Source organism: Leucoraja erinacea, chromosome 33 (genome assembly GCF_028641065.1).
Source record: "Leucoraja erinacea ecotype New England chromosome 33, Leri_hhj_1, whole genome shotgun sequence".
In the NCBI taxonomy this organism is placed as follows: Eukaryota; Metazoa; Chordata; class Chondrichthyes; order Rajiformes; family Rajidae; genus Leucoraja; species Leucoraja erinaceus.
In genome coordinates, this window is record NC_073409.1 from 3,168,272 (window position 1) to 3,240,360 (window position 72,089).

The 72,089-nt window shown below is 43.5% G+C and overlaps 1 long non-coding RNA gene across 1 annotated transcript; it reads right to left on the reverse strand.

The window, feature by feature from the left end:
• Positions 1–9,289: 9,289 nt before the first annotated feature.
• On the reverse strand, positions 9,290–46,627 carry LOC129712554 (uncharacterized). The gene is made up of 3 exons (XR_008726086.1): positions 45,533–46,627; positions 43,672–43,919; positions 9,290–10,095 (listed from the first exon to the last, which is right to left on the reverse strand). It is a non-coding gene; the product is annotated as an uncharacterized LOC129712554 (long non-coding RNA).
• Positions 46,628–72,089: the final 25,462 nt, after the last annotated feature.

The following is a 72,089-nucleotide window of genomic DNA, read 5'->3' on the forward strand; positions in this document are numbered from 1 at the left end:
AAGCTAGATGCAGGAAGATTGTTCCCGATTCTGGGGAACTCCCAAACAAGGGGTCACAGTTTAAGGATAAGGGGGAAATCTTTTAGGACCGAGATGAGAAAAACATTTTTCACACAGAGAGTGGTGAATCCCTGGAATTCTCTGCCACAGAAGGTAGTTGAGGCCAGTTCATTGGCTATCTTTAAGAGGGAGTTAGATGTGGCCCTTGTGGCTAAAGGGATCAGGGGGTATGGATAGAAGGCAGGTACAGGATACTGAGTTGGATGATCAGCCATGATCATATTGAATGGCTCGAAGGGCCGAATGGCCTACTCCTGCACCTATTTTCTATGTTTCTATGTTTCTGTGTAAGTATGCAAAAATAATTTCACTGAGCGGTTGTCAATGTGGCACACACAGCACCATTGAATCATTGGTTTAATCAAGTCAAGGTTGTACTCCAGACAGTGTTAATTAGGCTTCAGGTAAATAAAGAAAATTCCTATATATTGAAGGAAAAATGACATTGTTCTGAATGCAAGGTAGACAAAAATGCTGGAGAAATTCAGCAGGTGAGGCAGCATCTATGGAGCGAAGGAATAGATGACGTTTCGGGTCAAGACCATTCTTCAGACTGCGATCACAATCATCAGGTCACGAGCTACAAGGGAAATCTTATTAACAATGAATACTAAGTTTAATTTTCACCACACAATCACATCAACAGTTTGTAAATAAAATGACTGGTGAGCTAAATGTTCCTAGTATGTGTTTTAGTAAGGAGCTGAGACCTTATTCTGTTTGCTGGGTCTGTGCCCCTTAGAGTGAATGCTTTGAATTTGAACAAGGGTTGAACATTTTTTTTTTTTGGAAGTCTGCGACTCAAATCCTTTAAATAAACTGACACAGGTTTACTGTGAAAACATACTTTTTCCGCTAATCCTGAAAATAATATAACATTACAGCATTTCTGGATGTTACACTGATCCCCCCTGATTGAACGAATTACCGATATAATAGCAGATGAAGATCCTGAAACAACTCAGCGGAGAGCGGGAGACTCATTTTATATGTTCGAGGCTGAGTACAAAAAGGTGACTGAGTGATATTTGTATGTGTGACTACAGGGAATATTAATCCAGGCACCAAAATCAAACATGCAAACACATGCACACAAACAAGCTTGGTTTTGGGAACTTTATTGCCAGAGTAAGATGTTGACGTGTGATTCCAACAATACGATGAATAGTTCTGGCTGTATTAAAAAGCTCCAACCTTCTAATTTTGTTTGCAGCATGGAAACAGGCCATCGGCCCACCGAGTCCATGCCGACCATCGATCACCTATTTCACACTAGATTTATGTTGTCCAAATTTTCGCATCCACTCCCTACACCCTAGGGACAATTACCCCGCACACCCGCACGTCTATGGGATGTGGGTGGAAACTGGGGAAACTCGTGGTTACAGAGAACGTGCGGAAAACTCCACACAGACAGCACCCAAGATCAGGATCGAACCCGGGGTCTCTGATGTCGTCCAGCAACAGTGAACAGCGGCACTATGGTGGAGCGGTAGAGCTGCTGCCTTACAGCACCAGTGCGCTGGCTTCGATCCCGGGTGCTGTCTGTATGGAGTTTGCACGTTCTCCCTGTGACCGCATGGGTTTTCTCCGGGTCCTCCCACACTCCAAAGACGTACAGGTTGGTAGGTTGTTTGGCTTTGGTAAAATTATCCCTAGTGTGTGTAGGATAGTGTTAAGTGTGGGAGGGGTGGGGGGGAGATCACTGGTTGGCAAGGACTTGATGGGCTGAAGGGCCTGTTTCCATTGTATCTCTAAACTAAACTAAACTAAACTATACGTCTGAAGAAGGGTTTCGGCCCGAAACGTTGCCTATTTCCTTCGCTCCATAGATGCTGTTGCACCCGCTGAGTTTCTCCAGCAATTTTGTGTACCTTCGATCTTCCAGCATCTGCAGTTCCTTCTTGAATACTATACGTTTATTCCATTTAGTTTAAATCTTTGGATGAAAATGGAGCTGAAAGTTATTGTCAATCAAGGAAGTGATTAGCTCAACAACTGGATAACTATTGTTTTCAGATAATAACTATATTCAGGCCTCCTTTGTACATTACAATTGGTTAATGCAGCTGACATTACTTACTCAGTCATTGATTGATTCAGAAATTTGAAGCTGCCCAAAATATTTTCCAATATTTGTGCACAATGACTTAATTCATATCATTAATATCACTAGATCACGGTTTTTCTGCTGTGTAGTCAATAAAAATAGTAGATTTACAAAAAATTGAATCTTGTTTCTGCTGACTAATTGGACAATAGACAAACAAACTTCTGCAGATGCTATTGTACATTATATCCTGACTAGTTGTCATAAGGTCATGAGTTATAGGAGCAGAATTAGGTCATTCGGCCCATCAAGTCTACTCCGCCATTCAACCATGGCTGATCTATCTCTCCTTCCTAACCACATTCTCCTGTCTTTTCCCCATAATGCCTGACACCCGTACTGATCAAGAATCTATCTATCTCTGTTTTAAAAATATCGATTGACACAGCCTTCTGTGGCAAAGAATTCCACAGATTCACCACCCTTTGATCGAAGAAATTCCTCCTCATCTCCTTCCTAAAGGAACGTCCTTTAATTCTGAAGCTGTGCCCATGGAGTAGACACGTCCACTCATGGAAACATCCTCTCCATATCCACTCCTTTCACTATTTGTTATATTTCAATAAGGCTCCCCCCTCATCCATCTAAGCTCCAGTGAGTTCAGGCCCCAGTGCCAACAATTGCTCATTTGTATTCGCACAATTATATTCTGGCAATTCCAATGCAAGAGATGCAAGGGGCTGCAAAGACTGGTGGTCATAGCCCAGTCCATTATGGACACCACCCTCCCCACTATGGATCAAAAGCATCTACAGACGGCAGCATCTATCTTCAACCCTAACACTAACATACACAAATGATCAGCCATGATCATATTGAATGGCGGTGCAGGCTCGAAGGGCCGAATGGCCTACTCCTGCACCTAATTTCTATGTTTCTATGTTTCAAGGATGGGACTACGGAGGGGGGGGGGGAAGAAGGTGGGGGGCCATTGGGACTACATTGCATACTTTTGTAACTTTGTTATACGTGTTAACTCTTTGCCTACAAGTATTGTTCGCTAATCTAAGAATGTCATTGTACAGGAGTACATGTGACAATAAAGGATCGACCCACCAATCAGTTGTAAAATAAAGAAGTCCAAAGTCCCACACCACCAGGTTCAGGAACAGCTACTTTACGACAGCCATCGGGTTTTTGACCTGATCAGTACAATCCTAACCCTACCAAAGCAATGTAACAACAAATCCTTACCGCTTGCAGGACAATGGACTTGTTTTTGTATTGTGTTTTGCACTAGTTTAGCTTAGTTTAGTTTAGTTTAGTTTAGAAATGCAGCGTGGAAACAGGTCCCTCGGCCCACCGAGACCGCATCGACCAGCGATTCCCGCACGCTAACACTAACATACACACACAATTTACACGTGCCACCACGCCAATTAACCTACAAACCTGTAAGTCTTTGGAGTTTGGGAGGAAACCAAACATTTCAGAGAAAACCCACTCAGTCACAGGGAGAACGTACAAACTCTGTACAGACAGCACCCGTAGTCAGGATCGAACCTGGGTCTCCGAAGCTGCAAGCGCAGTAAGGCAGAAAGTCTACCGAGAATTTAATATGTTAACATAATTTTTGTACCAATGTATTGTACTTACTTCTAATAAATAAATTAAAAAAAAGCCCAAAAAACTCTACCGCTGTGCTACAGTGCCCGCCCTAAAACTAATGGAGGTTTTTTTCAGTGTTTTTCTCTTCACTATCCTGCAGAATTTCAACGCTAGTTATATTTTGTGTGTTGTCTGAGTCCATGCACCCGTGATGCAGCTGTAAGCAAAGTTTTCATTGTGTTGTGGTTGTGCAAATAACATTGAACTTGACCTTGACCTTGGTAGGGAGTGGACAGAATTATTGCAGATTAAATTCTCGTCGAACACATCTGACAATTTGAATGAACCATTAGCCTGCCATGTAAATGGAAGAAACTTTACAAGTTCAAAATCAATTTAGTACTATCTAGGAATACAAATATACATCTGTGACAACATGAAAGGTTAAATGTCGAGATGAGACGACACATGATGTGTGACAGACTTATAATAATCAATCACATTTTACCATGGATGGAATCACCAATTGCCATGGGTGTCTCCAGATTCTCTTTGCAATTAGCAACTATTTCTATTTAGAGTAACTGTTTCCACCAACTATCCATTCTTTCGTCTTCGCATAACCTGGTAATGACTATTAGGCAAATTTCCTCATCTATTAATTTAGTTTAGTTTAGTTTAGAGATACAGTGTGAAAACAAGTCCTTCGGCCCACTGGCTCTGTGCCGACCAGAGATCCCCGCACATTGACATCATACACCCACCAGGAACAATTCTTTACATTTACACCAAGCCAATTAACCCACAAACCTGCATGTCTTTGGACTGTGGGAGAGAATCGAAGATCTTAGATAAAACTCATGCGGTCATGGGGAGAACGTACAAACTCGGTACAGACAGCACCAGGTCTCTGGCGCTGTAAGGCAGCAACTCTTCCGCTGTGCCACCATGCCGTGAAATAAAAGGGGACCCAGAGTGGTGGGGGGGGGGGGATGGATAGATAGATAACGTTAGATAGATAGATAGATAACAATATCTATCTATCTATCTATATCTATCTATCTATCTATCTATCTATCTATCTATCTATCTATCTATCTATCTATCTATCTATCTATCTATCTATCTATCTATCTATCTATCTATCTATCTGTCTGTCTGTGTCTGTCTGTCTGTCTGTCTGTCTGTCTGTCTGTCTGTCTATCTATCTATCTATCTATCTATCTATCTATCTATCTATCTATCTATCTATCGTTGACTTGAGTTATAGAAAATTGACATATGATACTCGAAAGAGTGCAGAGAAGATTTACAAGGATGTTGCCAGAAATGGCGGGCCTGGGTGATAGGGAGAGGTTAGGCAGGCTAGGACTATCGAGGGATGTGGGGCAAATATGGGCAAATAGGACTAGTGCAGAATTAGGCCATTCGGCCCATTGAGTCTACTCTGCCACTCAATCATGGCTGTTCTATCTCTCCCCCTTAACCCCATTCTCCTGCCTTCTCCCCATAACCCCTGACACCCGTACTAATCTTGAATCTATCTATCTCTGCCTTAAAATTATCCATTGACTTGGCCTCCACCGCCTTCTGTGTAAATGAATTCCACAGATTCACCACCCTCCTCCGAAAGAAATTCCTCTCATCTCCTTCCTAAAGGGACATCTTTTTATTCCAAGAGTATGAATGACCTTCGGTCCTAGACTCCCACTAGTAGAAACATCCTCTCCCCATCTACTCTATCCAGGCCTTTCACTATTCAGTAAATTTCAATGAGGTACCCCCTCATCCTTCTAAACTCCAGCGAGTACAGGCCCAGTGCCGTCACACATTCATCATATGTTAACCCAACCATTCCTGGGATTATTCTTGCAGAACAAGTATGATTACATTGAATGGCGGTGATAGGCTTGAGGGGTGGAATGTTCTACTCCTACTCATTTTCTCCTGTGCAATTATCAACCAAATTAAGGCATAAAAGGTGCTTCAGCAATTCGGGCACACCCAGGGGAAAGGTGAGATATTCAAAACATTGAAAAGCCTGCAGGTCAGTTTTGCAATTCAGCAGAAGATTCTGGCAAAGCACATTATCTACCACACTTCAAAGTTCCTAATGTAACTTAACACAAAGCCATCAACACACGTTCACCCGAGGCTCCGATTCCATCCACATGTCTCGGGAACAATTCGCATTCACGTAGGTCACGAATAAAACGATCATAAAATGGCAGGAAAAAAGAAGGTTGATAAAATGTCAAACAATAACTGGAGCAAAATGGGAAGATCTAATTGGAAGTTAGTGGCCAGCTAAGGCATCAATAATAAAAGGGAGATTTAGTTAAATTGCTCAAGAATTTTCTGAACATGCTTTTGGCTATCATGTTGGATAGTTAATAAGCAGTAGGAATTTAGTATTGGAAATAAGATTTGTAATGTAATATAGTCATTAGACATTTGAAAATTCACAAGAGGACCATAAAGTATGCCTACATTCCAGACGTTCATCTGTTTAAAATGTATCAACCTTCTTCATTCAACAGCTGAAGAATATTGGATTGGAGCACATTGCAACCAGTTGCTTCAAGTTCCCATCCTTTAGAAACATAGAAACATAGAAAATAGGTGCCGGAGGAGGCCATTCAGCCCTTCAAGCCAGCACCACCATTCACTGTGATCATGGCTGATCGTCCCCTATCAATAACCCGTGCCTGCCTTCTCCCCATATCCGTTGACTCCACTAGCCCCTAGAGCTCTATATAACTCTCTCTGAAATCTATCCAGTGACTTGGCCTCCACTGCCCTCTGTGGCAGGCAATTCCATAAATTCACAACTCTCTGGGTGAAAACGTTTTTTCTCACCTCAGGCTTAAATGGCCTCCCCTTTATTCTTAGACTGTGGCACCTGGTTCTGGACACGCCCAACATTGGGAACATTTTTCCTGCATCTAGCTTGTCCAGTCCTTTTATAATTTTATATGTTTCTATAAGATGCCCCCTCATCCTTCTAAACTCCAGTGAATACAAGAAGGGTTTCGGCCCGAAACGTCGCCCATTTTCTTCGCTCCATAGATGCTGCTGCACCCGCTGAGTTTCTCCAGCAATTTTGTGTACCCTAGTATTTTCAATCTTTCCTCATATGACAGTCCCGCCATCCCAGGGATCGATCTGGTGAACCTCCGTTGCACTGCCTCAATCACAAGGATGTCCTTCCTCAAATGTTCTTCTTTATTTCTCCACGGGTTTAAGTTTTAGTTTATTACTGCCGTGTGTACCGAGAGTGACATGCTTTGTTTTGCATGCCAAACAATCAAATCAGAGCCTACTATACGTAAATACGATCAAGCCAAACTCAAGTACAATGGATAGGGCAATGGGGAAGATGCTGAGTGGAGATATAGTTCTCATCATCGTAGTGTAACAGTCCCATAGACAGAGTCCAATGTCTGCAAAGGGTAGACACAAAATGCTGGAGTAACTCAGGACAGGCAGCATCTCTGGAGAGAAGGAATGGAGATGGATAGAACCTAGCAGACAGCTAATTATGGCCTGTTTATCATCATTACTTTTTTGCATATCTTTCATTCATTGTTCTATATCTCCGCCTATATCTCTCGTATCCCTTTCCCCTGACTCTAGTCTGAAGAAGGGTCTCAACCCATTCCTTCTCTCCAGAGATGTTGACTGTCCCGCTGAGCTACTCCAGCTTTTTGTGTCCATCTTCGGTTTAAACCAGCATCCCTAGTTCCTTCCGGCAAATAGAAGGAATGGGCGACGTTTTGGGTCGAGACCTTTCTTCAGCCAAAGGGTAGAGGTGAATCGGACAGAATCCTAGCCTATGGAAGCCTGATTACAGAAAATGTATTGTGGAAATAAACCTGAGCGAATATAAAGGGTAAGAGCTTCCTTTTTTTATTGACTACAATATGGCATCTACATTCTCGGCTTTCCTGATGACTTACTCACTCACTAACCACTTCAGAATGCCCCTCCTTTGACACCTACACAAGCACCTGAGGAAGCACGCTGCCTGCCCATTGACAACTTGGAGTCAACATATTTGAAGCATGAATTATGTCTAAATTAACAGACAAAATGCTGCAGGCACTCTTGGTTGTTTATGCAATGGAGCAGCTGAAGGTTCATCTGTCATTCAATATAAGCTCATTGCCCCTTCATTGTGACTTCATTGTAAGCTGATGGGTCAAATGATCACCGGTGGAAACTGCCTGTACAAGTTGCTTCCAAATCCATGCCTCTACACCAGATCCTAGTGACATAAAACACCAAAAATGCTCTGGAGATACTGATTTTCTGCTGTTTTAAAAAAACATACAACCCTCTCAGAACATGTCTTTTGCTTTTCAAGCTTTCGTTTAGTTTAGTTTAGAGATACAGTGTGGAAACAGGCCCTTCAGCCTACTGACCAACAATCCCCGCATACTCACACTATGCCACACACTGAGGACAAATTACAATTTTACCAAAGCCAATTAAACTACGAACCTGTACATCATTGGTGTGTGGGACGAAACCGGAGCATTCGGGGAAAACCCATGCAGGTCACAGGGAAAACGAGCAAACTCCATACAGACAGCACCTGTAGACAGGATTGAACCCATGACTCTGGCACTGTAAGGCAGCAATGCAGCCACTGTGCCACCGTGCCACCCTGTAAGCCATGCATATTGTCTCAAGATAGCAGGTACTATTGCAATGTTGAAGAAACATTTTGAAAGGTACATGGATAGGCCAAGGTTTGAAGGAGTAAGGGCAAATGCAGGCAGTTGTAGACTAGACAGAACATGTTAGTGGGTGTGGGCAAGTTGGGTCGAAGGGATTGCTTCTACACTGTAAGATTCTATGAGTCGATAATTGGAATTCATTGAATGCTGCCAACTGAACCAAGTTACAGGAATTTCTGGTGAAATAATATTTAGAGGCCTAATTGAACCACTTAATCTAGAACATTTTATGACCAAGTTTCTATCAAGGAAAACAAAGTAGACCTGGATGGTTATGTGTTAATCCAATTTATGCTCACTACTGTAACTGGGTCTCTACATAAAATCACTTAATAAATCTCAAGGTTAGGCATGAACATTTCAACGTTTCTGATGTTAATCTCGTTGAGAATGTGTTAGGTTGTTGCACTCAGGGTTTGTCAAATCATTGGTAGAATTCATATTGAAGACAGACACAAAAACCAGGAGTAACTCAGCGGGACAACCAGCATCTGCGGAGAGAAGGAATGAGTGACGTTTCGGGTCGAGGCCCTTCCTTCAGATTTCAGATTCAGAATTCATATTGCTGCTGATCATTCTATAATTGATTATGCCAGCTGCCTTTTTTGTTAATATGAAGAATTTAAAATGGTCATTCTCATCAAAACATTTACTCAGCCACGGATTAGGCAACTATTTGTGTCTCAGTCTTTGCATCCGGGACAACCAGTATCTCCAGAGAGAAGGAATGACTGATGTTTTGGGTCGAGATCCTTCTTCAGATTGAAGATATATTATATATGAGGTGCTTGTTGGACAATCTTTTGCGATTCAAAAGTATATCCCTGTCTACATAATATAATTCGAGTCTTGGATAATAAGTATTGAATGAATTAGTGACAAGTCTATGAAGTAAGCACCTTAAAACAATATCCAACAAAGCTCTCATAACTCTCATCTGGAAACACCTGAGCTTGGAGGTAACGAGGTTGACTGATGCCTTCGGTAAAGGAGGACCATGTCCTACAAGTAAGAAAAGTAACCTTTCAGTATTGTTACAAATTCAGGTCTGCCATCGAAACTGCTGTGGGTCAATGGTGTCAGTCACTGTGATAAGGCAATCTCACGGACTTTACAAGCTGGTGTTGACTCATGCTATCTGATACCAATGTACACAATAACATGACCCAAAGAATGTACAAATGTGCTCTTCCTAAAATACAAATTGGATATCATCTTTTTATTTCAAGGTTTCAAGGTTTCAATGTCAGTTTATTGTCACATGTGCCAATTAGGGTACAGTGAAATTTGAATTACCATACAGCCATACAAAAAAAAGCACCAAGACACACAACTACATGAAAGTTAACATAAACATCCACCACAGCAGGTTCCCCACGTTCCTCACTGAGACGGAAGGCACTAAAGTCCAAATGTCTTCCGTTTTTTTATTCTCCCGCAGTCGGGGCAGTTGAGCCATCCGCAGTAGGGGCGATTGAAGCCCCCGCGTTGGGGTGGTTGAAGCCCCCGCGTTGGGGTGGTCGAAGCCCCCCCCGTCGACACGGTCAAAGCTCCTATGGCTTGGAGTTCCCGAAGTCGGTCTCTAACCAGAGGCCGCGACGTTAAAGTCCCTGGCTCCCGTGGTTTCTAGAATCCCTTTGAAGGAGGGTACAAAAACACTCTTCATGAGGTCAAACAGATGTTATGAAGTTGGGTTTCGCTGAAGAAGGGTTTCGGCCCAAAACGTTGCCTATTTCCTTCGCTCCATAGATGCTGCTGCACCCGCTGAGTTTCTCCAGCTTTTTTGTGCACCTTCGATTCTCCAGCATCTGCAGTTCCTTCTTAAACACAGATGTTATGAAGTTTACTGACAGCAAATTATCATGTTCATAGGTTATAGGGGCAAAATTAAGCCATGATTGAATGGAGGAGTAGACTTGATGGGCCGAATGGCTTAATTCTGCTCCTATTCCTTATGACCCGAAACGTGACCCATCTATTTTCTCCTGAGATGTTGCCCGAGCCACAGAGTTACTCTACAACTCTGTGTCTATCTTCCGTACTGCTCCATGTTCTATATGGTGTGAGTACAATTGTTCTGGTGTTTTGAATCCAGCCATGAAATGTACATTCTAAATAAGCATCAAGTCGGGTGAAACCAATGAAAACAAGATTGTGTAGTAAATCTTCATTTCTGAAGCAGGAATTTTATTTTTTTTCAGTGTTATTAATTTTGACGCAAATCGCAGCGAGGAGTTTTACCTGTTTTAATCTGGGTTTATTTAGCTCATTAAACTAATACTGTTCTTGCTGTGAACACAAGAACAAAGTCACATTATAAAAAGGCACCATGCAGGTGAAATGTGATCAGCCCACAGTACATTGCTGCCGTGTATAGATTAGGAAAAAGGGGAAAAGTGTTTTGTTCTGACATTGCAACATTGCCATAGTTATTAATCGGTTATTTAAGTGCCTTTCAAATATATACTAGCATAGAACAGGGCCCTGTGGCTTTAAATTATAATTTCACTGGTGTCTAACGAAATGCCTGGCAAACATACCCATCTTCACAGCTGGCTCAAGCAATGCCTGATCGTTTATATTTGTTAACAGTGTCAGCTTTGAACATGAAAATCGCAATTTGCCATTAATACTGACTGTTCGAAACAATTGCGAGTTCAAATTTAGCTCTAAATTAAATCACCCAGAATTGAATCCCCCCCTTAAAGGGTTTCCAGCAAACATTTTCTGGACGAACACTCGACAAATAGTTCTTGAGTATTTTTTTCTTGCAAATTCAAGGATGTCGTAATGAACTGATCAAGGACCTCTCTTGAGCTGAACCATTTCTTCCATATTTTGATTCATTCCTACGATTCAGATGTTGCATTCACCCAGAATGTTGTGAACCTGTGGAATTCTCTGCCACAGAAGGCAGTGGAGGCCAATTCACTGGATGTATTCAAGAGAGAGTTAGATACGGCTCTTTGGGCTAACGGAATCAAGGGATATCGGGAGAAAGCAGGAATGGGGTGCTGTTTTCGGATGATCAGCCACGATCATATTTTCGTTTTTAGTTTAGTTTAGAGATACAGCCTGGAAACAGGCCCTTCGGCCCACCGAGTCCACGCCGTCTTGCAATCCCCGCACACTAATACTATCCTACACACACTAGGGGCCATTTTTTAAAATTATTTACATTTACCAAGCCAATTAACCTACATACCTGTACATCTTTGGAGTGTGGGAGGAAACCGAAGATCTCAGAGAAAACCCACACAGGTCATGGGGAGAACGTACAAACTCCGTACAGACAACTCCTGTGGTCAGCATCGATCCCGGGTCTCTGGCGCTGCAAGCGTTGTAAGGCAACAATTCTTCCGCTGCGCCACCATGCTGCCCGATGGCGGTGCTGCCTCAAAGGGCCGAATGACCTACTCCTGCACCTATTTTCTATGTTTCGATGTTTCTATGCATTGGCACATTATGTCAGTTGGAGGCGTAACTCATTAGTGCTGCAGTGCAGGAGGCTTTTGATGGTTGTACTGATCACCACGGGATCAGCTTAGGTACAGTCAAGACCCTAACACATGCAACTTGGATTGTACCAGCAGTACACTTGTACAGAGATACAAGAAAATTACTTTTGGGTACATAATGGCAATCACGTTCCCACCAGAATTAGTCCATCATATATTAATGAAACAAAGTAAACCAAATTGGCAACCATATCAACAATACTGCCCTCTCCCTCATCATCCAGGAAAGCTGAGGTTATATTTTAAGCTGAGGTAATATTTCTAAACAGGGTTTTCTTCCCCCACTCGCTACTCTGAACTCGTCTGTCTGATGTTAGTGGTTCGGTAGAAAAAAGTCAAAAACTTGTGTAAGTCAAAACTTTGTTAATGTACTCACTGTCTGGTCTACTGCGACCTTCATGAACTGAAATCTAAACATGAGTGATATTCACAGTTTGCAGAAATGCAAGTCTTGTCTGGAAGGAGCAGTGGTCGATAGATCGCAACATAACAGAGGGAGTTAAGAGGAAAATGTAGTATTTCTAACCAGGTATCCAATGTTGCTTGGCCCATTCCCAATGGCGCTGTACCCAGGCCACTCTCTGTGTGCGGGTCACAGAAGTGGATCTGCAACCACGTATTGTGATCGCTCCACTCGTTTAAATATCTGTACACAGTGGATGGCTCACTTCATAAGTTACAGGGACAGTGTTAGGCCATTCGGCCTGTCAAGTTCACTCCACCAATCAATCAATGCTGATCTATCTTCCCCTCTTAACCCCCATTCTCCTGCCTTCTCCCCATAACCTCTGACACCCGACTAATCAGGAATCTATCTATCTCTGCCTTAAAAATATCCATTGACGTGGTCTCCACGGCCTTCTGTGGCAAATAATTCCACAGATTCACCACCCTCTGACTAAAGAAATTCCTTCTCATCTCCTACCCAAAGGAACATCCTTCAATTCTGAGGCTGTGACCTCTAGTCCCAGACTCTCCCACTAGTGGAAACATCCTCTCCACATCCACTCTATCCGGGCTTTTCACCATTCAGTCGTGAACATGTATTGTCTTCAGGCTGACTGGTTCGAAAGCTTTTCACAGTACCTCGGCACACATGACAATAAACTAAACTCACACTCAAATGAAGCCAACATCTTCGGAAGATGGTTTAATATTTTGGGGTATAGGCCAAGGACTGGAAAAGTGGCTGGACATCCATTCTTTGGTATCTATAAATACAATCCATGAGTTTTATAAATGCATCCTGCTTTGTAACAATGGATTACGTATCTCTACAAAGGCATGATTTTGAAGCATTCATTAATATTTGTTACTGAACTCTGGCTTCAATGTGGATAACCTACTTTATAGTTCCTGCATTGTAAATCAATGCGTATGTCAGTAGGCACAGCAGCCATTCAGAAGCCAAACACCTTTCTGGGTGGCACAGTGGCACGGTGGCACAGCGGTAGAGTTGCTGCCTCACAGCGCTTACAGCGCCAGAGACCCGGGTTCGATCCTGGCTACGGGTGATTGTCTGTACGGAGTTTGTACGCTCTCCCCGTGACCTGTGTGGGTTCTCTCCGAGATCTTCAGTGTTTAGATTAGTAGAACCCAGTCAGCATTTAAGGGAAGGTAGACAAAAGTGCTGGAGAAACTAGTCTGAAGAAGGGTTTTGGCCCGAAACGTTGCCTATTTCCTTCCCTCCATAGATGCTGCTGCACCCACTGAGTTTCTCCAGCACTTTTGTCTACCTTCAATTTTCCAGCATCTGCAGTTCCTTCTTAAACAGCATTTAAGGGATGCTTTAATCAACCAATGTTCAGCCGATTGGATCCTTACTGCCATAATATGTGAATCCTTCCGATGGGTAAAACGACTCTCAGTCCGAAGAAGGTTTCCAACCCACCTTTTCCTTTCCACGAGTATTGCTGCCTGATCGCCTGATCAGTCTGAAGAAGGGTCTCGACCCGAAATGTCACCCATTCCTTCTCTCCAGAGATGCCGCATGTCCCGCTGAGTTCCTCCAGCATTTTGTGTCTATCTTTGATGCTGCCTGACCTATTGAGTTGCTCCAGCATTCATACATCTATCTTTACTGAAAGGACCATTTTCAGTTGTAGATTCATTGAATGGATTATTTCAGTCTGTGACTCAGTCAAATAATCTCTATGATAGATCCCCCCATTACTGCGTAGGCAGAGAGAGATGTATCCAAATGACCCAGCAGCATTCTGACTTATTGACCCTATGATGCATTTACTATTTGCTTTCAACAAAGGCACTTTGTTCCCAAATCTGAGCTGGATCTTACTCATCAGTTGCAGGAGTTATCTGTACAGGAACGCCACCAAAACTGATGGTTTCGGTAAAAATTCAAGTGCTATTTTGTTACGCAGATATTGTTTACAGTAAGAAATGTCAACCGTTGAGTCAGGGATCATGTAATCTCTATATTTTGTTCACATTGGGCTTTAAACTTGAACTGGAAGTTACACATCCCTTCCTCAATTCTGCTGAATAGTCATAAGCAATAGGAGCAGAATTAGGCCATTCGACCCTTCAAGTCTAATCTGTCATTTGATGGTTGATCTATCTTTCACTCCTAACCCCATTCTCCTGCCTTTTCCCCATAACCTTTGACACCCGTACTAATCAAGAATCTATCTATCTCTGCCTTAGAAATATCCACCGACTTGGCCTCCACAGCCTTCTCTGGCAAAGAATTCCACATATTCACCACCCTCTGAATAAAGAATTGTCTCCTCAACTCTTTCCTAAAAGAACGTCCTTTAATTCTGAGGCTGTGACCTCTTGCCCTAGACTTTCCCACTGGTGGAAACATCCTCTCCTCATCCACTCTATCCAGGCCTTTCACTATTCTGTATAAGGTCCCCGCTCCAGTGAGTACAGGCCCAATGTCAACAAACGCTCAGATTGTTCTAATGGCCTAATTCTACTCCTATCTCTTATGATCTTATGATCTTACGAAATGTCACCTATGCATAGTCCCTAGAGATGCTACCTGACCCGCTGAGTTACTCCAGCACTCTGTGAAACATCACCTATCCATGTTCTCCATGTTCTACACAGATGCTGCCTGACCCGCTGAGTTACTCCAGCACTCTGTGAAATGTCACCTATCCATGTTCTCCACAGATGCTGCCTGACCCGCTGAGTTACTCCAGCACTCTGTGAAACGTCACCTATCCATGTTCTCCACAGATGCTGCCCAATGACCCGCTGAGTTACTCCAGCACTGTGTGAAACGTCACCTATCCATGTTCTCCACAGATGCTGCCTGACCCACTGAGTTACTCCAACACTCTGTGAAACGTCACCTATCCATGTTCTCCACAGATGCTGCCTGACCCGCTGAGTTACTCCAGCACTCTGTGAAACGTCACCTATCCATGTTCTCCACAGATGCTGCCTGACCCACTGAGTTACTCCAGCACTCTGTGTCCTTTTGTTTAATTTAAGTCCAATTCAGTTACGAGTTGGGACACGGAGGGATTCATGTGGATACTTTATTGTTTTAATTCAGACTGCAGGAATAGTCCCACCAACACTTGGCACTGCTGTGCAGCTTGTTGTATGGTGCACAGTCATCGCCCAATGTGCTGGTTGGCTCGTGCTTGCTAGAGACAGATTAAATTCTGTTTATGTCAATAACATGCCGGGGACAGGCTGCAAGCAGGCGCAGTGTAAGCCTCTGAAAAGGCCAAGGTTACAAGGGTGAAGATCATTCAGCAGACATGTGGGTGTGAATAATATTAATCGTCTTATGTGAAACCTATTACTTTGGGCGGGGGGGGGGGGGGGAGGGGGAAATCAATACTACCTTCATTTAATTAAACCAAAGTCACAAATGTTAATGTTGGTTGTGCCAGCTTGTAGTTAGTGAGGTTTATTAGCAGATATTATTTGCTGCACTCTTTAGGCGAAAGGTTAATCTTTAATTTCTGCAGCATGTGACTATGATCCATTATAGTAGCACCAATATTTCTTGCTATATTTTAGTTTAGTTTAGTTCAGCGATACAGCGTGGAAACAGGCCGGTCGGCCCACCGAGTCCACACCGACCAGCAGTCCCCGCGCATTTAACACGATCCTACACACGCCGGGCGGGGAGAGTTTACATTTATACCAAATCCAATTAACCTACAAACCTGTTCGGCTTTGGAGTGTGGGAGGAAACTGGAGCACCCTAAGAAAACCAACGCAGGTCACGGGGAGAACGTACAAACACCGTACAGACAGCGCCCGTAGTCAGGATCCAACCTGGATCTCTGGCGCCGCAAGGCAGCAACTCTGCCGCTGCGCCACCGTGCCACCTTAAATCGTGTTCATAAAAATCAACAATGACACTGAAGAATACTTGAAATATTTGTTGACCTATTTTAAGTTTTTTTTACCATTGTCTTGATGTTTTGGGAAGAGATGGTTGGGTGCAGGGTAGAACTAATTCCACTCTGCTTCTACTGGCAAGGACATCCAACTATCTCTGTTGTCTGGATGGACTGCCCGCCCGAGGACAAATCTCTCCTTTGGTGGTGTCTCAGCCTCGGATAGACATGCCGTAACGGAATATCACCAGGAGGCACCAGGGCAGCAGAGGAGCATCGAGGTCCCTGTGGTAGAAACACAACTCACAACATCATCAAGAGGCGGCTTGACAGGTACCATTTGTGCGGTCAACTGGGGAATTGGAAGCCAAGGTGGAATAGACCATCTGCAATAGTTCTGGATCAAGATGGATGCATGTGGCTCACTTCATCCAACATTGCCTGAACTCTCTAGATAGCTGTTGGTGCTGGCTAACCTGCAAGACCTTAAGAAGATGCAAGGAACAAAGGGGTGATTAGACTATACGTCAACATGCCAATGACACAGGCTCGAATGGGAACATACTCACTGCTCTTTAGGTTAGTTCAGGACAAGGGCAGAGGTAGGAGTAAGGACCATCTGATTCTGAAGGGGAAGATTTTTCTGTGACTGAAGAGGCAATAGGTGGCAGAGGATTCGGTCATTTTGTTACGTTGTCCGCTGTAGACAACGTGGTTGCAGGGGGACGGTGATGGTGTCAGACTTGTCGTGGTGAAAATTCTCCGCCACCTTCTGTGAACACAGAAAAGGATTGTGCCCTCCCCTTCCCTTGTGCACAGAAAACCCTTTGTCCACTGCTTCAAACTGTGTTCATTGAACTAAGGTTCTCCAGGGCACTGCCCTGGTCAATGGAGAGTGAGAAGAGTTGAACAATGGAACAGTTGTACATTGTTTTACTTCAATTACATCACATGTCATCTTTGGCATTTACGTGACATCACGACGCCTTTCAATGTGACTTATATTTACATTATAATATTTGGTAAGCCCCTGAACAGGAAAACTCTGGAGACTTTGCACCCCAACCAAGGTTTCCGTGCGGTTCCCGGAGGTTGCAGGTGGTTGCCGGAGGTTGCAGGTAGTGGAAGCAGGTAGGTGGACTGACAAAAACCTCCGGGAACCGCACGGAAACCTTGGGTGGGGTACAAAGTCTCCAGAGGTTTCCGTTCAGGTTTCCTAAGTGGGACAGGGGCATTAGGGAGCTCAACAGTGGGAGATTTGATACGTCTCCTGGCAAAATGTCAGCCGTGGCCTAAAATATGTATTCCCGTCACCTTTCCAAGAATTCCACTGATTTTCCAACGAGACGGTGGGAGATGCCCACAGTAATTCAGAGCCTATTGGCCCGATCTTGTTCACAGCATGGTCTATGAACCAGAATAACTGACCAGGCAAGCACTGTGCATTTAGACGACACGGTTGCAAACAGCGAAGAAAAGCCTCACTTTCTGATTGTAGATCTTGAATGTGCATGTTGTCACCACATTGTTTTGTACTGCAGACATTAACAAGACCAAAAATGCTCTCTCCCTGCATTTCCATGAACCTCTTACATGCCACTATCGTATATGTGCCTCCCTTATGCAGCCACCAGTCTCTGTGTGAAATAACCTGCTAGATACGCCCTCTAGTGTTGGACATTTCCGCACTAGAAAAAAAGGTTCTGACTGTCTACCCTATATATGTCGATCATAATTTTATATAAGTCTACCAGCTCTCCTCACGACCCCTAGCGTTACTGAGGAAACAATACAAGTCTCTCCAACTTTTTCCTGGAGCTAATGCTCCCTAATCTGGCAACGATTTGCTGGCTCGAAGGGCCGAATTGCCTACTCCTGCATCTATTGTAAAAACCTCTTCTGTATTCTCTGGCAAGCCTCCACACCCTTCCTGTAATGATCGTGCAATACACCAAATGTGACTGAACCAAAGTCCCTCAAAGTTGCACATGAGTTTCACAAGTTCACAAGTTATAGTGATTTTCTGAATGACTATCAAGTGATTTTCAGACTATTGTACTCACTGCCCCTAACTATGATGCCAAGCATACAATATGCCTTCTTTACTACAGTAACACAAATGTGTTTGCACAAGGTTTATAAATTTAAGTTGCCTGCTTGATTAAATATCGTTGATTGGTTCAAACTTTATTTTAATGTGAATTGTCTTTAAAATTGTTTTGCTGAATTTATCTTGTTTTTAAGTTTAGATTAGTTTAGTTTTGAGATACAGCGCAGAAACAGGTCATTCGGCCCACCGTGTCTGCGCCGACCAGCGCCGCCCGCACACAAACGCTATCCTACACACACTAGGGACAGTTCACAGTTTTACTGAAGCCAATTAACTACAAACCTGCAGGTCTTTGGAAACCAGAGTGAGGGAGAAAGCCCACACAGGTTATGCAGAGAACGTACAAACTCCGTACAGACAGCACCCGTAGTCAGGATTGAACCTCTGTCTCTGGAGCTGCAAGGCAGCAACTCTACCGCTGCGCCACCGTGCCGTCCAAATTCTTTGAATTTCAAAGGTATTAAAAATATCCAAAAAACATTAACATTTGATAACTGAGATATTATTTAGTCAGCTGCTGCGTTTATTTTAAGCAGGTTCACAGTGGAATGCAAGTCATTGTGCTACATGTTATTGTGCAGCAGTAAAAGGTTTCATCATTATGGCATGGGAATGTAAGTCGACACTTGGCGATCTGGAAAGTTAAGCTTAAACTTACTACCTACGACAGTGGTGAGCACAGATAATTTGCCATTAGCAACAAATAAAGACCGAAGGCATCCGGATAGAGTTGGTCGTGTCAGTTGACACCAGCTCCATTCATCAATAATTGTGGAAACAATGAAGGAAAATGTTCTCATCGCTGAGGCAAATTGCCATGAACACATAACCCTGAAAGTGTTCGCACAAAGTGGAAACTCAGAGGGTATGGGGCGTAATAGGTTTGCCTTGCTCAAAGCAATGTGGAAATCACTGAGGTAAATATTCAGTTTTAGTCAAGTCAAGTCAAGTCACTCTATTTCTATACCTGTAGCACATTTAAAAAACAACTCTCGTTGGCCAAAGTGCTTTACATTGGTGGAGGTACTAACGTTATACAACACTGGTTCATAGATTAAGTACATACATAAATACATACATATAACCCTCACTCAAAGGACGTCAAGAAAGGCTTGAGAGTAAAGATGAGTTTTAAGTCTCGACTTAAAGGAGTCGATGGAGGGGGCAGTTCTGGTGGGAAGAGGGATGCTGTTCCACAGTCAATCAAAGCCTATGTCGATACAAGATCAAGATTTCTGATGTTAGTGACATAAGCTTCTAGCGTGCTTCAGTAATATTTCAGTTCCATCGCCATTTTGCATGAAATGTTGATATGTGACTTATTGTTGTATGTGTATTGTACATGGGAGCTTCACTGGTAATGGGATATAATTTAGTTTAGGCATGCAGCACGCAAACAGGCCCTTCGGCCCACCGAGTCGGCGCCGACCAGCAATCCCCGCACACTAACTCCATCCGACACACTCTAGGGGAAATTTACAATTATACCAAACAAATTATCCTACAAACCTGTACGTCTTTGGAGTGTGGAAAGAAATCGTAGATCCCGGAGAAAACTCACGCAGGTCACGGGGAAAACGTACAAACTCCGTACAGACAGCACCCGTAGTCAGGATCGAAGCCGGGTGTCTGGCGTTGTAAGGCAATAACTCTACCACTACCGCCTGGCAGGTTCTCCTCATATGATCAGATTGCCAGGCATTTTATTGATGGCAATGGAACTGATTATCAGATGGAGATGTAACAACTAATACAGTATGATCCAACACATTTGAGATAGTTGCCCATCCCAAGGTCTTCACCCTTCAGAGTGAAACCATTTGTACACGTCTACTGTAAAAAGCAATGTAAGACAGATAGATTGACGGGATCAGAGGGTGGTGAATCTGTGGAATTAATTGTCACAGAAGGCTCTGGAGGCCAATTCAATGGATATTTTTGAGGCGGGGATTGGCGGATTCTTGATTAGTACGGTTGTCAGGGGTTACGGGGAGAAGGCACGAGAATGGGGTTGAGAGGGAAAGATAGATTAGTTATGATTGAATGGCAGAGTAGACTTGATGGGCCGAATGGCCTCATTCTGCTCCTATAACTTATGAATTTATGAGCTTATGAATCCTACAATATCAACGAGCAAAAAAAGACACAAAGTGTCAGAGCAACTCAATGGGTCAGACAACATCTCTGTAGGATGTGGATGGGTGATATTTCGAGTCAGGACCCTTTTTCAGACTCCGGAGGTTTCTCCAGATGTGCCGCCTGGCCGGCTGAGTTACTCCAGCACCTTGTGCCTTGTTTGTAAAACAGCATCTGCAGTTCCTTGTATCCACAATATCAACAGCAAGGCTGATTTAATTTTTGTAGATTGCCCATCAAACTACGGTAACTGTGAGGCATTAAAAAGGGGATTGGCAGGGGATTGATCCGAATGTCTGATGTTGTGAAAATCAAATCATATTTTCATCTTCTTGCCTACCATGAGAGGATATATGCAATGGATGTTATGTGAGGTTCAAAATTCAAAGTTCCAAGGCGCACCAAATCTAACACACTGATATCCCCCCCCCCCCCCCGTCAATCTTTGCACATCCCCAATCCTGGACATCACTTTCATTTCATGTTTCATGTATGTTGCTGTGTTTTACGACTGTTGACATATTCCCAGTCATATTATCCCTCCTGGGATAAATCAAGTTCTATTGTATAGTATTGTGTCGTATATAAGTTAATGATTAATAATTGTTAGTGAACAGTATATTGTATGAATGGTCCCTTTTTTTCAGACTGTATCAAAATTGCAGGGCAGTCCAAATGAAGTCTCTGCTAGGTTGTCAGTCAATTATTGCAGTTAATGAGCTAATTGCTTGCTGAGGAGTTTATCAATGTTATTGAAAATCTACTTTGTACGTGCATGTTGTGGGAAGTCCTAACCAAAATGGCAACAGACAGACAGACTGATTGACTGCAATGCTAAGGTGAATGTTTAATTCAAAGATGTTTCATTCAAGAGGTATTGCGAATGGGAATTTTCCTTCACTTGCTCTCTTGGTGTTGGTGTAAAATGAACACGAAAACCTGACCTGTATTGGGAAAGTGAATGAGGTGTACAGTACTCTCAAGAGCAAAAGTGAGATCTGCATATCTGATAAATGTTTCTTTATTAATGAATCAGGTGAAGATTAAATCATTTGTTGTTGCACATAAATAGTCTGTCGAGCTCCAATTCTAATAATATGAGTTTTCAAAACAATGACCATTTCTCATGAAACTAAGCGACCAGTGAAAGCTCCGGAGAGAGTAGATGTGGAGAGGATGTTTCCACATGTGGAACAGTCTAGGACTAGAGAGCATAAAATAAAAGGACGTACCTTTAGAAAGGAGATGAGAAGGAATTTCTTTAGTTAGAGGGTGGTGAATCTGTGGAATTCATTTGGGGCCAAGTCAATGGATGTTTTTAAGATGGAGATTGACATATACTTGGTTAGTAAGGATGGCAGGAGTTATGGGGAGAAGGCTGGAAAATGGGGTTGAGAGGGAAAGATAGATCAGCCATGATTGAATGGTGGAGTAGACTTGATGGGCCGAATGGACTCATTCTGCTCCTAAAATTCATAAAACAGGAAAAAGAGTCATCATTAATCCATGTTTGTTCTTGGCCTGGTATCAACGTACATTGCTCCAAAACATTTGACAGGGGGTTAGGTACAAAATGCTGGAGTAACTCAGCGGGACAGGCAGCATCCCTGGAGAGGTGGAATGGGTGATGTTTCTGGTTGAGACCCTTCTTCAAACTCGACCTGAATTGGGTTAAGAACAAAAATTTGCGTGTAAAAAAAAGAGATCTGTCTGTACGGATTGGTGCGCTCTTCTATCGCGACCTGCGTGGGTTTTAGCCGAGATCATCGGTTTCCTCCCCCACTCCAAAGGTGTACAGGTTTGTAGGTTAATTGGCTTGATGTAAGTGTAAATTATCCCTAGTGTGTGTGGGATAATGTTAGTGTGCGGGGATCGCTGGTCGTTGCTGACTTGGGCTGTATCTAAAACTAAAACTAAAAACTAAAATAGTAAAATAAATGTATTTTAACTTGCTTTCACAGTTAGTTTATTATTCCACTGGCAAGACATAAGAAGTTGACTTTCATGTCTGTATACAGCACACCACTTTGCCTGCTGAAATGGTGAATGTTTGAAGCAGGTTGTGCCAGTGCATGTAAAGCTACAACCCTCTCCCTAATACCATTACTTAAAGTAGATCAACAGTGAGCTTCAATGAAAGAAAGATGAGCTGCTGTATGATACTGTATATTAATGTCATTTCATGTTCCATTTACAAAGAGAATCAGATTTTGAAAAAGACCGAACACCTGCCTGATTTCGGTAACCTGGGCATAACCCCACCTGCCTTTATCGCAGCTACTCTGCCTTCACTCAGGTGTGAAGTAAGACATAGTTAAGTCTGGTCGGGGATAGGGTTGGTGGATCTATATTCTCTGGGATCTGTTTGCTAATATCGATACTTTCTGTCTACTAAGGGTGGTTGGTGTATGGAACGAGGCCCACCAGGTCCGTACCGTCTCGCAGATTAGCACTGTCCTACACTAGGGGCAATTTACAGTTACCAAGCCAATTAACCTACAAACCTGTATGGCTTTGGAGTGTGGGAGGAAACCAAAGTTCGCGTAGAAAACCTGCACAGGTCTCGGGGAGAACGTACAAACTCTGTACAGACAGCACCCGTAGCCATAATCGAACCCGGGTCTCTGGCGCTTTAAGCGCTGTAAGGCACAACTCTACCGCTGCGCCACACGTAACTGTTCTATGTCCTATCTACACACGTACATCGTTTGATGAGTTCAGGCAGCGTCCAGCATGCATGGATTTGCCCAACATTTGTAAAAAAAAAAATTCACACTGTGAAGATCAGATTCAGATTCAGATTCAGATTCAATTTTAATTGTCAGTGTCAGTGTACAGTACAGAGACAACGAAATGCATTTAGCACTGAGCGAAGATAATAAATAATAATAAGTGTCAGCAGATGACAGCCGCCGGAAAGAAGCTGTTCCTCTCGCTGAGATGATCTGCTATGAATCCTTCAGATCAGTGTGTTGCAATGAGTCTAAATTAAGGCACCAAGGCACAATGTAAACAACTCAATGGAGGGGAGCTTAGCATTGTACCACCTTGATCTTCTGAGACTCACATACTGTGACGGGCTCTCGAAGCGGTGACGTTTGCTGATTCAGTTAGAACACAGAGCCTTCTTGAAACCAATGCAGTGTCACAATTACTCCCAGACAAGCAAACACGGAGAATCAAAACACTCCTTGGTCTTCTTGGATTCCAGGTTATTATGCTGGACCTCAAATCGTTGTATGAGGCCAATATTGTATGATCTGCATATTTGTTACCAGGTATAACTGAACAGCCCTGAGGAACGCCGGTCAAATTGAGAGTACGCATCAAAGTTGAAAATATAGGAGTTATTTTTGAGTATACCAATGAAAGAGATGAATTAAGATCAGTGTATGAGTCTAAATCACCAAGGCACAATGTAAACAAAGCTTAGCCACATGGACGGGCAAAGTGACGTTTGCTGATTGTTAGAACACAGAGCTGAAACCAATGCAGTGTCACAATTAAGACAACAGGAGAATCAAAAACACATTCCTTATTATATCAAATAAATATGATGATATATTTACCAGTATAACTGAAAGTTCAAATTAGGTACGCATCAAAGTTGAAAATATAGGATTATTTAGTTAACAATTAATTAAACCCTTTGGCTTCTCTAATCTGTAGTTACCCTTTTAACTTCTTCTAAAGCCAATGCCTTATCATTAATAAATAAGGAACATGTTTCCCATATTTTGTCTGAGATCCAGATATTAGGTAGAATACAAACGGAATAAAACTGAAATTGGAAAGTGCTGAAAATATTGAGCAAGACAAGCAGCATCTGCAGGGAGAGAAACTGAGTTAATATTTATTAGTTGATTAGTTTAGTTTAGTTTAGAGATACAGTGTGGAAACAGGCCCTTTGGCCCATCCAGTCCACACCAGCGATCACCCCGTACACTAGTACTATCCTACTCAATAGGGCAATTTACAGAAGACAATTGACCTACAAACCCGCACGCCTTTGGAATGTGGGGAGAAGCCGGAGAACCCGGAGAAAATCCATGCAGGACACAGGGAGAACGTACAAACTCCACACAGGCAGCATCCATAGTCAAACCCGGGTCTTTGTGATGAGCAACACAAAATGCTGGAGTAACTCAACGGGACAGGCAGCATCTGTGGAGAGACGGAATGGGTGACGTTTTGGGCGAGACCCTTCTTCAGACTCTGTGATGAGCATTTGATGGCTTTGGGTTTGTACGAGGAGGAATTTCTTTAATCAGAGGGCGGTGGACCTGTGGAATTCAATGCCACGGAAGCCTGTGGAGGCCAAGTCAATGGATATTTTTTAAGGCAGGGATTGACAGGTTCTTGATTAACAAGGGTGTCAGGGATTATGGGGAGAGGTTGGGTGAATGGGGTTGAGAGGGAAAGATAGATCAGCCATGAGTGAACAGCGGAGTAGGCTTGATGGGTCGAATGGCCTAATTATGCTCCTATAACGCATGAACTTATGAAAAGAGATATGGAGAAGGGATGAGTCAGAGAGGAACGCAGTAAAGATGAAAGATTGTGACTTTCCTTCAAATGGTGCTTTGGTATATTTTTGAGAGGACAAAGAGGTCAACAGTTTCGGAACCTCGTCCAAGAGGAAACAACTCTGACAGTCTGGGACACCTCCCGCTTACAAATATCCCGTCTAGATGATGTGCTCATGTCAGGTGCCTGAACTCAAAGCCTTCTGATTCAGTGATAAGAGACACCAAAAAGATTCACGTGTGGGAAGGAACTGCAGATGATGGTTTAAACCAAAGATAGACACAAAAAGCTGGATTAACTCAGCGGGTCAGGCAGCATCTCTGGGGAAAAGGAATAGGTGACGTTCCAAGTCGAGATTTTTCTTCAGACTTCGTCAGACGAAAGACTTCACGTTTGCTATTAGGTGCATACGACACGAAATACACAAAAACTAACAACACAAAATTATCACAAAATAAAATATATTCAACTCAGCACAGCTCTGCTACAAAAATGTTGTGAATCGTTCAAGAGGAAGGAGCAACTGATTTAACAAACCAGTCAGAAGGAAACTATGTTTTTACAAGGCTCATTTTTATCATACCTTCTGGATTTGGACTGAAAACTCTTTAGCAAATTCCAAACTAGCCGATGATAGGTGAGAGTTAGTTACCTCTGATGTATGCACTGTTTATTGGTCGAGTGTTTTTGAAATCCCAACACACGATTTCGAAAACACAATTTCTGAAAATTGCAACAGTCAGCGAGGATCAAAATAATCCCCGTACTAAATGCACTCACTGCTAAGGAGAGTAAAAAAAAAACGTTCTCATTATCCGGGGGGTCAACTCGAGCTCAGCAACCCGCCTTTCACGGTGTCAAAGGTTTTCTGAAACTCTCTGCCCTGTTCTTTATACAGAGGCTGATAATCGTGAACTTCCTGTATGAGTTGTTTGTAAAATATTTGACAGTAATTCACATCAAATAGGACTGGCGACTGGAGCGCGCAGATAGGAACAAGGATAAAATGATAACACATCTCTACAACAGATGCCTCTTTTTATGGCTTCGAGCGGATGCTTCAAGTTGCAGGTGCTTTAGCCTACATCACGGCCTGTAGATGGCTGTAATGGCCTCCTCTGAGGTCTAATTTTATGCTGTATTTAATCATCTAAGATTATATGAAACAGCATCTAGGTAAGAACAGCATGATCAGAGTCATAACCTGAATAGTGGGAAGAAAAAGGTTTTCTCTTGGTGACCTTTTTATTCCCGTTCTAAACTGTAGCCAGCAGATGCACACACCCTTTTTAACAGCTGAGATAACTGCCTTCAGTTATTAGTTACAACTGGTAATAAAGCTGCACCAGAGAGCTGCTTTCCTGCAGAATTAAAGGGGCAGCTTTCCTTTTGATCTGACTAGGACCAGGTTTGAAAACAAATCAAAATTGAAAGATGTTTAGCAGATTTCTAGAAGATTAATAAGCATGGTTCCATGAAAAGATGTCACAGTCCAAATTCCTCCATAGCCAAGGTTAGATTTTAAAGTTAACACACAAAGTGAAGGATTGTAATTTTGTAGAAGAAATTAATTAAAAAAAAAAAAAAAAAAAAAAATCACAGGAAGGTTATTTTCCAAAGTCGTAAAAATGATTTGCATTAAAAAATCATCTCGCTTTATGGTGTCAGAAGTCTGGAACATCACCAATCAATGTCCTCCACAGATGCTGCCTGACCCATTGAGTTAGTCCAGCACTGTGTGTTTTGTATCTGTCCCATAGACTTCATTATAAATAACTGTGAATTGAGACGACCAATTCAACTAACTAACTTTCTAGTTAGTTGATTTACTTATTTATTTTTAGTTTTAGGGATTTTAGTTTAGAGATACAACATGGAAACAGACCCTTCAGCCCAGCAAGCCCACACTCCCATTGTTCTATGTTCTCCCACTGTCTCAGCCACTCCCTACACACAAGAGACATTTACAGAGGTCAATTAACCTATAAACATGCAAGTCTTTGGGATGTGGGAGGAAACCGGAGCATCTGAAAGAAACACACACACAGAGTCACAGTGAGAAGTGCAAACTAGGATCTGAGGTCAGGATCGAATCGGGTCTCTGGCGCTGCGAGGCAGCAGAACTACCAGCTGCACTACTGTGACTTTCCTATTTTTGGTGGACAATGCAGAATATAATCTATGATGCACATGGAATATAAAAATAGCAGGAATTAAGCCGACCAGCGATCCCCGCACATTAACACTACCCTACACACACTATGGATAATTTACAATTATACCAAGCCAATTAACCTACAAGCCTGTATGTCTTTGGAGTGTGTGAGGAAAGCAAAGATGTTGGAGAAAACCTACACAGGTCACGGGGAGAATGCACAAACTCGAAAGTGATTCTCTGGCACTGCAAGGTGGTAACTCTACCACTACGCTGCCCCTTGATTCCCCCACTCTGGGTAAAATACTTTCTGTCATAGGGGTATATGAATTTGCAGTACTTATTGAACAAGGATAAGACCAACAGCTGTTCAGCTAAAACTGGAATCAATCTTAAAGTCATGCTTAGGTCAGCTGAATTGGGCTAAGAATGCAAAAGATATCTGCGCCAATATTACATAAACCAAAAGGTATGTGGGAAATAATATTATTATCTGAAGGTATGAATATGGATTCATCTCATCTTCTAAAGGCCATGAAATATTCATATCGTTGCATTAAATGTGTTGCAACCTGTGACTCTTCAGTAAGCTTCTGCATTCTGAGCGGTGGCAAGACCAATTTCAGCGGAGGTGTGCAGTGCAAGCCTCTTAAAATAAATTTGTGGATAGCGGCTGCTTTCAATGTACATCATTTCAGTGTGATGATAGATCCGGATGATAGCAATAACCATTATTGTGATAACACAATAACCAAAGACTCACAATAAATCAATAATAAACCACAGCTTAAAAAAATGCAATGAGCTTTCTCTCCTGTGTTATCGGTTATCCTTCCAAGATAAAAGGTTACTTGAGTTTAATTGAGAGGTTTTGTAATACCATAGTTTAGTTTAGTTTTGCTCAGAGACAAAATGTGGAAACAGGCCCACCGATCACCCATATGCTAGATCTATCCAACACACGAGGGACAATTTACAGAAGCCAATTAACCGACAAACTTGTAGTCTTTGGGATGCGAGAGGAACCCTGAGTACTTGGATGAAACCCGCTTGGTCACAGGGAGAACGTGCCAATTCCATACAGACAGCACCCGTAGTCAGGATCGAACCCTGGTCTCTGGTGTTGTGGGGCAGCAGCACTACCAGCTGCACCAATATGCCACCGTTCTTTATTTTTATGTCCCGTTATAAAATGTTAATTGGTTATGCTGTTTTGGAGAAGGTTTAGTTTAGAGACACAGCACGAAAACAGCCCCTTCATCCCAGCTAATCCACGGCAGCCAGCGGTCTCCGTACAGACAGCGCCCGTAGTCAGGATCGAACCCGGGCCTCTGGCGCTACAAGTCAGCAACTCTACCGCTGCGCCACCGTGCCGCACAGGAATAGATGCAATAAACAACATGAAAGTAATGATAATAACAATATACCACATTGGAGGTTATTGGAATGATGACGTTGATGTTACAATAGGGTCAACTTTACTGCAGTCTGCTTTGTCCACTCCTTCAATTGTTGGGCAGAGTTTCCAATGGACTAATGGTCGCAAAAGGCAGTGACAGATTCTAATTCTACATGGATACAGAGACATCAAAACCACAACTGAAAAATGCTTAGCTGATATTCTGTATTTTCACAAGGATGATAATTTACGTAGAAACATAGAAACATAGAAATCAACTGCAGTCTAGGCCATTGTCCACTCCTTCAATATGATCATGGCTGGGCAACTCAGTTTCCCGTATGCCTTCTTTCCAACCCCCTGATCGCCTTAGGCACAAGTGCCACTAATCCCTCAAAAATATAGCCAATACTGGCCTACAGAGAGATCAGATTCACCACAACTGAAAAAAGTGCTCATCTCTGATTTAAAGGATTTCCCCCTTATCCTTAGGCTGTGTTAGATTTCAGGCTCAATAACAGCTTTCACAAGAATGTCAGAGGTTATGGGTAGAAGGCAGGAGAGCAGGGGTTAGGAGGGAGAGATAGATCAGCCAAGATTGAATGGCGGAGTAAGACTTGATGTGCCGAATGGCTTAATTCTACTCCTATCACTTATGATGTTATAATGTTGATAAATAGTTCCAGCATTAAAATAATGCAGGGGACGAGAATAACAAGAGATTCAAGATTCAAGATTCAATTTAATTGTCACATGTACCAATTAAGGTAGAGTGAAATTTGAGTTGGGAATTGGGGGAATTGAGAAAGAGAGATGGAATTGGGGGGCAACAGTCTTACAGTGTGGAAACAGGCTCGTCAGCCCAACTTGCCCACACCGGCCAACATGTCCCATCCACACTAGTCCCACCTGCCTGCGTTTGGCCCATAACCATCCAAACCTGTCCTATTCACGTACCTGTCCAAATGTTTCTTAAACATCACGATTGTACCAGCCTCAACTACCTCCTCCAGCAGCTCGTTACACACACCTGCCACCCTTTGTGCAAAATGTTTTTTTTTAAGTGAGGGCTGATTTCTATTTGATGAGCTAGATGGTCCACCTTAGTCCAGTGAGGTATCCTGGCATAATATTCGACTGTATCTTGTTCAAGAAGGAACTGCAGTGCTGGAGAATCGAAGGTAGACAAAATAGCTGGAGAAACTCAGCGGGTGAGGCAGCATCTATGGAGCGAAGGAAATAGGCAACGTTTCGGGCCGAAACCCTTCTTCAGACTGATGTGACTGGATCTTCCCACTTCCACGATGTAAAAGCTGGGGGCAAATTGGGGAGCGGTCACCATAATTGTGAACTAGAGATGAGTACAATTTGCGGCAAAGACTAAGTGACATTCTGACTCAGGCAGCACAGGCTGTTTCCTTGACTCGATTGAAGGAAGCCCAAGATCAAGTCTCCAGGTTAAACCATGTCAATTGATCGAGTCAAAAGGATTACAATTAGCAAATAAATAGTCAGTTACTCATAAGGATACAATGCTGGAGTAACTCAGCAGGTCAGGCAACATCTCTGGAGAACATGGATAGGTGACGTTTTGGGTTGGGATCTGAAGAATCGGGTGCTGACTGTACGGAGTTTGTACGTTCTTCCCGTGACCTGCGAGGGTTTTCTCTGAGATCTTCAGATTCCTCCCACGCTCCAAAGACGTACAGGTTTGTAGGTTAATTGGTTCCCTATAAATGTAAATTGTCCCTAGTGGGCATTGGATAGTGTTAGTGTGCGGGCATCGCTAGTCGGTGTGGACTTGGAGGGCTGAAGGGCCTGTTTTTACACTGTATCGATAAACTAAACTCCTGGGCAGGTCTCAAGATCCACACGAACCTCAAATGCACAATTTCTCCACCTAGGATGCCTACCTTCTGCTCATCACTAGACCAACTGGTGCGTGCTTCCACAAGTCCAGCACCCTGCCCACTATTATCATGCCTAATAATTTATTCCAGTTGTGGGTCACTCTCCATATTCAGAAGCTTGTCCCAAAGCATACCTTTGCCAATCCTGAAGCTCTGGCCTCTTATCCTGATTTCAATAATGCCAATCACCAGGCTTTCAATAATTGGGATTGTCCCAATTTGCAGCATTATCTATTTCTCCAAAGGGAGTAAATCCCATCTCCAAGGAGAAATATCTATCTGTGAATCTGTGGAATTCATTGCCACAGAAGGCTATGGGGGCCAAGTCAATGGATATTTTTATAGCATGGAATGGAATATTTTATTGTGACTAGGCACAGTGAGATTCTTTGTGTGCATACCCAATGTATACAAATAGCGGCCACCTAAGGCACTGACAAAGTTACAAAGCACGTCGGCTCATCCTTTTATTCGACCCCCCGCCCCCCCCCCCCAACACTGGGTCTCCCCACGCCAGGTCTCCCCACACTGGGTCGCCATTGTCCTTTGCTCTCCCATCCTCCCCATTGTCCATTGTTCTTCCATTGACCCTCCATCACGGCGGTCCCCCACGCTCTCATCGACCGTTGGCCGTGGATCGACCCGCAAGGAGGCATTGCCACCGCCGCCAGGCCCCACCGCTGTGAGGTTTCGCCACCGCAGAGATAGATAGATTCCTGATTAGTCCGGGTGTCATAGGTTATGTGGAGAGAAGGCAGGAGAGCGGGGTTAGGAGGTAGAGATAGATCAGCCAGGATAGAATGGCAGAGTAGATGGGCCAAACGGCCTAATTCTGCTCCTATCGCTTATGAATTGATGGACTATCTGCACTCAGTTGTACCACAGACACAAAGATTATATTTGTCACGTGGAGATAAAAAATATAAAACTTTTGTTTTTTGTTTAGTACAAGAGTATTTTGTGATTCAAGCAATTAGGTTTATTTTGAAGATCACGACAGATTCTTTTTTACCATTGTGTTCAAGAAGGAACTGCAGATGCTGGAAAATCGAAGGTACACAAAAATGTTGGAGAAACTCAGCGGTTGCAGCAGCATCTATGGAGCGAAGGAAATAGGCAAAGTTACCCGAAACGTTACCTATATCCTTCGCTCCATAGATGCTGCTGCACCCGCTGAGTTTCTCCAGCATTTTTGCGTACCTTCGTTTTTACCATTGTCTGTTGACCTCCCTGCTTTACAGCTAATGCAAGTCTGTAACACAGAACGAGTGGGCTAACTCCACCACAATTTACATCATTGTTTCCCGGAGAACATCCCTCACGGACTCTAATTTAAGTGAGTAACCACGGGGTCAAATCTTCGTTATGACAATGACTAATAAAAATGCAAGGGAATCAATTAGTTTAATTAAATCTCTGACTATTTAAAACAGTGTCGGCTGCAAAAAGTTGAGTAACGGGATAGGGGGCGCATTCTGGCCCTATCTGTCTTAATGCATCACAAAACAACATTTTCTGCAGTGACTTTATTTTTTCCACACTCTGTCTGGGTTGAGGGACTCTTGAGAACACTTGACACAATTATGGGTCTTAAAATAAAGCCTTTAAAAAGAAGGGGCAGGGTCTCTACCACTCTTGTGCTGAAGGAATAGGAGTCCTTTGGTTTCATTCGACTAATCCAACACTCATGGACACGATTATCTTATCCTGTGCCAAGATTTAAACCTGAATGGTCGGTATGTCTTAATTTAAATAAATCCCTTCATAATTATTCAAAGTAAGACATGGTCAAAGGGGTGCTTAGCTCTCTGTTGGAATATGCAGTGCCTTTTGTCTTCGGGAGGGGAGTTGCAGGTCTTTAACTGGTTAGTGAAGGCTACACAATGTGTATTGAAAATAAACATTTAATGTGATACACAGATAAGCCCTTCCTTCGCTCCTTAGTTACACAGTGTGAAATTCAGGTGGAGAGTTAAAAAATTATTACCGCTGATGAAATCTTCACAGGCGGGAGGGAATGAAAATGTTGGATTTGTGGTGGAAAACCACCCAGTAACTTCTCTTTTGAAAAAATATCTGTGCTTCTCAAGTCAAAGTGATTACACGCTTGAAAGATTGGAGGGCGAGATGATTTCACTGTCACAGATGCTGGGAGCAATGAAAGAGACTTCTGACAAGACATGGGCATGCAAAGAAACAACCAGCTTTAAACACTACAGAAAACTTTTTTTCATGTAGGCAGGAGTCTATATGAAGTTGACTGGAACTTTCAATTAGAAGTGTAGCAGCTATTCAGTGGGCTATTGTCGGAAGATCATAATCCATTCAAACCCTTTGCAGCAATCAAACAGCACCACAGTGTGCAATGATATTGCATTGAATTCCCGATGACTTTTAAACATTCAAACTTAACATAATTTTATATGGCTGCAGCTTACACATAGCATGGCAAAGCCAATCTATTTTATCGAGACAAAATAAAATATTTTCTTTGCCTGAAGGGTTATCCAATAATATTTTGATATATGTTTTTTTTTTGCTACATTTTACAAAATGTTATCCCAGAGCGTTTTATCAGTGCAGACAAATCCATCCATTAATTATTATTTAACATAGCTCAGCATGTTTTAAAAGGACCATTGCTTCTGAGGAATTAGACAGTATTCCGATGATTACTAATTCCTTGGGAATTGTGCGTTCAGAGAATGGTGCTTCCCAGCAATTGCTGCAATTCTGTTAGCTTAATTTCTTTGCTCTTCTCTCTCCTCCCACTTGCTTAATTCCCTTCATCCGCACACTCGCGTTCTCAGTATAGAGGGGGGAGACTGGTCAGCCCACTGACATCTCTGGGGATGGTAGGAGTTGCAGCTGAGTGGAACAGGGATGAATCCCTCCCTCCCCCACAGAACAGCCTGAAACCGCCACACTCTCCCTCGGTAGAAAACCAAAGTGCAAATGTCACACTTTATGCTGGAATCTGAACCAAGATTCCTTCCACTGCAACTACCAGAGCTGAGTGATCCTAATACAAATGGTGCAAGGGGAGTGATGTCAAGAACAGTGCATGGCAGCTATAAAATTTGCCTCAAAAAGAACCAGAAACAGAAGACAGTCTTAACTTTTATTAACAGGCGAAGTAGGAATCCTATGTACTCACTCTCTCAGTCAAAGTAACATCGACTGATAGCACCAGTCTGCACCAGGACTTGTTTTTGTTTCAGGACAATGTTTCATGTTCTGAGTTTGAAGAGAAAAAGAGAGAGTATACTTCTTCTCCTTGTGTATGGTGTGCACAGCCTAAAGTTGAAGGTCAACTTGTTCTATTTGATCTAATTGTTTGTGCACGTCAGGTTGATTGCATTAGTCGAAACAAGGTGGACCACGTGAAGGTTGCAATCTCCCACCCCAGAGAGAGTATTGTATCTACAAGAAGAAACTGCGGATGCTGGTTTACAAAGATAGACACAAAAAGCCAGAGTGACTCAACTTGTCAGGCAGCATCTCTGGAGAGAAGGAATGGGTGACTTTTCGATTTGGTTGGAACCCCTCTTTAGACTGAACTTCGTCTAGTCATTTTCTCAAGAAATGCTGCCTGACCCGCTGAGTTACTCCAGCATTTTGTCTACCATTACCAACTTGACTGATATTGGGAAGGAGACAGATGTGCCAGTGTGTATCGCCCATGGAAACTGGTGGAAACTCACCCGGAAATGATGATCAGTGAGGTCACGAAGAAAGCTCTGCTTCCCAAGATGGCGACCAACCCAGGCGACTATTTGCGTGTTGGCCACAGAAGCAGATCTACAAACTCACATTACTCTCAAATCTCTACTCCTACAAGAACTACTCCTACTCAGGCAAGAAGTACAGAAGTGTGAAAACGCACACCTCCAGATTAACATAGAAACATAGAAACATAGAAATTAGATGCAGGAGTAGGCCATTCGGCCCTTCGAGCCTGCACCGCCATTCAATATGATCATGGCTGATCATCGAACTCAGTATCCCATACCTGCCTTCTCTCCATACCCCCTGATCCCCTTGGCCACAAGGGCCACATCTAACTCCCTCTTAAATATAGCCAATGAACTGGCCTCAACTACCCTCTGTGGCAGAGAGTTCCAGAGATTCACCACTCTCTGTGTGAAAAAAGTTCTCATCATCTCGGTTTTAAAGGATTTCCCCCTTATCCTTAAGCTGTGACCCCTTGTCCTGGACTTCCCCAACATCGGGAACAATCTTCCTGCATCTAGCCTGTCCAACCCCTTAAGAATTTTGTAAGTTTCTATAAGATCCCCCCTCAATCTTCTAAATTCTAGAGAGTGTAAACCAAGTCTATCCAGTCTTTCTTCATAAGACAGTCCTGACATCCCAGGAATCAGTCTGGTGAACCGTCTCTGCACTCCCTCTATGGCAATAATGTCCTTCCTCAGATTTGGAGACCAAAACTGTACGCAATACTCCAGGTGTGGTCTCACCAAGACCCTGTACAACTGCAGTAGATTCAAGGACAGTTTGTTCCCAGCTGCTATCGGGCAACTGAACTATCCTACCAACAACTAGAGAGCGGTCCTGAGCTGCTATCTACCTCATTGCCAATCCTTGCACTATCTTTAATCGCACTTTACTGGCCTTTATCTTGCAACAATCGTAATTCTCTTTGTCACGTATCTGTACAGTGCGGATGGCATGATTGTAATCATGTGTTGTCTTTCTGCTGACTAGTTAACACACAACAAAAGCTTTTCACTGTACCTTGGTATACGTGACAATAAACAAAAATAAACAAAATTAAACTATTCATGTACCTGTCTATGAATAGGAAGGTTTTAGAGGGATATTGAACTCATGAAGCTTTTCAAGACTGAGAATGTTAAGGTTTCCACAATCCAGAAATGTGAGCATGGATTAGATGGGGAATGAATTGAGAGAGAAGGCTATTGATGTTTGGTGAATAACAAGACAGGTCGACAAGGCCTTTCCACATCTAGACTTGAACATTAGTTCAAAATAACCTAAACTAAACTAAACTAAACTACACTAAACTTCAGAATTAAACTGCATCAAATTTGATTACTTTTCACCCACAGATAATGTGGGAGAACTGACCATCTTACGGGTCAACCCAATGTTGTTCACAAACACTTTCTTCTTGTTTATTTGCGTATCGGTGTTAATCTTTCTCTGGAAACTACTGTGTGCTTTTTTTTTTTTTTTTTTTTTTTTTTTTGTTAGAAGTTAATACAGTACAAAACAGTACAGTGGAACCTAATTTTAGGTGCCAACTCTGTAAAACCGTAATCCATTCTATGTACAACCTCTAGTTTTATGTTATGAGAAGGAAGTAAGCAAGACAAGAAAAAGAAAACAATAGAAAGAGGAAAAATTGGAAAAATAGATGGTAGAGAGTAGAAAAACGTGCTATTTTAATACCTTATGGCTTCTACATAAATAAAGAGTGAATGTTCCAGTGAATGTGAATGAAATAAATGTTCTCATTAAAATTGAAGACCACTCAAAAAGCCTACCTGGAAAAGTGAATTTGTTTCTTGCAGGTAAAGCTGTACTTTGACACTAAATGCCACCCATGTAGAAATACATTCTAATTCATGTATGAGAATGCCACTATGCCTTTCACTGCGATTAGTTTGTGAGATGTGTTGACCAGAGGTGTGCTGATATTGACCCCAGAGATCACGCTAGATTTTAATGTGATTTTGACTTAGCATTTGTTGTTATCATTATTGATTTCAGTTTAGTTGCTTCTCATAGTGTCTGAAAATTGTCGCAACTTCTGGCAGTAGTTTTAAATAACTCAAAGTTGACTAAATTTTGCTAAAACTTCAATTAAAAAAAAAAACCGACTGTGCATCCCTCCACTGAAGCAACAGCGGCACAGTGGCGGCACAGCAGGTAGAGCTGCTGCCTCACAGCGTCAGCGACACAGCGGGTCCGAACCTGTCCTCGGGTGCTGTCTGTGTGGAGTTTGCACGTGGGTTTCCCCTGGGTGACACGGCTTCTTCCCACATTCCAAAGACGTGTGGGTTTGTGGGTTAATAGGCCACTAGTGGGAGTGGATGAGAATGTTTGATATTGTAGAACTGGTGAGAACAGCGATCCATGGTCAGTATGGACTTGCTGGAACGAAGGGCCTGTTTCCACGCTGTATCGCTAAGCAAAGAAAAGTAACCAAAGTATTTTTATTCAACCAGCATCTACAGTTCCTTATGTCTACGTTTTAGAGCTCCACTGCCAAGGTATGCCTAACTTGAAAAAAAATTTCGCCTCTCCCTATCCACATTTCCAGAGATGCTGCCTGACCCACAGACTTACTCCAGCAAATTGCATCCTTTAACCAAAGTATTGCTGCTCTCTAGATGTGAGAGGATGTTTCTGAAGTACAGTGATAAGCATTTGTTTGCGTGCTATCCAATCAGCGGAAAGGACTGACGAAGGATCTCGACCCGAAATGTCAGCCATTCCTTCTATCCAGAGATGCTGCCCGTCTGTCCAGAAATGCTGAGTTACTCCAGCATTTTGTGCCTATCTTCAGCGGAAACACTATACGTGAACATAATCAAAAGTCCACAATACACAGATAAAGGATACAAGATATAACATTGGATAACATCTATTTAAAAATAGATCAAAGGTCTCCAATTAGGTAGATGAGAGGTCAAGACTGCAGTCTAGTTGGTGAGAGGATGGTTTAGTTGCCTGATAACAGCTGGGAAGAAATTGTCCCTCAATCTGGTGGTATGAGGCGAAGGGCTCTCAGCATCGCCAAGGACTGCTCTCACCTCAACCACAGACTGTTTACCCTCCTACCATCCGGGAGACGCTACAGGTCTCTCCGTTGCCGAACCAGCAGTTCCAGGAACAGCTTCTTCCCTGCGGCTCTTCTAGGGAGATGCTAACTGCATTTCGTTGTCTCTGTACTGTACACTGCACAATGACAAAAAAGTTTGAATCTGAATCTGAAACTTGTGTACCTCTTGCCTGATGGGTGAGGGGAGAAGAGGGAGTGACCGGGGTGAGACTGGTCTTTGATTATGCTGGTGGCCTGAAGTGTAGATTAGTTGCAACCATTCTTGACTGGATATGATAAGGCTGCAGGAATTGGACTCTCTCCATTAGCCAGCTCAGTTTGACCAGACCTTTACATTAGCAACAGTGGGATTTTTAAATGACCAGTGGCAAATTATTCTAACATTGTAGGCTTGCACATTATTTATGGGAGAAAAGTAATTTAATTTGATGCAGTTCTATTATGAAGTTTAGTTTAGTTAAGTTTAGAGACACAACCTGGAGACAGGCCCTTGGGCCTATGATATGATATGATAGAACTTTATACATCCCTGGAGAGAAATTGGTTCGCCAACAGTCACAACACACAAGGCACATGAAAATTTGAAATTAAAATTAAATTAAAAGTGAAATAAAAAGAAAAAGATAAGCGGGTGTTGGCTGGATGCCGTGTGCACAGCGCCTTCACCGGAACGAACAAACAAACAAACAAACAAACAAACACAGGCTTATCCCATGGGCAGAGGATTCTAAACTAGAGTGCCCCCCCCCCTCCCCCTTTGTTCTCCCACCGTCACTCACGGAGGTCCCCCCCCACACTCACCAAGACCACACTGACCGCTGATCACCTGATCGCACAAGTACTGCTTTATCTCACTTTCTCCTCCATTCCTTGCCCACAGTGGGCATTTGACAGAGGCCAATTAACCTACAAAACCTGCACGTCTTTGGGATGCGAGATGAACCCGGAGCAGCTGGAGGAAACCCACGCGGTCCCAGGGAGAACGTGCAAACTCCACACGGACAGCGCCCGGGATCAGGATTCCAGGACGGAAGCCGGGTGTCCGCTGCTAAGAGGCGGCAGCTCTACCAACAGCGTCCCCGTGCTGGAAACCCACTCTGAGACAGACTGCTTCGTAACAATAGCTGTGAACCCGACACACCACCAAGTAACTGGTGCAGGTTTCCCCACTGATCTTTCTTCACCGATATCTGCTTGTGTAATGCTACACCTCTTCAACATTGCAGGAAGCCAGTGTGCTCATTTAACCACAGTCCCCCTCTACAGCAAGGCAGCACTTTCACTATCGACAGTTGTATGTAATGTTTGTGTCTGGTTTATGCCATAATGGATATGATCCATAACAGGAACAACCCTACACTCAGGGTGTTAATACTCCCTAGTATATCTTACAATTAGCATTTGATTAAGACCCGTCCATAGTCCTTTCAGCCTTTTATGTTAGGTCAAATTGCCTGTGATGGAGTAAAACACACAGGCACCCCAGTAATGAACTGGCTAGTAAACCGTTTCAAGTGAAAAGAGAACCATTTTATCACCCTAATGAAAACCAGTTGGCAATCCTTTACTCCTTTTTAATCACTTATCAGCACAGCTGCTCAAGCATGAGTCTTCAGCCTTAACCATTTAATAGTTTCGCCCATTAACATTGGAGGTTTATAAATGGCTTGTTGGACTGCCTAATACTCAGCCTCAAAAGCCAGAGACATTTATGCCCTCTGATATTTTCATGTAAATCACACCTGCATGACGTCCTGCCTCTAGATGATGTAATTTCTTAATAGCCGATAGTCCAGGACACCAAACTGTATATTATTTCCATGGATGTTGTCTCACTGTCTCCTTCCATCCCTCCTCTCCCCCCCCCGTCTCCCTCTCCCCCCTCTCCCCCCTTCTCTCTCCCCCAGCTGCCTCCCTCCCTCCCTCCCACTACCTATCCCTCCCTCCCTTTCCTCTCTCCCTCCCACTCTCCATATCCCTCCCTCTCTCCCTCCAACTCCCTCTCTCTCTTTCTACCTCTCACCCTCCCTCTCACCCCCTCTCCCTCCCTCCCTCTCACCCCCTCTCCGCCCCTCTCTCTTTCACTGCAGGAATTATTCGGCCACTTCCGGCTATGTTTGTGCAACATTTTGAAGGAAGTAAAGTCAGATTAAGCGTTCACTAAATAAAACAAAACTTTGCAACCTTCATGACATTTTGCACTCATCTGATAACACAAAAGTGTGCTACGGAAGATTGACAAAACCATAAATACATTTCAAGCGAGATGTAAACAAATGTAACTATGATCAGCGATTTGCAAATTCCTCTCTCTTTACAATACAAGGAGGCCGTTGTTCCAAGGGGGATCGGTCGCTGTGATCTACCGATCTAATTTGGATGAGGTTTGCCAGAACTCATCTCTGCATCTCGATGTAAGATCAAAGGAAATGAGGTATTCCACAGAAGGATCAGAGGCAGGTACAGGACAAGAAAAGGTTAATTGGCTCATTAAACATATTCCTTCCACTGATTGCACAAAGTTTGGATTCTGGCCGAGGTATTTGATCACCAAAGCCAAAAAACTAACTACAGGTAAAATGAGATAATGAAGTTGGGTGAAATTTTTCTTCGGCTTCCAAGGTCATCAATCGAAACTGCAAGATATCGATCTACCCTATTTATTCAGCTATCGCCAATTATGTTCTGCAGGGTACAGATTTCATTGTCTACCAGTATTTCTTTTGGGGATCATTTGCGTTTGTACATACACAGGTGACCTTTGGGTTCTCTTAATCAAATATCAAACTAAATCCTTTATGAAGGAGTTAATCAACAGACATTTGGCGAGGTCAAACTCACACAGTGCCCAATCTACTGGGAATATCGTGGTTTTTGAAATAACAATATTTTCGTTATGGTTCCCCAATCCGGGAGGGGGGGGGGATCTTGTGCCATGCTGCATGGTGAGGCAGCCTGGAGTATTTCATCCATGTTAAAAGGCACAAGGTCAAGGGAGGCAATCAGTATTCACCAAGGATACGATCATTAGGCTTTAGAAATACAGCACGGAAATAGGCCCAGCGAGTCCATGCTGACCAGCGATCACCTCGTACATTAACACTATCCTACACACACTAGGGACAATTTACAATTTTTACCAAGCCAATTAACCTACAAACCTGTACGTCCATGGGGTGTGGGAGAAAACCGGTGCACCAGGAGTAAACCCACACAGGCCACGGGGAGAACTTGCAAACTCTGCACACAGCACCCATAGTCAGGATCGAACCCGGGTCTCTGGCGCTCTGAGGCAGCAACTCTACCGCTGCACCACTGTGCTGCCCGAGGTGATCCCTGTGAGTTGTAGTCCCCCATTGGGACTGTTGAACCATGGAACTGACCCTTATTAATGTTTAGTTCAGTTTAGTTTAGTTCAGATACAGTGCAGAAACAGGTCCTTCGGCCCACTGAGTCCGCGCCGACCAGCGATCCCCGCACATTAACGCTATCCTACACACATTAGGGAAATTAATATTTTTACCAAGCCAATTAACCTACAAACCTGGGGTTACACAAAAAAGCTGGAGAAACTCAGCGGGTGCAGCAGCATCTATGGAGCGAAGGAAATAGGCAACGTTTCGGGCCGAAACCCTTCTTCAGACAGAACCTACAAATTCAGACTAACCTACAAACCTGTACGTCTTTGGAGTGTGGGAGGAAACCGGAGCACCCAGAGAAAACCCACGCAGGATTACGGGGAGAAGGTACAAACTCTGTACAGACAGCACCCGTAGTTGGGATCAAACCCGGGTCTCTGGCGCTGTGAGTCAGCAACGCTACCGCTGCACCATCGTGCTGCCCAATGGAGAGAACCGTTTTGCTCTGAGAATTATAAATGTGACTTACTTTGAATTATGTGTGGCACCCTCAATGGGCTCATTAGTGAATCCCCAAAAATGATTAAAAACAATTATTTATCCACAGAATGAAAAGAATATGGAATGTGGAATTTTCCGCCAAATGAAATAGTTTTAGAGTGGCACAGCGGTAGAGTTGCTGCCTCACACAGCACCAGGGTCCCTGGTTAGACTCTGACTACAACTCCTGTCTGTACGGAGTTTGTACGTTCTCCCCGTGAAAGAGTAAAAGGGAAACCAGCAAACTGCAGTTCACATCCTTCTCACGCTTCTATATAAACACAAAGACCTTCACCCTTTCTCCAGGTAACACACAGTTCTGGTTTGATGACTGCAATTGGAATTGCCTTTGGCTTTCTGATCGTTCCCAAGCCTGACAGCGTAAACGTCGTTCTATTTCCGATGCTGAACTTTCAACGCACGATATCAGATTCCTTTTAAAATCTATTTTCTTTTTAAATAAAGCTTAATTGATCTGTATCAGGAGTGTTAACTCTGGGGAACACAGAAAAGCCAAGCAATCTAACTCCTGTTTATCAAAGATTAGACAGCTAGATCCAAGTTCTAGGGGAAGAAAATTCGAACTGACAGAGAATAAGTACGTGTGCAATAATTGATCTGAATTATGTTCTCAAAATTTTGTTTCTGTAACTCAATTCAAATTGATTTCCTTTTTATTTCCCAATAGGTGCTTACTCATAGAAAGGATCACAGAAGCTGAAACCTGTAATACATATCTTTATATGTTTCAGTTAATTTTTAACTAGATCTATGCCTCTATTGGTTATTCTGCTAAACATTAATATCAGTTTTCTGACTGTTGGGCCTTACATACTAGTCTGGAATCTCATAAAAGTCAACATTTTTATCAATGTTCTAATGCTGCCTGAATTGCCAATGTGCTGGGCGGTGGAAGTCGAAAGGAACAGTGCCCTGTCTAGATGATACATTCAAAGGCTTCAGTATTTCTGCATTGATTGATTGCTCAGCCTGCGCCTTTAACTGATAGATCATTTATAGAGATCTCGAGTAGAAGTGAGGTGCCTTGACTGAGTTAGATCTTCTGGTGTCCTAGAAAAGACAACCAGGCTCAATTACAATGTCAGAACATCCAGCGATTGTCAAATGCGGGGAAGTTCCAGTGATAAATAGTGCATTGGTCCCACACTGAGACACGTTCGTGGAAAGCCAAAGGTTGTTATGGGCGAATGTAGGAGACCAATTCCCTTTCTCTCTGAGCCTCCGTCAAAAAACGTAAATAGCAATAGCGTCTATTTTTGACGCCGACCATCACACCCTCTCTCTGTACAGCTCGGGCATATTCACATTTTCTCTTGTTTCCTTGAACAAATTTCCTCTGAGGGTTTCCAAATTGTTATTAATATGAGAATTTAAAAAAACATTTCATGAATCTCATTTTGTCTTTTTCATGTGCAGTTTTTTTAAAGATTAAAAACTTGGGGTTGATGCACACAGCCGGCTTGTAAATAATAATAATGTATAATAATGAATAAGTTGATTGGCCAAGTATGTACACATACAAGGAATTTGCCTTGGTGCTCCGCTCACAAGTAACAACACAACGTACAGTGAACCGTTAAGAATAAAACATAAAACAAAAAAATTAAAAATAAAACCTCATAGTTTAACTGTGTAATGTTATTTTCTATTCTCATGTGACATTGGGATAGGGTTTCTTAGTTAAAACTATAGCGTGTGCGTTTGTTAACAAATATTCAGCTTATTACTGAATATGAAGTTAGTTATTGTTGTGCAGCATAAGTATTTATGGATAGTTTAGATACTGGTTTAGCATTGGTCTTGGTTATTTTGCTTGAGTGTTTCTCCTGATGTTTTAGCACAAGTACTTTGTGATTTAACAGCAATTCAGTATTAGTCTCAAACATTATGGTGGAGTTGTGTCCTATTTCTCACCACATGCCCTTTTTCCAAGTTCAAAGATATGTTAATTTAATGATTGTACATGCCACAGCTATTTTAATATCATTAGTTAAATAAGAAGTATTGTATGTTCAAGAAGGAACTGCAGATGCTGGAAAATCGAAGGTAGACAAAAATGCTGGAGAAACTCAGCTGTATCTTTGTTTTCATACTATTCCCATTATAGTTATTCTAATATTCGCATTCTCGCCTCAAAGGGGATTTTTATGGCTGATGGAGGCAAATAGTGATGTGTTATCAAATTTGGATAGAGATTTTCAAGTAAATTATCAACAGAAGAACAAAAAGTCATCTTGCAAAACAAAAGAGCACCAACCTCCGCACCTGAACTCCCCCACCCCCCATCCCTGCCCAAACACCAAACACAATCATATCCCCGAATAGCCTTGAGCTGGGAAACATCACAAGGAGGTCAAACACAGAGAGAACACAGACCTGTGACAGTTTCATTTGTTACCCGAGGCACGTGAGCAGCAGACACCAATCCTCAGCGGTGACTGTGACATCTGTAAGGAAGAGCCGTTTGCAAGAAGGTCTTTATGTGAATTGATCAGCAAAGTTGCAAAGCAAAGACTTAGTGAAAAATGCTCCTCTGGGTTAGAGATGAAAATAAACACATATCCTCGACGTCCAACTTGTCCTCTGCAGTTTGTTCCAACTTAAATTTGACATCAAGCAGATAACTGTTGGTTTAGAAGTAGACATATTCCAGAAAATATCCCACAAACTGATTATTCCATAAATATGTACAGAACACATACAGTGATAGTGATTTAATTCTTTATCATTTGTCTTCCTTTGTTAAATGTTCAATGATTGTATTGTACTGAGAGTTCCCCATGATATACTAAGACCTACATTAACTAAACAATATTCCAAAAATAATTCTAGGTGATATATTACCACAAATTTGACTGATAAATGCAAATGACAATATTATGAAACATACTCAGTTTAGGAGTCACTGTGAATATGAGATAATAAATAACCGTGTGGTTCAAGGCAGTAATAGATTGTGGGATTCCCATATTATAAATTACAAGTGCACAGCTTATGCAGTTTATCATGTCATTCTAACTTGGTTCTGAAATAAATCCCTCCATTTATATTTCATGGTGCACACAATAAGAGATAATTTGAAGACTTTTTCGATGCAGTTTGGATGAAGGGACATTTATTGAAGATGAGCAGTAGTAAGTCGGAAAAATAATCTACTGTTGTCTCTTCTGGATCGGAGCGATTCATTTGGACACGACACACAATCAGCCTCACACTATGTTCCCACCATTCGTTTAGTTTGGTTTAGAGATACAGCATGGAAACAGACCCTTTGGCCCACTGAGTCCGTGCCGACCAGCGATCCCCGCACACTAACACCACCCTACACACTAGGGACAATTTACAATCCTTACCAATGCTAATTGACCTACAAACCTGCGCATATTTGGAGTGTGAGAAGGAACCAGAGCACCTGGAGAAAAACCCACGCGGTCACAGGGAGAAGGTATAACTCCATACGGGCAGCACCCGGTGTCAGGATCGAACTGGGGTCTCTGGCACTGTAAGGCAGCAACTCTATCGCTGTGCCACCGTGCTGCCCAGCCTGTCCACACCGCTCCAACCACAAGGGCAATGGACCCTGCACAGCAGAATGCATGGGGTAGAGGAAGGGAAGTGAAGAGGGTGCAGAGATGATTTACGGTGGTGTTGCCAGGACTCGAGGGCCAGAGCTACAGGGAGAGGTTGGGCAGGATAGGACTTTATTCCTTGGAGTATAGCAGGATGAGGGATCATCTTATAGAGGTCGATGAATCATGATGGGAATAGATAGGGTGAATACATATAGTCTTTTACCCAGGTTGGGGGAAATCAAGAATCAGAAGACATTCAGTATGTGTACAGTGAGAGGTGCAAGAGGAATCTAAGTGGAACATTTTCCACACAGAATGTGGTGGGTACATGGAACAAGCTGCCAGATGAGGTAGTTGAACCAGGTGTTGCATTTAACAGACACCTAGACAGGTACATGGATAGGAAAGGTTTAGAGTGATATGGGCCAAACGCAGGCACTCGTGTAGATGGGGCATGTTTGTCGGCAAGTACGAGTTGGGCCGATGGGCCTGTTCTGTACTGTATGACTCCATGAGCAATGTGGATGGAAGGTGGTTGCCTGTCACAGAGGCCTTTCTGTCCTGGGCCTCCAATGCCTCGTTGTCACCTTTCCCCAGCTAACAACGATCTAATCTACATTTTCCTCGACCTTTGTCCCCGTCGATCTCTCATTTTCACTCCTTACCCTTCCTTGTGTCCCTCTCCTCTGACTCTCAGTCTGAAGAAGGGTCTCGACCCGAAACGTCACCCATTCCTTCTCTCCAGCGATGCTGCCCATCCCACTGAGTGACTCCAGCAATCTTCGGTGTAAACCAGCATCTGCAGTTCCTTGCTGCATGGTACAGCGTAGGGACTGGCCCTCAGCCCTCAATCTTCCCTGTCACAGGGGCTTTGGGCTGATAGTGGAGATGGACAGTCAAGTGACCCCAAGGCCCAAATGTCATCAGGTCACATGAAGCCGGCAATGTCTTTTTTTTTTGTTGACGTTGTAAGCTGCTCTTCAGCTTATTGTGAGGCATCCCTCCTGTGACCCGACGCTGGGAGGAGGTTGACACATGTTCCACCACCAGTAACCTCTTGACATCGGGGTGTCCGGGGGGCTCGGGCAAGGTGAGGCTGCTGAGCCAGGAAGCCGGGGAGCATTCCACCGCATCTCATTTAGCATTCCCATGGCGGACCTCTGATCTGCCCCGGGGCCGAAGCTGGTGGAATGTAAACACTGGCAAAGGACGACGACTTACTTGGTACAATGGGATGGTTGCCCCTTCCTCCTGACCCCAGCCCTGAGGAAATAGGCATCCCTGCGGGGGCAGAGGTCAGAGGATTCACTTCCTGCGAGTCGCGCGGACTTAGCCGTGTGGTGGGAGCTCGTTACACGATCCAAAGTGAAGTTAGATGAAGTATTTTTTTAACAGTTGCTACGGAGTGAAAATATAAAATGCAATTGCATTACAATCGAGACCTAAAGGGCAGAGAACTATTGCATTTATTTCAACCCTGTCAGAGCAGTATTTCCCATCCTCTCCATGTGTCACGCCACTGCCGCCCATGAAGGCCAGAAAGCTGAATAATGCGGTGAATGCAAACTGATTTCATTCCATTAAAGGCTGTTCAGATGTCCGTCTGCGTGATGCTTCAATCCACCCTGACCCGACGGGTCACGCACTGAAGGATTTGAAAGATGTAGATTCTGCTGGGTGTTCTGCACTGGCAGAGTGGGCCTCCATCGCTGGACAAGGGGTCTGGCATGTGGGCCGGCTGAGGGACACATCCTTAGACAGCCTCGTTTGCATTATAGGAAAATTTAATCCAGTTTAATTTTGAGATACAGCGCAGAAGCAGGTCCTTAGTCCCTGCCCGCCCGAGTCCGTGCCGACCAGCGACCCCTGTTCCGCTAACACTATCCTACACAATAGGGTCAATTTACAATCTTTACCCAAGCCAATTAACCCACAAACCTGTACGTCTTTAAAGTGTGGGAGCAAACCAGAGCTCCCGGCAAAAACCGCCACTGAAGGCTGAGGAGGCCAAGTCAATTGATATTTTAAAGGCAGAGTTTGAGAGATGGTTGAATAGTGACGGGTTTTATGGGGAGAAGGCAGGAGAATGGGGTTGAGGGGTTGAGAGGAAAAGATAGATCCGCCATGATAGAATGGCGGAGTAGACTTGATGGGCCGAGTGGCCTATTTCTTCTCCCGGAACTGATGAATGAATGAAAACCCACCCAGGTCACGGGGAGAATGTACAAACTCTGTGCCCACCGAGTCCGCGCCGACCAGCGATACCCACACATTAACACAAGCGTGCCCACACTAGGGACAATATACACTTATACCAAGCCAATTAACCTACAAACCACGTCTTTGGAGTGTGGGAGGAAACCACAAATCTTCCAAAGATCTCGGAGAAAACCCACGCAGGTCACGGGGAGACCATGCAAAGTCCTTATAGACAAGCACCCGTAGTCGGGATTGAACCCGGGTCTCTGGCGCTGTAAGGCAGCAACTCTACCGTTGCGCCATCGTGCCGCCCTATAGTCATTATGTACTGTTGCCACATGAATGCACGTTCCTTCTTTATAGAAAGAATTAAACTATATTCTTATTTCTTCGACTGCAGCTCTCCCCGACAATAAAATTTAAAGAGTTAACCCACTGGTACAAATGCATTTGAGTGTCAGACTATTCTGGAATTTGACCTTGCGACCTTCAAGTTGGTAATTAAATACTCGGTTGGATGGAAAGTTCTGTTTGTGAATCAGCAGTGGTTTTAGTTTCTATGGAACTCTAAACTTCACCACCATCTTTTCATAAATAATCAAGGATTAATACTGGCCGCTACAGGAATGCCCCAGAATGAGTCAAGGCATGAGTAAAAACAAATATTTATAATTAAATCTGTAGCATGTACATCAGGTAACACGTGAAATTTTCAAATGCGGGAAAGTCGGACTTTGCTCCAGTAAGAAATGTGTCTGCGTAAGGTGTGGCTTCCTGAAATATTGTCTGGTATGGCATTGCAGGGGAAAGCATTTAGAGTCATTGAGTGATACAGGCCCTTCGGCACATCCTACCCACACCGACCAACATGTCCCATCTACACTAGTCCCGCCTGTTTGTAGGTTAATTGGCTTCGGTAAAGATTGGCAATTGTCCCTAGTGTGTAGGATGGTGTCGGTAATCTTTCAGAGGAGCGTAACATCATGAGGGATAGAGGGCTGAATGCACGGAGTCTTTTACCTCGAAGCTAGGGGAATTAACAAGCCGACAACACACAGGTTTGATGTGAGAGGGGAAAGATTTACTAGGCATCTGTAAATGAGCTGCCACAGGAAGTAGTTGAGGTAGGTATTATAACAACATTTGGACAGTTACATGAATGGAAAAGGTTATGAGTGAATGATATGGGCCAACACAGGCAGATGGGTCTACCGTAGATGGGGCATCTTGGTCGACATGAAACAAGTTGGGCTGAAGGACTTGTTTCCATGCTATATGACTCCATGACTATGACTCTTTGTAGTGACTGTAAGACATCCAAAACTGGTGCCGGCAAGTTGTCGTACAAAGCTCATTCACATCTGGAACAAGAGTTGAGCGAATGTGTCGGAAGGAACTGCAGATGCAGGTTTAAATTGAAGATAGACACAAAATGCTGGAGTTAAGGGCTTGTCCCACTTGATGAGTGTTTTGGCAACTTCCGGCATCATTGACTGATGTATCAGTTCACCGGAATGTTGCGGCGTGGTGACATTTGACACGTGGTGGGTTTTTTTAAGTGTCGCACCATTTTTTTTGTCGTTGAATTGGATTTTGAAATATTCACAATCTTTCGGCGAACCTGATATGACGCTGAAAAAATTGTCGTGGGACAGGCCCTTTACTCAGTGGGACAGGCAGCATCTGCCTCTTTGCCTCCCTGAGTTACTCCAGCATTTTGTGTCTATCAAGGGTTGAGAGAAGCCAGTTCTTGCTAAACAAGGGCCAGTTGCTGTCCAGGGCCTCTCCAATTGTTCCCGTTTGTCTAGGAAGGAACCAGCATCTGAAGTTCCTTCCCACACATTCCGTCTGCTCCAACGTAAAATCTTCTCAAGGTAAGCCTACTTTGAAGAAGTTCTCTTCCTCTCTCCAACGAGAGTTCTGCAACACCCTCTCTTGCTGTTCCCCCTCTGTGAGTCCTCCTGCTCTCTAACTCAATCTGAAGAAGGGTCTCGACCCGAAACATCACCCATTCCTTCTCTCCAGTGATGCTGCCTGTCCAGCTGAGTTTAGTTTAGTTTAGTTTAGAGATACAGCACAGAAACAGGCCATTCAGACCCCCGAGTCCTTACCGACCAGCGATCCCCGTACATTAACTCTATCCTACACACACACACACACTAGGGACAATTTACTTTTTTATCAAGCCAATTGCCAATTGACCCTAGTGTGTGTGTGAACCTACAAACCTTTTGAGTGTGGGAGGAAACCAAAGATCTCGGAGAAAACCCATGCAGGTCACGGGGAGAATGTACAAACTCCATACAGACAGCACCCGTGGTCAGAGTCAAACCCGGGCCTTTGGCGCTGTAAGGCAGCAACTTTACCAATGCACCGTGCCAAGTTACTCCAGCATTTTGTGTCTATCTTTGGTGTTACAGTTTGTCTCCAGGCTTACCAGCTGTCAAAGATATCAATGATCTGTAGGTGTCTCTAATATAAGTAAACACAAATACATGGATGATTAAAAATTAATCAATCAAATAAAAACTTCTTAAATCCTTTAAATAAAAAAAAGACGACATACAGCATTGTAAAAAATTATAGGTATATTAAAATTAATCCAATAAAATTGCAATTAAATTACGATATACCACACCCTTCTCCCTTAGGGTCACAGAAGTGAATGGGCCTGTTGTGTGTTGTCAGGTCTAAACTGGCACAGGAACAGTGAGAGGATTGGGAAAGCTGGAGAATTGCGATTACTTTTTCACCTTGATTAGTTGTGGGGAATTCACTGGAACCTATAATAAAATGTGCAATAACAGAACACTTGGAAAGCATTAATGGGACTGGGCAAAGTCAGCATTGATTTAATGAGAAGGATATCAAGCTTAACAAAGCTACTGGAAGTTTTTTTTGTTGAGGATGTAACTAGTGGAATAGATAGTGCAGAGTCAGTAACCAGTCACGGTGGTGAATTTGGACTCTCAGAAGGCTTTTGATAAGGTCCCACTTAACAGGTCATTATAGAAAATTAAAGTAGATGGGATTGTAGGTAATAGGGCAGCACAGAAGCACACCGGCAGAGTTGCTGCTTTAAGGGCCTGTCCCACTTGAGTGTCATTTGCGCGCAAAGATTTTGTGAATCCCGTGATGTGCACCATGCGCATGACATGCGTTGTGATACGGAAATTATGTTGTGTAAATGGCGCGTAAATGCCGCCCAAGTTGGACAGGCCCTTTACAGTGCCAGAGAACAGGGTGAGATACTGACCACGGGTGCTATCTGTACGTAGACAAAAATGCTGGAGAAACTCAGCGGGTGAGGCAGCATCTCTGGAGGGAAGGAATAGGCGACGTCTCGGTTCGAGACCCTTCTTTTTGTCCGAAGAAGGGTCTCGACCTGAAACGTCGCCTATTCCTTCGCTCCTGCCATTTTTGTCTACCTTCGATTTTTCCAGCATCTGCAGTTCTTTCTTAAACGCGGGCGCTATCTGTGTTGAGTTTGTACGTTCTCCCCGTGACCTGTGTGGATTTTCTCCAGCTGCTCAGTTTCCTCCCATAATCCAAAGACGTGCAGATTTGTCAATTAATTGGCTTCTGTAAAATTGTCGCTAGTGTGTAGGTTAGGACTAATGTACGGGGTGATCATTGGTCAGTGTGGGCCATGTAGCCTGTTTCCTTACTGTAGCTCTAAAGGCTACTATTTTTATACATCACTCGAAGTTCAACTGTGGAGTGCAATCAGAAAACCAACAGCAATTAATTATTTGAAGATTAATTTCTCATCACCAAAGAAATGGCCACAATTAGATCCAAGGACAATCTGCGCCATGTCAAGTTGCTATAGCCAGGGAATGTTCTCAAATTATTTAATTGGTTCAATGTGCTTTAGAATCTCCTGCCAAATTTGACTTTCTTTAATTTTCTGCAGGCAGAGGAGATTTGTTTAACTTGGCAACCTGCTTGGCATTGGACATTGTGGGCTAAAGTGCCTGTTCCTGTGTTGTACTGATCTATTGATTGAATTGATTGATTGAAAGACACAGCATGGAAACACGCCCTTCAGCCCACTGAATCTACTCCGATCATCAATCACCCGTTCACACTAATTCTGTGTTGTTGAGTTTTCTCATCGACTCCACACACAAATGGGGGCAATTAACAAGAGAACAATTAACCTCTACACCCGCAAGTCTTTGGAATGTGGGAGGGAACTGGAGCACCTGGAGGAAACCCACGTGGTCACAGGGAGAACGTGCAAACTCCACACAGACGGCACCTGAGGTCAGAATCGGACGCAGGTGTCTTGCACTCTACCAGCTGAGCCACTGTGCTGCCCCAAATGTTGCATATTCTACCATTTGCCTGCATTAGGGTCAAGTTATGCATTGAAGAATTTAAGACCAGTTCCACATTCCCTTCCCCATTCATTGTAACTTCAAAAAAAGAATTGCTTGACAGGAAAGGTTCATAGGTTCTGGGAGCAGAATTAGGCCATTCGGTCCATCAAGTCTACTCCACCATTCAATCATGGCTGGTCTCAACCCCATTCTCCTGCCTTCTCCCCATTACCCTTGACACCCTTACTAATCAAGAATCTGTCAACCTCCGCCTTAAAAATATCCACGGACTTGGAGATAAATGCAAAAAGCTGGAGTAATTCAGCAAGTCAGACAGCAACTCTGGAGTAAAGGAATAGGTGACGTTTTCGGGTCGAGACACTTCTCCATTGAATTTGCCTCCACAGCCGTCTGTGGCAATGAATTCCACAGATTCACCACCCTCTGGCTAAAGAAAGTGTCCATTTATTTTCAGGCGAACACAAAAAAACTTAATTGATCCATTTTATGTCACAAAGGCTAGTGTCCAGTTCAATGCTCTTCCCCATAATAAACAATCAGGGTTTATCCAACTGAGTCAAATATTTCCTCAAATTTCAGCCATGCAATATGACCTTTATTTTACAAATAGGCCCACAATTCCATGAACAGGTTTAAATGTTCTTTCCTCCTAAAGGTGCCGATAACACTGACATCAATTGGATGAAATTAAACCTATCTACAGAGTAAACCACTCACAGAAGAAAGCTGTCATGTGTAATCAGTGAACCTGCATTTTTCTTTAAAATTATGTTCAAGGTTCCTCCTTAATTGCTTGCCGCTGTTTGCAATGGATGCCGGTGAAAGATTAAAAGGATTACTGCAAACATGACTTGCCCTGAAATTTGTGTTCAAGAAGGAACTGCAGATGCTGGAAAATCGAAGGTACACTAAAAAGCTGGAGAAACTCAGCGGGTGCAACAGCATCTATGGAACGAAGGAAATAGGCAACGTTTCGGGCCGAAACCCTTGGTTTCGGCCCGAAACGTTGCCTATTTCCTCCGCTCCATAGATGCTGCTGCACCCGCTGAGTTTCTCCAGCTTTTTTGTCTTGCCCTGAACTTTTATCTTCTGGCAGCTAGGCTCCTGCCTTGCCGAAACACAACCCTGCAGCCGGGAATGTCCCTGGAACATTTTCCGCCTGTTTGTCATAACTGTGTTCGGAGTGAAGTTGACCACCGCTGTTTTCCAACCAAAGTTGCATGGGACCAGAGTGGGAGGGTAGAGTCATACTAATCATGTCTTTGAATGTTTGCTTACGTTAGAGACACTCATAGGCTTTTGATACATTTGACAGTCGGTAAGCCTGGAGATAAACAGTTACAATTGGAGAGGCTCCAGAGAGTGACTGGTCTCATTTAGCAAGAACTGGCTGATCTCAGCTCTTGTCCCAAGCGCAACTGAGCTTTGTAGCTTAACACTCTTGCTCCAGTTTTGGACGTTTTACACAGTGCATAGTCATTGATTGGGGATGATCAGCCATGATCCCATTGAAGGGTGGTGCTGGCTCGAAGGGCCGAATGGCCTACTCCTGCACCTATTGTCTATTGTCTGAGTCATACAGCATGGAAACAGGCCCTTCAGCCCAACTTGTTCCATGTTGACCAAGATGCCCCATCTACGGTAGGCCCATCTGCTTGTGTTTGGCCCATATCACTCACAACCTTTCCTATCCATGCAACTGTCCAAATGTTGTTATATTACCTGCTTCAACTACCTCCCTTGGCAGCTCATTCCATATATCCACCATACACTGTGTGAAAAGGATGCCCTTCAGGTTCATAATAACATTTTCCCATCTCACCTTAAACCTATGCCTTCTGGTTTTTAATTCCCCTACCTTCGGGGTAAGAGACTCTGTGTATTCATCCCTATACCCATCATGGTTTTTTACTCTGCTGTAAGATTACCGACACCATTCTACACACTAGGTGCATTTGCGAAACAAATGCATTTCGCTGTCTCTATACTGTACACTGACAATGACAATTAAAATTGAATCTGAATCTGAATCTGAATCTAGGTACAATTTACAACCTTTATCCGAACCCAACTTACCTACAAACCTGAACTTCTTTGAAGTGTGGGAGGAAGCCAGAGCACCCGGGGAAAGCCCATGTGGTCACGGGGAGAACGTGCAAACTCCGTACAGACAGCACCCATAGTCAGGATCGGACCCGGGTCTCTGGAGCTGTGAGGCAGCAACTCTACCGCTGCTCCACCGTGCCACCTTTGTGGTATCCTTTTGTATCCTTTGACAAGCTTCTTCACCAATCAGAACTCCATCAATTTTTATGTTGTGTCTACAAACGAATGAATCAGACCACTTGCATTTACATTCAAGCCTCACACATTTTACAAACAGCACGGATCCTTGCAGAAGTAAAAAGTCCGTCAGTGAAAACCACCTCCTGGTTGCGGGTGCCACCTGCACGGAGTTCGTACGTCCTCCCCGTGACCGCGTGGGTTTTCATAAGTTCATAAGTTCCAGGAGCAGAATTAGGCCATTCGGCCCATCAAGCCATTCAATCGTGGCTGATCTCTCTCCCTCCTAACCCCATTCTCAGATTCAGATTCAGATTCAATTTTAATTGTCATTGTCAGTGTACAGTACAGAGACAACGAAATGCATTCTCCTGCCTTCTCCCCGTAACCCCTGACACCTTTGTTCTTGTCTTCCAGCCAATTTTACACAATTATTAGTAGTAACAAGGAACTTCAGATGCTGGTTATAGATTGGTTAGTGCATGTGCACCAATCTATACTTTATACAATAATTGATGGCTGATTGCATAGTTGCAAGCTGATTGTCGTCCATTTGGCTTTTCAGTTTTCAAACCACCAGTATTTCTTTCATTCTCTGCTACTGCTTTGCTCCCGTTTAGTTTTAATAGAATTATTAAAGACTTTAGGACATATTATCTCTTATGCGTTATTATTTTAATATTGCAATGCTGACAAACCAAAACAGCTGGCAGACATTTTTCTTGTATGTAATTTGTGAAACATGAATTTAATAACATTAAGAGCAGAAAAGTAGCTAAATGTGACTTGTTTCCACACATCTCAATCACCTAAATTGGCACTTCACCAGCAACGCTGATCAAATTGCCTTAATTCCAGATGTGTGGTGAATCATGATACACAGAATAACCGACGGCACATAATGGCTCCAGAAGAGGAAAAAAATTCTATTCACAATTATTCCAAAATACTATTTTATAGACTAAGGCCAAGTCCTCCTCTGCCCAGGCAACCACCAAAAGCATAAAATAGAATGTAGCTCACAGCATAGTTTAGTTTTAGTTTAGTTTAGAGATAGTTAGAGATACAACGCAGAAACAGGCCCTTCAGCTCACTGAGTCCGCACTGACCAGCGACCTTAGAACTACCCAACACACGAGGGACAATTTACAATTTACAATTGTTTTTGCAATTTTTACAATTTTACAATTTACAATTTTTTTAAACAAAGCCAATTAACCTACAAAACCTGTGTGCCTTTGGAGTGTGGGAGAAAAAACCGGAGCACTGGGAGAAAACCTTCGAAGGTCACGGGGAGAACGTACAAACTTTGTTCAGACAGCACATGTAGTCAGGATCGAACGAGGGTCTCTAGTGCTGTAAGGCAGCAACTCTACCACCATCCTGCCCTAGCTGGTGAGCTCTTCTTATTAGGGAGATACATGATACATCCAAAAGATGAAGGAATCTTTTCGCATTTTTTGGAATATGACAGAAATATTCATACAATTTGGGTATTTTGAGTCTTTTGTCCAGAATAGATGAATCGAGGACCAGAGGACACAGGTTTAAGGTATCGGGGAAAATATTTAATGGGAATCTGAGGGGTAACTTTTTCACACAAAGGGTGGCGGGTGTATGGAACAAGCTATCACTCAGAATTGAGACAGGAACTATCACAATGTTTAAGAAACAGTTAGACAGGTACATGGATAGGACAGGTTTGGAGGGATATGGACCAAATACGGGCAAGTGGGGCTCGTGTAGCTGGGACATGTTGGGCCAGTGTGGGCAAGTTGGCTGAAGGGCCTGTTTCCATGTTGCATCACTCTATGAGGTCTGGAATGTGGATTTTCCACAAAAAGGTAGTAGCAACATGGAACTTTGGTTTGGGTATAGTGTCAATTGCAACTTTGGAAACTCATTGACATTATATTCAGAGATATCCTGAGCCAATTGAATGTCTGAAAAGCTTCAAAATGCTTCACTGCCTAACTTTTATACATTGTAATCACATCTCAGCACTTCTCTGATTCTGCTTTTGTTAATGCCAGACTTATCTAGGATGTCTCGTTCCTCATGTACCTCACTGGTAACAGTTCCACATTCCCATAGTGTCAAAGTTAGACCAGGCCAATTTGATGATCTAATGACCAAAAGACTTTCAACTCAACCATGGGATGTATCCAAAGATGGCTGTAATTCAATCTTGGAAACACACAAAGTGCTGGAGTAACTCAGCAGTTCAGGCAGCATCCCTGGAGAACATGGATAGGTGATGTTTCAGGTCGAGACCCTTCTTCATATGTCCCGACCCAAAACGCCACATGTCCATGCATGACCCGTTGAGTTATTCCAGCAGTTTGTGCCTTACCTCTGTAAACTAGCATCTGCAGTTACTTGGTTCCACTGTGCGATTCACTCTAATTGCTAAATCCAACAGCTTGCAAGAATATAAATCCTACTCATTGCTTTGTGTGGGTAGTGCCTTACCACGATACGATACGATTAAACCTTATTCACCCCTGGAGGGAAATTGGTCCGCCAACAGTTGCAACAAACAACAATGTCCACGGAAACTTCAAATTAAAATTAAATTAAAAGTGAGAAATAAAAAGATAAGACAAGCGACTGTAGGCTGCCGTGTGCACAGCACCTTCACCGGAACAAACAAACAAACGCATGCAGGTTTATCCCCTGGGCAGAGGATTCTAAACTAGAGTGTCCCCCCCTTCCCCCACACCGGCTCCCCCTTTGTTCTCCCACCGTCCCTCACGATGGCCACCCTACGCCGGGTCCCCATTTACTTCCCCTTCCCCCCTCATGCTCATCGACTGTCGATCGCGGGTCAATCAGGGGGCCCCACCGCCACTGAGACTCCCGCTTCCGCCGAGGCTCCAATTATCGCCGAGGCTCCTATCGTCACCGAGGCTCCACCCCCGCCTACGTCTAGGCTCACGCTGCTGCCGCTGAGGCTCCTTCGGCCCAAACAGGCCTCGCCGCCCGGCTTCTTCTCAGTCCCCTGGGAGGCATATGAGGTGAGTCGGGCCTACCGGGGCACGTTCCGATCGTCGGCAGTGCGGTTGTTGGGCGGGTGGATCGGGCTCGCGTGGCTCTGATAACAAATTTGCATTACCTTACATTGAACCTGATTGTAACCATCTGTCATCCTTAGCCTAACTGGCCAGGTCCTTTTAGATAACATTAATTAATTATATCAGGGAACACAGGAATATTCTTCTTCTTTCCTAACGTTCAGTTTTGCTACAATAGGGGATCAAATATTAATCTAGAAGGACTCTATTTATTTGATCGATGTTAAACTCCTTCCTCTGCCAATGGAGACAATGGTGTCTGGGATCAATTCCCATTGATGGTGTAATTTGAGCATAATTTCCTGGTGTTGTGGCCAGGCATGTTTTTACATGCTGTTTGTACCCACACTGTCACTGAGCAGTGGTCTCACCCCTGAACAATTGTGTTACAGCAATAATGTCCCAGATTTATAACTCTCTGACCAACCCTCAGACTAACCTTGCTCGGATTTGCTGGCTTTACCTTGAACTAAACTTTATTCCCTCACACTGCCAGTGGCTCGATTGTAATCATAGAATCATAGAGTGATATAATGTGTGCAAACAGGCCCTTCAGCCCAACTTGCCCAAAATATCCCAGCTACACTAGCCCCACCTTCCTACATTTGATCCATATCCCTCCAAACCTGTCCTATCCATGTACTTGTCTAATTGTTTCTTAAACATTGGGACAGTCCCAGCCTCAACTATCTCCTCTGGCAATTTGTCAATACACCCACCACACTTTGTGTGAAAAAATTACCCCTTAAATTCCTATAAAGTTGTTTCTACTTCACCTTAAACCCATGTCCTCTGGTCCTCAATCCTCCTTCTCCCCACCTTAAACCTATGTGATCATGTCCGTCTACGTAAACATGTGTTGTCTTTCCGCTGACTGGATAGCACACAAGTAAGTTTATTGACCAAGTATTCACATACAAGGAATTTGCCTTGGTGCTCCACCCACAAGTAACAACATGACATACAGTGACAGTTACGAACGACTCAGAAAACACTAAACATTAATAATAAAACTAATGATAAAACACCATTGACCAAGCATGTGAACCAACAAAATACCAGATCAAAGGGAGGCTACAGATTTTTGGCTGTTGAGTAGAGCAACTACTCGTGGATAAAAACTGTTTCACTCCAACAAAAGTTTTTCACTGCATCTCGGTACATGTGGCAATAAACTAAACTGATAAATTGATGAACACTTACAGTACATCAAATACAAGCGCTTGCAATTCTTGAAGGTGAGTTTTATTCAATGGTAATTATAAACAGATGCAAAGAGGATTCCTTGAATTTGGATAGAGAATGTGAGTTAGATGTTATCATAACCTAGGGATTCAAATGATATGTGTTTATTTATAAGTAACGCCATTGCAGTCTGCAGTTGTGTTACTATCGAGTAGAATTTTTCATACACTTGTTTAATTTTCTGTACATTTTTTTAGTGCGATAAGGAAATTATATTAGGTACATACCCCTTGTAACAACGTACAACTTGACACGTGGCTACAGCTGTGCCGTCTACATTTCCCTGATAATTATTTCTATGCAAGCTCAGAAGAGGGCTCTTAATGTCCCCTGTCCCACTTGGGAAACCTGAACGGAAACCTCTGGAGACTTTGCGCCCCACCCAAGGTTTCCGTGCGGTTCCCGGAGGTTGCAGGTGGTTGCCGGAGGTTGCAGGTAGTGGAAGCAGGTAGGGAGACTGACAAAAACCTCCGGGAACCGCACGGAAACCTTGGGTGGGGCGCAAAGTCTCCAGAGGTTTCCGTTCACGTTTCCTAAGTGGGACAGGGGCATTAGATTCAATGGTTATTGCACAGGCCTTCGTGAAAGCCTGAGTTGGCAAACTGTTTCCACGGACACAGAGTCTTTGCTGCAATTTTGAGGATCAATTTTCTCAGGATGTCAGAAGTCCCTGGTGGGGTTGGTTTCTCAGAGTAAGATTAGAGAGCTGGGGAAGTGAAGGAGGGGACAACGACAAGCTTGCAACCACAAGGGCGGCATGGGTAGTGTTGCTGCCTGACAGAACTTAAAGTGCCAGAGATGCGGGTTCGATCCTGACTATGGGTGCTGTCTGTCCTGAGTTTGCACGTTCTCCACATGACCGCGTGGGTTTTCTCCGAGATCTTCAGTTTCCTCCCACACTCCAAAGACGTGCAGCTATGTAGGTTAATTGGCTTGGCTTATGTGTACATTTTACCTAGTGTTGTGTAGGATAGTTTTAATATGAGAGGATTGCTGGTTAGTGTGTACTTGGTGGGCTGAAGGGCCTGTTTCCGTGCTGTATCTCTAAACTAAACTAAACTAAACTAAACTAAACTAAACTAAACTAAACTAAACTAAACTAAACTAAACTAAACTAAACACACTCAAATGAGCAGAACTAGGTGTAGGGCCCAGGGGGAGATGCATCAATCACCAAAATGGCTTTTCCCATTCTTTCCTTCACTGAAGTCAAGTCTATCTAATGACTAGTCTATCAGATGTAGACAAAAGTGCTGGAGAAACACAGCGGGTGCAACAGCCTCTATGGAGCAAAGGAAATAGGCAACGTTTCGGGCCTAAACCCTTCTTCAGACCCTTCTTCGAAACCCTTCGGCCCAAAACGTTGCGCTCCATAGATGCTGCTGCACCCGCTGAGTTTCTCCAGCACTTTTGTCTACCTTTGATTTTCCAGCATCTGTAGTCCCTTCTTAAACGACTAGTCTATTCTTTCAAAAACCCTGGAGCGTATCGTTGCGTCGCAACTTCATTCCCACCTCCTTGCGTATAACCTACTTGAACCCTCCAATCTGGCTTTCGCCCCCTCCATAGCACAGAAACTGCTCTGCTCAAAGTCCTCAATGACCTCCTCACCTCTGCTGACACTAGTTCCCTCAACATCCTCATCCTCCTCGACCTGAGCGCAGCCTTCAGTACAGTGAACCATAACATCCTGCTCACCAGACTCAAAGACCTCGGCATTGAAGATTCTGCACTCAGCTGGCTCCATTCCTACCTTTCCAACAGATCCCACTTCATCTCTCTCCATAACCACACCTCTGCTACAGCCACAGTCACTCAAGGCGTTCCCCAAGGCTCCGTACTCGGCCCCCTCCTCTTCATCATCTACATCCTCCCCTTTGGTCAGATACTCCGCCACTTCAACCTGGACTTCCACTGTTACGCTGATGACACCCAGATCTACCTCGGCACCAAATCCCCCCACAACCCCCTCCTCTCCCCTATCCACTCCTGTTTGTCAGCTATAAAAACCCGGATGCAACATAACTTCCTCAAACTCAACAGCAATAAGACAGAATTCCTCCTCATAGGCTCCAAAGCCACACTCAGCAAAATCCATAACCCCACTCTCACCATCGATGGCACCACTGTCTCCCCATCTCCCAAGGCCTGCAACCTTGGCATGATCTTTGATTCCACCCTCTCCCTTGAGCCTCACATCCGCCATGTCATTAAAACCTCCTTCTTTCATCCTCCGCAACATCGCCAAACTCAGACCCTCTCTCACACCTCTCGCTGCTGAATGACTCATCCATGCCTTCATCTCCTCCCGACTGGACTATTGCAACTCACTTCTCCTTGTCATCAGCTCCACCTACATCAACCGACTCCAACTGGTCCAGAACGCAGCCGCACGACTCATCACCCACACCAAATCCTGGCATCACATCACTCCAGTCCTCAAACAACTTCACTGGCTTCCCATCTCCCACCGGATCACCTACAAAATCCTGATCCTCACCTACAAAGCCCCCCCATATCTCACTGACCTCCTCTCCCCCTACCAACCCTCACGGTCCCTCAGATCCACATCAGCCGGTCTCCTCTCCATCCACAAGTCCAACCTCCGCAGTTTTGGGGACAGAGCCTTCTCCAGGGCAGCTCCCAGGCTCTGGAACTCCCTCCCCCAACTGATCCGCAATTCCGTGTCCCTCACCATCTTCCAGTCCCGCCTCAAGACCCATCTCTTCACCTCTGCCTATCCTTAGCCCCATGTCCCCCTCCATTTTCATCTGTGCTTGAATTGCCTCATATTGTGTTTTGAATTGAATTCTGTCTTTACTTTGTGTACTAGTCATGTCTCTACTATTTATTTCATTCCCCTTACATGTTTTTCCTCTACCTGCTAAATTTGTGTAAGGTGTCCTTGAGACTCTTGAAAGGCGCCCATAAATAAAATTTATTATTATTATTATTATTATTATTATCAGTCTCCTTAAAGTCAATATTTCCAGTCCCATCTACGTTGTTGGATATCTTCGAACTCTCTGAAAAAGTGTCTCGACCCGAAACATCACCTATTCCTTTTCTCCAGTGATGCTGTCTGACCCGCTGAGTTACTCCAGCTTTTTGTATCTATCGTTAACAGAAGTAAAAGTGGAATTAGTAGGGCAACCTACAAGAGAATTAAACTCATTAATTAATCTTTTGCCTTGGATCCTCGGCCGAGAAATACAGCAAGAACCACCCACCTACCGTACAACAGCGCATAAAACAAAAATACGGCAGGATTCTGGGAACTCATTTTTAAGTTCTAGGGAGAGCAATTTTTAGAGTTAAAAAATTTATGGCATTTTGGCAACGGCCTCGGAGTATGTTTTACTCAGATGCTTCATGTAGGAATAATCGTACGTCTTAATTTAATGGAATATGTCAGAAACAAGCACACTTTGTTTTAGTTTAGTTTAATTTAGAGATAGTGCAGAAACAGGCCCCTCGGCCCATCGAGTCCACACTGACCAGCGATTACTCAACATGAGTACTATCCCACACACTCGGGGCAATTTTTTTTTACCTACAAACCTGCACGTCTTTGGAATGCATCAGGAAACCAGAGCACCTGGAGAAAAACCCACGCGGTTACAGGGAGAACGTACAAATGTACAGGCCCTTCGGACCACCGAGTCCACACCGACCAGTGACCCTCATACACTGGCACTATCCTACACACTGGGAAAAATTTACAATCTTTACCAAAGCCGATTAACCTACAAACCTTTATGTCTTTGGAGTGTGGGAGGAAACCGGAGGACCTGGAGAGAACTCATACGGTCATGGGGAGAACGTACAAACTCCGTGCAGGCAGCATATGGTCAGGATCAAGCCTGGTCTCTGGCAGTGCTAGGCAGCAACTCTACCATTGCCCCACCCAGCCTCCTCCTTACAGCAACTCACAAAGTTTCCGTCAAGCTGAAACCATCACTAAAGAGTTACTTCGACCTAGACTTCGTTCCTTCCACACTGTTGAGTGCATTGGGCAGCAAGCTTTCGCCAATCTGTTTGGTTATAAAGAGTTAAGCCACCTTAAAATGGTGACCAGATACTTGCAGTGTAATTTCCATGATGTCAAAGGAGCATTAATGATTACATGTGATTCAGAACCGACTTGCACATTCTGTGCCTGTAACTCAGTGACTTAAGTTGGCAGGCAACACCTAAAGTTGGCAAGCATACACGAACAAACCACGGAGATTCAAGGTGGTTACAGAATGATGCAGGCTTGCTGACTTGGCAACAGAACACACATTTATTTTGGGGGTTGGTGGGGGGGGGGGGGGGGGGGGGGGGGATGTGGGGGTGGCGTGGGGAAGAATAGAGTCAAAACATAATTTGCTTTATTGCAAATGAAAATAAACAAAACCAGTTTAGTTGATGGAGCAAGTATAATTGGGTGATAAACCACAGCTGGTGTATCAACCACACAATACACCAGAAAAATCGTCGATTGCCGTGGACATAATCTTCGACGTGAAAACAGGCCTTTCAAAAGAAGCTCTGCCAAGTGAGTGCTTGCTTACAGTAAAGAAGGAAACAGCTGGAAATAAATTCAGGGAAGGCTGGCCAGTACAACTTCATCAAAAAATGGGAAATGCCGACAGTGAGAGCTGGTGGGATGGCAGCCATGACTGATAGGAAAACAAAGAATCTTGAAAAATAAAGGGGGGGAAAAATGGAAAGTTGCAGACGGCCAAAGAAAACAAGTGATAAATAGATTAGGAAAAAGCAAAGGAAATGTGACGCAGGCACAGGAAAAAGAATGCATGGACATATTCAGAAAGATAAATGCAAGTTAATGTAAATCTGATCAAAACTGCATTGAACAGTTGTAGAGGTCAGAGTCGGCTAAGATTTAGTGTTGTTCTTAATTAAGGAACTGTTTGGCAGCAAAGGGCAACATGTGCTGCGATGTTCAGCTCCAGCCAAAAAATGTTTCTTATTAAACTTTGAACTGCGTGAGCTGCCTGGTCCCAACATGCTTTGTTCAGATTTTATGGAAAAAGAAATCTCTGTAATAAGTCATCTTGAGAAGCCTGTATTAAAAATAAGCATTGTGTGACCTTTCCTAAAGTTCTGTCCAATGAATATTTCTGTCAACTCCCTTGCAGAGCTCTTTGGAACTTAGGCAAACACACCATAAAAGTTCATGAATTCGAGATCATTATGATGCAGTCTTTTCTGATATGTACAATGCTGCATTTAATCAGAATTATTTATCAAATCAATATGAATCAATAGTGTCCCAAGAAAAATTTTAAATATACACGGGATTGGGATTTTACAACTTAAACTTTAAAACAATGATATAGTCTCCTTTAGTTGAGATTAGTTTAGTTTAGAGATACAGTGCGGAAACAGGCCCTTTGGCACACCGTGTTCACACCGACCTGAGATACCTGCACACTAGAACTATCCTACACACTAGGAAATATTTACTATCCTACACACTAGGAAATATTTACAATCTTTACCGAAGCCAATTAACCTACAAACCTGTACGTCTTTAGCGTGTGGGAGGGAACGGAAGAACCCAGGGAAAACTTACGCAAGTCACGGGAAGAACGTACATACTCCGTACAGACAGCACCCATAGTCAGGATCGAACCCGGGTCTCTGGCGCTGTGAGGCAGCAACTCTACCGCTGTGCTGCCCCTAAACTGCTTCTAAAAAGACTAATTGGAAAAGTTTTTGGTCTTCATTTTCTCTAGTAAAACTCCATACAGGAAATAGCTATTAATGAAGTAGAGTTTACATTGTTGTTTTGTTTAAGAAAGTTAGTCATGTCTGTCAAACTTCACACCTTTACACATGGTTTACAGTAAGCTCACACTGGTTAGAGGCATTGTAATGTTGTCTAGGTTGACTGGGGGAATTTTAATCAGTTATTTTAAATTTGAAAATGCAAATATTGACATTATTTCAACTTGGTTGCATTCTAAATAAGCCACAGGTTGATGCACCTCGAGTGTCAATAATGCTCTATTAATGAATGGCCTTATAATGAGCCAAAATACTTGATGTTGCAGGAGTGTGCAGTTAGCACTGTGATACAGCTAATAAAGTGCCAAAGACCCGGGTTCGATCCTGACCTTGGGTGCCAGTTTGTGTGGAGTTTGCATGCTCTCCCTGTGACTGAGTGGGTTTCTTCCAAGGGCACTGGATATCTCCTACCTCTGGGGCAGCATGGTGATGCAGTGGTAGAGTTGCTGCCTCACAGCACCAGAGATCCGAGTTTGATCCTGACTACTGGTACTTCCTGTACGAAGTTTGTACGTTCTTCCTGTGACCTCGTGGGGTTTCTCCGGGTGCTCCGGTTTCCTCCCACACTCCAAAGACTTGCAGGTTTGCAGGTCAATTGGCTTCACTAAAATTGTAAATTGTCCCTAGTTTGTAGGATAGTGTTAGTGTATGTGGCTAGCGCTGGTCAACGTGGAGTCGGTGAGCCGAAGTACCTGTTTCCACGCTGTATCACTAAAGTTTCAGGCGCAGGTTGGTCGGTTAATTAGTCAATGCAATTAGTCATTAGCTACAGATGAATGGCAGAATCTGTTCATCGTACATAAATGGCATGAGCAGAATTAGGCCATTCGGCCCATCGAGTCTACTCTGCCATTCAATCGTGGCTGATCTATCTTTCCCTCTCAGCCCCATTCTCTTGCCTTCTCCCCATAACCCCAGACACCCGTACTAATCAAGAACCTATCAATCTACAACTTAAGTATATCCAATGACATGGTCTTCACAGCCGTCTGTGGCAATGAATTCTACAATCTGAAGGCAGTTGATGAAATTGTGAGGAAACAAAAAAAAAAGAAACATAGAATAAATCAAATTGGGTGTTTGATAAGATTGCAGCAGACTTTGTAGTATGAAGGAAATATTACCATGCTGTATGTACTCTGTCAGTGACCCCTTGGCTGGTAAAAATAAAAAATAAACCAAATATAAAAAGTTACAAAATAGTTTTGGTCTCTCTGCCAGTTTCTCATTCTTGATGAAGCTTTAGTGCCCAGCCTCCACTAAGTTTATATCCAGCTATTTTATAAACCTTGGAACACAGAACTGGAACAGACCCTTCAGCCCATAATGGCGTGGCCAAAAACGATGCCAAAATCAACTAATCTTCATCTGTCTGCACATATATACACAACATGTGCCTGTCTAAAAGCCTCCTTTAGTCTAAGACAGCTCACAGCTCTCACTGTGTCATTATCTTCCAACTTTTATACTCGCAACTCAAAGACGTATAGTTTTCATAACCTCATTAACGTCCAAAGCCGATCAAAGATTCAACACAAAGTGTAGTCTAAGTCACCCCCTCTGTGCTATAAATTGGGATTATCTAATAAAATAAATTGGAATCCCATATGCAAAACGCAGCGCAAAAACTTGGAGCTATCAAATAATTTACAGGGAACACCATTGACTTACGTGATTTAAATTGTATTTTTGGGGACTGGCACAAAAATGTGTTTAGTTTTTTGTTTAGTTTAGAGATACAGCATGGAAACAGGCCCTTCGGCCCACCGAGTCTGCACGACCAGCGATCCCCGCACACTAACACTATCCTACACATGCCGTAGGGACAATTTACAATTTACAATTTTTTCAAAGTCAATTAACCAACAAACCTGTACGTCTTTGGAGTGTGGGAGGAAACCGGCGCATCCAGAGAAAACCCACGCAGGTCACGGGGAGAACGGACAAACTCCGTACAGACAGCAACCGTTGTCAGGATCGAACCCGGGTCTTTGGCGCTGTGAGGTAGCAACTCTATCGAGGCACCACCAGGCCACTCAAGAGCAATTTGACATATACTTTGTTTTATAAAATGGCAACCAGAAACCTTGCATTCACCATGATTTAAGCAGCAACATGTCTAAGAAACGGAATAAAAAATTAATGCAAATAACAATTTTTTTTCTTCCTATATTTAAAACAATTGATATATAAAATCACACTGCTTGCGTTTCAGCTGCAGTAATACTTTAATAGGACAGAATAAATAGTAATTACAGACCCTTTCATATAACAGAAGATGGTTGTAATCTTATTAGCAACGCTCTTATAAATGTCACAATTTAGACCCCTAGAAAAGAGCTTTTTTAAACAAAAATTCATGCTAGGTTATTTCACTGAGAGCTATATACAAGAAACATCTTGCCAAGATGCCAAGATAATAAACTGATATAAAATATTGCCTCATATATCGAGACTCTCTGACAGGCTGCGGTTGTAGATTTGAATAAAAAGAAAACAGAGATGAATAACAGGCAGAATTTTCTAAAATTCATTTCTAATGTTGGGACAAAAAGTGGTGGAGTAACTCAGTGGGTCAGGCAGCATCGCTGGAGAAAATAGACAGGTGATGTTTCTGGATTGGGACCCTTCTTCAGACTGAAGAACTGGAGAAGGGACCCGACCCATAATGTCCCCTAGTTTAGTTTAGTTTATTATAATAATTTTTCATATTGCCATAGTTTGTCATTAACATATGATGAGCCTTTGACGGCACTGGGCCTGTACTCGCTGGAGTTTAGACAAATGAGGGGGGGACCTCATTGAAATGTACAAATTAGTGAAAGGCTTGGATAGAGTGGATGTGGAGAGGATGCTTCCACTAGTGGGAAAGTCTAAGAGGTCATAGCCTCATAATTAAAGGAAGGAGATGAGGAGGAGTTTCTTTAGTCAGAGGGTGGTGAATCTGTGGAATTCTTTGCCACAGAAGGCTGTGGAGGCCAAGTCAGTGGATATATTTCAGGCAGGGATAGATAGATTCTTGATTAGTACGGGTGTCGGAGGTTATAGAAACATAGAAACATAGAAAATAGGTGCAGGAGTAGGCCATTCGGCCCTTCGAGCCTGCACCACCATTCAATATGATCATGGCTGATCATCCAACTCAGTATCCCGTACCTCCCTTCTCTCCATACCCCCTGATCCCCTTAGCCACAAGGGCCACATCTAACTCCCTTTTAAATATAGCCAATGAACTGTGGCCTCGACTACCCTCTGTGGCAGAGAGTTCCAGAGATTCACCACTCCCTGTGTGAAAAAAGTTCTTCTCATCTCGGTTTTAAAGGATTTCCCCCTTATCCTTAAGCTGTGACCCCTTGTCCTGGACTTCCCCAACATCGGGAGATATCTTCCTGCATCTAGCCTGTCCAACCCCTTAAGAAGGCAGGAGTTGGATCAAGGTTGGAGTAACTCAACGGGTCGAGCAGCCTCTCTGGAGAAAATTAATAGGTAACATTTCAGGTCGAGATCCTTCTTAAGACCAAAGAAGGGCTTTTCTCCAGAGACATTACCACTTCCTTTCCACCAGAGTTGCTGCCTAACTCGCTGAGTTACTCCAGCATATTGTTTCTATCTTCAACAAAAATGTATAGGCCTCGTGCTTTAAGTTGATCTCCAATAATAGATGAGTGATTTGTAAACACTTTTTCAACTTTTACTTTCCACTCCTCACTGACAATCTGAAAATATACTCCACCTGGCTTGTCTATTAATGTGCATGCCTTTCAAGTTACTGAACCTAATATGCAATCCTTCAGTCCATCTCATCCACGCTGACCATCAGGGTCCTCTCATACCAATGCCATTCATTTGGTTCGTTCTGCAGCCAAAGTCCACCTTCCTCAATGTCGAAACGTTGCCTATTTCCTTCGCTCCATAGATGCTGCTGCACCCGCTGAGTTTCTCCAGCTTTTTTGTCTACCTTCCTCAAAGTCGACTTTTGTGTCACTTGAAAATTTACTAATCCCAGTTCATACATTCACTGGGGTCAAGGAAAGAGCATTCACCTCGTGGCCTGGTTACCACCAACCTTTGCACCTGTGTCCAGCTCTGGCTGAACATCTTCTAATCTTGTGTGTGGACTCGATAAGAAGAACACATTCACCTCCAAGTGGTTAATGTAAATAACAACCAACAAGGAGACCCAACACCAATGCCTGTTGGACATCACTGGTCATAGGTTTCCAACCATAAGATTAAGCAATGTGCAGAATTAGGCCATTCGGCCCATCAAGTGTGCTCCGCCATTCGAGCATGGCTGATCTATCTTTCCCTCTCAACCTCGTTCTCCTGCCTTCTCCCCAAAACCTTTGACACCCGTACGAATCAAGAATCTATCAATCTCCACTTTAAAAATACCCAATGACTTGGCCTCCACTGTCATCTGTGGCAATAAACTCCACAGATTCACCACCCTCTGGCTAAAGAAATTCCTCCTCATCTCTATTCTCAAGGTACGTCCTTTGATTCTGAGGTTGTGCTAGACTCTCCCATTACTGGAAACATCCTCTTCACTTCCACTCTATCTGGGGCTTCTGTTATTTGATACATTGAAATGAGAACTCTCCTCATCCTTCTAAACTCCAGCAAGTACAGGCCCACAGCCTTCAACTGCTCCTCATAAATTAATCCAATCAATCACACAAACAATCCTCCACTGCCTCCGATGAACAAGTCACCTGTTGACTTATGTGTAGGAAGGAACTACAGATGCTGGTTTTAACTGAAGATAGACACAAAAAGCTGGAGTGACTCAGTGGGACAGGCAGCATCTCTGAAGAGAAGGAATAGGTGACATTGAAGAAAGGTCTCGACCCGAAACGTCACCCATTCTTTCTCTGCGGAGATGCTGCCTGTCCCGCAAAGTTACCAGCTTTTTGTGTCTATCACCCGTTGAGTTACTCCAGCACTTTATGTCTTTTTAAGATCGCTGAAAGTGTGCCACAAGGCTGGAGCTCTCGTTTGAGGTGTCTGCGGAGAATGAGAAACTGGTGCATGGTTACGTTTTTAACCACGGGAGTACTTCTAAAATGTTCTTTCCAGAATATAAAGTACTTTGGCATTGCTTGGTCCTTTATGCCTGAAAGGTTGCCAAGTTTAAATCTTTTATTGCTGCCACTGTTAAAAGCTGCCATCCTACACACTGGCCGACATGATCACCATTATCACCACCAGCTGTGTAGCAATCTGCTGGGGTGGACTCCAGTGCTAAGTGGTGTTTGGTTTCCAGGGGTGGACAAACATCCTGCCCTTGTTTTCAGCCAACTTAACGTTTTGGATTGTTTTCTCTGGAACATCAGAGGTTGAGGGGAGACTCGATAGAAGTATATAAATCTATGAGAGGCGTAGACAGGGTAGACAGTCAGAACCTTTTTCCCAGGCTGGAAATGTCCATAGGGGTGGCATGGCATGATTGTAATCATGTATTGTCTTTCCGCTGACTGGTTAGCTTGCAACAAAAGCTTTTCACTGTACCTCGGTACACGTGACAATAAACTAAACTAAACTGAACACGGTGGCGCAGTTGTAGAGTTGTTGCCTTACAGCGCCAGAGACCCGGGTTCGATCCTGACTACGGGTGCTGTCCGCTTCACAGTTACATGGTCACGTGTGCCGAGGTACAGCAAAAAAACACTTGGTACGTGCTAATAAGGCTCCTCTCAACCTGCGGAATGTTTCAGTGACACGTCCTCTGTCCAAACCACACGACAGACCACCCCGGGTGGGAGAGAGACTCTGACTCTCTCACACCCCGGGTGGGGGAGAGACTCTGACTGTCAAAGTACTTTCCAAGTATTTGCGATTGAGAGTCTGCCGCTTGCAACTTTGTTTAATCCAAAGCAAAGTTAAACATGTCGACATCTACTCTCACCTTGTCCATGAGCCCTGTTGGCTGTAGACGCACAAGACATTGATGGACTTGTCTCATTTCCAGCTCTCCGTTTCCATTGTTATTTATTTATTGTCACTGATGACAAGAACAAGCTGTCGTAAACATGGCTAAACAGTCTGTACCGCCTAATTAGAGTGGATGAGCTCACCTGCGCATGCTGACACACATTGAACAGTTTTGCACCAGTTGCACATGCAAAGGTCAAATGTCAATTGCTAGTTTGCCTTTTGTTTAGAAAAAATAGAATCTGACAAAAAGTTCTTGTGCCTGTCCTGTGTCTGGGTTATTCTGACCTCAAGTCATTCCCAGTACAGTGATGCAACGGTAGTCACTGCCTTACAGCGCCAGGGACCCGGGTTCAATCCTGACTACGGGTGCTGTACTGTAAGGAGTTTGTACGTTCTCCCCATGACCGCGTGGGTTTTCTCCGGGTGCCCCAATTTCCTCCCACATCCCAAAGGCGTACACATTTGTAGGTTAATTGGCTTCTGTAAATTGTCCCCAATGCGTAGGATAGTGTATTAGGTACTGGTGTATGTGTTCGATAGACACAAAATGCTGGAGAAATTCAGCGGGTGAGGCAGCATCTCTGGAGCGAAGGAAATAGGCAATGTTTTGGGTCAAAACCCTTCTTCAGACTTCTGTAGCTTGCTGCATTGCCTCAATAGCAACACAGTGGTGCGTTGGGTGAGAAAATTAAGATTTTCAAGGAGACAATCTCATTAGATTTTAGACTTTATTGGACTTTAGAGATACAGTGCAGAAACAAGCCCTTTGTCCCAACGAGTCAGGGCTGACTAGCGATCATCCCATAGATCAGCACTGCCCTATACGCCAGGGCCAATTTACAATTCTTATCGAAGCCAATTAACCTACAAACCTGTATGTTTTTGGAGTGTGGGAGGAAACTGGAGCACCCGGAGAAAACCCACGCAGTCACAGGGAGAAAGTACAAACTCTGTGCAGACAGCACCCGAAGTCAGGATCGAACTGGGGTCTCTGACACTGCCAGGCAGCAACTCTACCGTTACACCGCCATTATAAATGGATAAGATTGCGGGGGGATCTTATAGAAACGTACAAAATTCTTAAGGGGTTGGACAGGCTAGATGCAGGAAGATTGTTCCCGATGTTGGGGAAGTCCAGAACAAGGGGTCACAGTTTAAGGATAAGGGGGAAATCTTTTAGGACCGAGATGAGAAAAACATTTTTCACACAGAGAGTGGTGAATCTGTGGAATTCTCTGCCACAGAAGGTAGTTGAGGCCACAGTTCATTGGCTATATTTAAGAGGGAGTTAGATGTGGCCCTTGTGGCTAAAGGGATCAGGGGGTATGGAGAGAAGGCAGGGACGGGATACTGAGTTGGATGATCAGCCATGATCATATTGAATGGCGGTGCAGGCTCGAAGGGCCGAATGGCCTACTCCTGCACCTATTTTCTATGTTTCTATGTTTTTATGTTTAAGAGCTATACAGCAGCGACACACACTCAGGGAACTTGGAGCAAATACAGACGCCTGCATCAGTAAGTGTTACCAATAATATCAATTTTGCTGGTTGTTCAGACTAATCCTTCACTTCATGCTGCGCTGAAATGAATTTAAATACATTAAAGCCTGTAACAAATTGTACAGCTCATTATGCTGGAATAAAACTAGCTGATTCATCTAATGTTACATTATGAAAATACAGGTTTTAGCACTGACACATTCCACCACCAGGTGATGTGATTTGTTCTTTGAGCAATGAACTCTGGGAGAAGGCACACCTGGACAATTGTGACAAGTGTGATCTAAGATGTCCACCTGAACTTTTTCTACTTTTCACTTTTTTCACTTATTTATTCTATTTATGAGCTCCAGAAACCCTGTGTATGATGTTGCATCGTTGCTAATGATAGCGAGATGGTAGACAAAAATGCTGGAGGAAGTCAGCGGGTGCAGCAGCATCTATGGAGCGAAGGAAATAGGCGCTGCCTATTTCCTTCGCTCCATAGATGCTGCTGCACCCGCTGACTTTCTCCAGCATTTTTGCCTACCTTCGATTTTCCAGCATCTGCAGTTCCTTCTTATGCCCCGTCCCATTTAGGAAACCTGAACGGAAACCTCTGGAGACATTGTGCCCCACCCAAGGTTTCCGTGTGGTTCCCGGTGGTTTTTGTCAGTCTCCCTACCTGCTACCACTACCTGCAACCTCCGGCAACCACCTGCAACCTCTGGGAACCATGGGTGGGGCGCAAAGTCTCCAGATGTTTCCGTTCAGGTTTCCTCAGTGGGACAGGGGCATTAAACAAATGAAAGAGAGATGATTTTTTAAGTACCTAATGCAAAAAAAAAAAGCACATTCTAC